Raw genomic sequence first — 72,089 nt, forward strand, 5'->3', positions numbered from 1 at the left:
TCCACATGTAGCTAGCTGTAAGTGACATTTCTTCCCAATTCCACTGTATATTTTTAATGCAGTTGAATTCTGGGTACATACCGCACCGTTGAAATTTGAATCACACACAGATTCCCATTCTATGTTTGATTTTAATAAATACTTTAGGATCAGAAGGAGCGAGCTGCAAAGSGAGTCACCTGATCCTTCCATTAGCCTTGCCCCTGTCCAATGGATAGAGTGGGACAGCCGCAGCAACATCATTCACCAAAGACCTGGACAAAAAAGGTTTAAGAAGGCCTCAAGACATGGTAAATGTTATGTACTTATTTAGTTTTGTTTCTAAATAGAGAGCATATTGTGACAGCCCTGAATTTGTCCGAACCGTCTCAGTGCTTCTCCTTCCAATAGGGTGCTTCCCCTTTAATTCCCAATTAAATAGCCAGCATCAGCTGCACAAAAGTGAGGTTGTGATGGAGACGCAAATGAGGATGTGTTCAACCCTCAGTTACGAAGCGCTCTATTCCGTTTGTTTTGTTGCCTTTAAAAGTGTGCTTTTGTAGCCTAATAGCAAGTTTTACCCAGGATCGGCTCCACTCTTTGCTTCCGTTGGACTACAACCTCACCAGTCCTGGCTGCCTCATGTTAATTGTATATTATTGTCATCAGAAGTCACAGCAGAGGACATAGACCTTACCGGAACAGGTGACCATATTGCAGCTAATGATGGGGGAGTATCTCCCTAAATAGAGCTTTACCCTGGGGCATCTGACCCTAACACAGCGTTTCTCCACCTGCCCTCCCAGAAGTTTCACATTTAGTTTTAACCCTAAACTGCCAAACCTGATTTAATTCATCAAAGGCTTGATGAATAGTTCACTAATTGAACCATGTGTGCCAGTTAAGGTTTAAAACAAAAATGTGAAACTTCTGAATGGGCCCAAGGAGAGGTTTGGGAAACTCTGCCCTAAGGGAACACCAAGGGAGATGCCAAGAGTGATATCTCCCAAGGGGGATTTCTTAACAGATTTATCAAGGCTAGGATCTTAATTAACACTACTCCCTCGGTTCAGAAAACACAACATGTGCTTCTTTATCACAAATCCCTCAACAGGACGTGCTTTTGATCCTCATACACTATCCTACTTCTGCTTATCAGAGCAGCAAATGGTAGAAGGGGGTATTGACCTGAGGTAGGCTTGAAGCCAGATTGCGTGACCCTAAGGAAATCACGCTACATTACAACAACCACAAGAGAGTAAGGGCTTCATCAAGGCTAGCATCGTTCAACTTGTCAGGCAGCATGATTACCCTGTTAGGACATTTCTATCTAGTACTAAATACAGTTGTAATATACTGCCCAATTTTAGCTGTCTCATTGGCTTTCATTTCAATGTGGGATTAAATAAAAAGTAGTTCTTTAAAACTTTCAAACCCTCAGACCGATTGACTGTAACCTAAGCCTCTGTCTTGCATGCATGAACTCTTAGGTTGCATGTATTGAAAATAGATCATGTTATATTACTCCCAAAATAAGAGGAACCACAGCTATTGTACATTAAAACCACATAGTTAAGCACATGTCATTTAATGACATACAGTACCAGTCAAAAGTTTGGACACACCTACTCATTCCATAGTTCTTTTTTTTACAATTTTTATCGTTGCAGAATAATAGGGAAGACGTCACAAATATGAAAGAACACATATGGAATCATGTAGTAACCAAAAAAGTGTTGAACAGATCAACATTTTATATTTGAGATTCTTCAAAGTAGCCAGCCTTTACCTTGATGACAGCTTTGCACACTCTTGGCATTCTCTCAACCAGATTCATGAGGTAGTCACCTGGAATGCATTTCAATTTACAAGTGTGTCTTGTTAAAAGTACATTTGTGGAATTTCTTTCCTTCTTAATGCATTTGAGCCAATCAGTTGTGTTGTGACAAGGTAGGGGTGGTATACAGAAGATAGCCCTATTTGATAAAAGACCAAGTCCATATTATGGCAAGAACAGCTCAAATAAGCAAAGACAAATGACAGTCCATCATTACTTTAAGACATGAAGGTCAGTCAATCCGGAAAAGTTCAAGAACTTTGAAAATTCCTTCAACTGCATTTGCAAAAGCCGTCAAGCACTATGATGAAACTTGCTCTCACGCCACAGGAAAGGAAGACTCAGAGTTACCTCTGCTGCAGAGGATAAGTTCAATAGAGTTACTAGCCTCAGAAATCGGCAATTAACTGCACCTAAGATTTTACCTCACAGAGTTCAAGTAACAGACATATCTCAACATCAACTGTTCAGACGAGACTACGTGAATCAGGCCTTCATGGTCAAATTTTTACAAAGAAACCACTACAAAAGGACACCAATAAGAAGTAGAGACTTTCTTGGGTCAAGAAACACGAGCAATGGACATTAGGCCGGTGGAAATCTGTCCTGTGGTCTGATGAGTGCAAATATGAGATTTTTGGTTCCAACCGCCGCGTCTTTGTGAGGCGCAGAGTAGGTGAATGGATAATCTCCACATGTGTGGTTCCCACCGTGAAGCATGGAGGAAGATGGTGTGATGGTGTGGGGGTGTTATGCCTGTGACACTGTCTGTGATTGATTTAGAATTTGAGGCACACTTAACCAACATGGCTACCAGCTATTACAGCCAAGCTATTATTTTCATGTCACATTTTAGCAAATTAATACAAAAATAAGAAATATTACATTTACGTAAGTATTCAGACCCTTTAATCAGTACTTTGTTGAAGCACCTTTGGCAGGGATTACAGCCTTGAGTCTTTTCGGGTATGACGCTATAAGCTTGGCACACGTGTATTTGGGGAGTTTCTCCCATTCTTCTCTGCAGATCCTCTGAAGCTCTGTCAGGTTGGATGGGGAGCATCGCTGTACAGCTTCTTTCAGGTCTTTTCAGAGATGTTCGATCAGGTTGAAGTCCGGGTTCTGCCTGGGCCACTCAAGAACATTCAGAGAGTTGTCCCGAAGTCACTCCTGCATGGACTTGGTTGTGTGCTTAGGGTCGTTGTCTTGTTGGAAGGTGAACCTTCGCCTCAGTCTCAGGTTCTGAGCGCTCTGGAGCAGGTTTTCGTCAAGGACCTCTCTGTACTTTTCTCCGTTCATCTTTCCCTTGATCCTGACTGGTCTCCCAGTCCATGCCGCTGAAAAACATGATTCATCATTCCCCACACCATGATTCTGCCACCACCATGCTTCACCGTACGGATGGTGTCAGGTTTTCTCCAGACGTAACGCTTGGCATTTAGGCCAAAGAGTTCAATCTTGGTTTCATCAGACCAGAGAATCAGACCAGAGAATGTTTCTCATGGTCAGAGTCCTTTAGGTGCCTTTTGGCAAACTCCAAGCGGGCTGTCATGAGCCTTTTACTGAGGAGTGCCTTCGGTCTGGCCACTCTATCATAAAGGCCTGATTGTTGGAGTGCTGCAGAGATGGTTGTCCTTCTGTAAGATTCTCCCATCTCCACAGAGGACCTCTGGAGCTCTGTCAGAGTGACCATCAGGTTTTTGGTCACCTCCCTGACCAAGGCCCTTCTCCCCCCGATTGCTCAGTTTGGCCAGCTCTCGAAAGAGTCTTCGTGGTTCCTAACTTCTTCCATATGAAAATGAATGATGGCGGCCACTGTGTTCTTGGGGACCTTCAATGCTGCAGAAATGTTTTGGTACCCTTCCCCAGATCTGTGCCTCGACACAATCCTGTCTCGGAGATTCCTTCGATCTCATGGCTTGGCCTCTTGCTCTAACATGCACTGTCAACTGTGCGACCTTACATAGACAGTTGTGTGCCTTTCCAAATCATGTCCAATCAATTGAATTTAGCACAGGTGGACTCCAATCAAGTTTTAGAAAGATCTCAAGGATGACCAATGGAAAAGGATGAGCCTGAGCTCAATTTCGATTCTCATAAGAAAGGGTCTGAATACTTATGTAAATCAGGTATTTCTGTTTTTATATTTTATCAATTTGCTAACATTTCTAAAAACCTGTATTCACTTTGTCATTATGGGGTATTGTGTCACGACTTCTGCCGAAGTAGGTTCCTCTCCTTGTTCGGGGGGTGTTCGGCGGTTGACGTCACCGGTCTTCTAGCCATCGCCAATCCATTTTTCATTTTCCATTTGTTTTGTCTTGTTTTCCCACACACCTGGTTTTCATTCCCTCATTGCGTGTTATGTATTTAACCGCTCGTCGATTCAGGCGCGGGCTGGGAATTTTATAGACAGATAATTTGCACATAGTTTAGGGATCCCCATCGTTCCTGTGGCTATGCCCTTCCCAGTTCACACTTTAGACAGTCGACCATTGGGGTCAGGGTTAATTAGGGAGGCCACCGCTCCTCTGGGCATGGTAACGCAGGGGGGTCACACGGAGAGAATCAGTCTCTTTCTCATTGACTCTTCTGCGTTTCCTGTGGTGCTAGGCCTACCCTGGTTAGCTTGTCATGACCCCACTGTTTCATGGCAACGGAGGGCTCTCACGGGGTGGTCGCGAGAGTGCTCTGGGAGTTTTGGGGTTCCGGTAGGTGCTACTACGGTGGAAAGTCCAGACCAGGTCTCCACCGTGCGCATTCCCCCCGAATATGCCGATTTAACCCCTCGTTCCATGTGTCTCTCCTCAGGCCGGCGGTGGCTGGCCCACTCCAGGAGACTAAGGTGCGGGAGGTTCCTCCGCCCCCTCTGGACATCGAGGGGGCCCCGGCATACTCCGTTCGCTCCATACTGGATTCGAGGTGTCGGGCGAGGGGCCTTCAGTACCTCGTGGACTGAGAAGGGTATGGTCCGGAGGAGAGATGCTGGGTTCCGGTGGAGGATGTGTTGGACCCTTCAATACTGCGGGAGTTCCACCATCTCCGTCCGGATTGCCCAGCACCTCGCTCTCCGGGTCATCCCCAAGGCAGGTGTCAGCGCGCCGCTGGAGCCGCGCGTCAAGGGGGGGTGGGGGTACTGTCACGACTTCTGCCGAAGTCAGTTCATCTCCTTGTTCGGGCGGTGTTCGGCGGTCGACGTCACCGGTCTTCTAGCCATCGCCATCGCCGATCCATTTTTCATTTTCCATTTGTTTTGTCTTGTTTCCCCACACACCTGGTTTTCATTCCCTCATTACGTGTTGTATATTTAACTCTCTGTTCCCCCCATGTCTTTGTGTGGAATTGTTTGTTGTAAGTGCTTGTGCACATTGTTGTCTGGTGCGCGACGGGTTTTGTACCCATACGTTGCTATTCTGGATGCCGGTGGTTTTGTATATTAAACTGCTCCGGTTATTACCCAGTTCTGTTCTCCTGCRTCTGACTTCTCTGCCACCAGTTACGCACCCCTTACATATTGTGTGAATAAAAATCGGTTTTATAATAAGGCTGTAATGTAACAAATGTCAAGGAGTCTGAATACTTTCTGAATGCACTGTATATATAGAACAATTTATTTGTTATTTTTTCGGTGTCACATTTTGGTTTGTAGTTTGTCTTTTACCCATGGCTGTGCCACAGCTGTGTGATTGTTTAAATAATGTAATTAATGACTTGGGCCCAAGGAGAGGTTTGGGAAACCCTGCCCTAAGGGAACACCAAGGGAGATGCCAAGAGCGATATCTCCCTAGGAGGATTTCTTAACAGATTTATCAAGGCTAGGATCTTAACACTACTCCCTCGGTTCAGAAAACACAACATGTGCTTCTTTATCACAAACTAATAATTACTCCCAACTCTGGGCACTACAACCTGTCCACCATCTCCGTCCGGATTGCCCAGCACCTCGCTCTCCGGGTCGTCCCCAAGGCAGGTCCTGACTGCTCACAGGAGATGCATGCCATATCAGTGGATGGGAATTTCAAGCAATGCCGCTTCCAGAAAGCCTCAGGGTTTGTACTACCTTCTTATGTGTCGATGTTTTGTTCAGGGTATAWTTATACCGTCTTAAAGTGCATGTTGCTCTTCTTTTGTGTGATGTTATATTGCAGTTGGTCTTTTTTTTAGAAGAACATTAATTGTCAACTAGAAGGTCATTTTCTTTGAAGAAAAATTGTGAGACAGTGATTTGTTCTATTTGCTTTATCCAAMCCCCCCCGAGACACAGACTGATAAAATAATTTATATGTTGAAAGATAATGATTAAATAATTCCACTGAAACCATATAATTGTATGAAATTGATTAGAATCATAAAACTATAATCTGATGATATGTGTAGTTTTAGTCAGAATTAGAACAAGGACCTTTTGTTCTTTTTTTAGTATGTAAGCAGGGTGCAAGTGGGAAACAAATGATAAGAGGAGCTATCGACAGACGAGTTGTACTACTGTGTTCCTTTCAGGACATCCTGTCTCCACCCGTGGAGGGGAGAAAGTGTTAGGCTTGCAGAAAATTATGAAACATGTTGCAGATTAAACAATGTGTCTGTATAGTGGAAAAACACAGACTGTCTGAGCAAGGCGTAGCTTAAGATTTGTACTTGTATGTATGTGCCTAACAAAATACCGAAGAACAATTAAACTGTGTTTGAACCAACCTAGCTAGAACTCTGAGTCTTATGAGGACAGGGAGTACTTCTCAAGGTTTCCCTAATCTCGGGGGAATGGAACTGTCGGCTGGGTAGTGATACACAGTGGTGAGAACTATGGAGAAGGATAAAACTCATCTACTGTTTGTGTGTATGTATGTGCGTAGGATATCTACTGTTTGTGTGAAGGTATGTGAGTAAGAAGCCAGTATAAAATGGATGTTTTTGTATTTGGACGTCAGAACGTTCTCGTGAATAAACATTTTGACTATAGTAAGCTGAGACTCGTCTGCTTCATTCAACCAGAATCTTACAAACTCTGGGTTGCAGACTGAGTAGATTAATTGAAGTTTATGAACATTGATAACAAAATTCTCATAACACAGACACAGACCCACACACAGAGAGGTTGGAGCAACACGGTCAGATGTCTGGGATTTGAACCTGCAACCCACCTCTCTAACCTCTAGGCTACTTGCCACGCCTTTGTGGTTTGGTTTGATGTATAATTGTGTGATGTCATCTTGCAGTCTGACTCTATGTAGTGTTGAGAAGGGCTTCTACGACAGGTGTCTTCCTGGCGAAAGACGATGACGTCATCCTTCGTCAAACATGTCCATACAAAGACCAATCATGTAATTATTCTTACAGCTCCTAGCTTTAATGTCACCCAGTTTAGAACTTGTTTCTTTTAAGTTCATCTCTGCACTTCACTGTGATTTTCATGTTGTAGACGGCAGGCAAAGGAATGTGTAGCACGTCAGAGTTGACAGCGGCCAAAGAGACGTCAGGAAATTCATCTGCCAAAGTAGATGAGGAGGGCCTTGAGATAGCAGTTTGCTGACACAGCGTGCTCCTCAGGGCCCTCAATATGTACAGAGAGATGTATGGCTATCCAATGTACTTGCAAAAGAAGCTGTCTTCTGCTGACACGGTGGGCTTTTTCTTCTGCGATGTTGCATGCAAATGCTGGCCATACTTGCAGAAAGTTGTGCAGGCGTGCCCAGAGTTGAAGTAGCTTCTAAAAATGCACACTCTCCTCACCATTATGCATGTGAAGGCACATGAATGGTCTTAGGAGGTAATTGTTTTCCTTCATGATTGTTTTTGGGTTATGGACAAAGCATATTGTAATGCTTTTTAAAATAATAGAATGAATACATTATAAAAAAAATTGATATGTTCATTATGGCATTATATTATAGTAGAGCAGGTAAATAGTTTTATATCCAGAGCTGTACGTCTATTATGATAACATAACTAATTGTCACGCCCTGACCTTAGAGATCCCTATTATTCTCTATGTTTGGTTAGGTCAGGGTGAGTCGGGTGGGAAAGTCTATGTTTTCTATTTCTTTGTTTTGGCCGAGTCTGGTTCCCAATCAGAGGCAGCTGTCTATCGTTGTCTCTGATTGGGGATCATATATAAGTTGTCATTATCCGTTTGGGTTTTGTGGGATCTTGTTTTCTGTTTAGTGTTTCTGCCTGACAGAGCTGTGCACTTTTGTTTTCACGTTTGTCATTTTGTTTGAGTGTTTTTTGAAATAAAAGAATCATGAACACTTTCCACGCTGCGCTTTGGTCCACTCTTCCTACCACAAACGAGAGCCGTAACACTAATGCTGAAGAAGGTTTAGGATTGCAACACAATTCCCTCAATAATGTTTAACTATTAAATGGTCCTTATATTTGAGCTCGAGCACACTTCAATTAATAATTAAACCCAATTGCCCCTCTCCTGGACTGTCACCTTGACACGGTTTAGAGGCTTGCATACTACCATGACCCTGAGCGCTGAGCCGGAGGGGTTTAAACTCCTGGCAGGTGCAACCAAGCTGGCCAGGTCGAAGGGTCCATGGTCCTCCATGTTGGTGGTTGGGCGTGGGGCTAGCTACCCCACCCTGGAAAAACAGAAATATTGACGAATGGAAACCAAATAAATTACCCCAAAGCAGGACATTTTCTTGGACACATGTTACTGTTGAAGGGAGAAGCTAACAGTGAAAGACATTTTTTACTGATGATGATACTGAACATCTGGATGAGCGTCTAATTTTGAATATGGATGCTTCACGTTTAACCGCATTTATTGATGCCTCTTTTCAAAGAGACGCCAGTAATGGAACTTTTATGGATCTTGAGCATTTCCTCACCGTACGGCCTTCTGAACCTCGCCAAAAGTCAGATGCTATCAGCTCTACACTTGGTGGGTATGAATGGAGTGTGATTGGACGCATGAGGATGAAAAGACCCCAGTGTTCCGTTTTTTCTCAGAGCGTCTTGATACCAAACTCCCAAATCGTACAGGTTTGCCCAGCTTGGAGCATCATACCCCAAGAATCGAGGCTGTAATTGCTGCCAAAGATGCTTCTTTAGCGGCGGCAGGTAGCCTAGTGGTTAGAGCATTGGGCCAGTAACCGAAAGGTTGCTGGATGGAATCCCCGAGCTGACAAGGTAAAAATCTGCCATTCTGCCCCTGAACAAGGCAGTTAACCCACTGTTCCCCGGTAGGCCATCATTGTAAATAAGAATTTGTTCTTAACTGACTTGCCTAGTTAATAAAGGTTGCATTTAAATAAAATAATTCAACAAAGTACTGAGTAAAGGGTCTGAATACTTATTTAAATGTGATATTTCTGTTTTTCATTTTTATAAATTAGCAAAAAATTCTAAAAACCTGTTTTTGCTTTGTCATTATGGGGTATTGTGTGTAGATTGATGAGGGGAAATGTTTTTTTAATTCATTTTAGAATTAGGCTGCAACCTAACAAAATGTGAAAAAAGTCAAGGGGTCTGAATACTTTCCGATGGCACTGTGTATATGATGTTTGGCGATTAGTCTTGGCTCGGAGTCCGCGTTCCAATTCACCCCAATGGTGTTCAATGGAGTTGGCCAGTTAAGTTCTTCCCCACCAATCTCAAAAAGAAATGTGTACGGACCTCACTTTGTACACAGTGGCATTGTCATTCTGAAACAGGAAAGGGCCTTCCCCAAACTGTTGCCACAAAGTTGGAAGCACAGAATCGTCTAGAATGTCATTGTATGCTGTAACGTTAAGATTTCCCTTCACTGGAACTAAGGGGCCTAGCTCGAACCATGAAAAACAGCCCCAGACCATTATTCCTCCTGCACCAAACTTTACAGTTGGCACTATGCATTTGGGCAGGTAGCGTTCTCCTGGCATCCGCCAATCCCGGATTAGTCCGTCAGACTGCCAGATGGTGAAGCGTGATTCATCACTCCAGAGACCGCGTTTCCACTGCTCTAGTCCAATGGGGGCGAGCTTTACACCACTCCAGCCGACACTTGGCATTGCGAATGGTGATCATAGGCTTGTGTGGCTGCTCGGCAATGAAAACCCATTTCATGAAGCTCCCGACGAACAATTATTGCGATGACGTTGCTTCCAGAGGCAGTTTAGAACTCGATAGTGAGTGCTGCAATTGAGGATTGACGTGCTACTTGCTTTAGCACTCGACAGTCCAGTTCTGTGAGCTTGTGTGGCCTACTACTTCGTGGCTGAGCCATTGTTGCGCCTAAACATTTCCACTTCACAATTCAGCACTTACAGTTGACCAGGGCAGCTCTAGCAGGGTAGAAATTTGATGAACTGTTGGAAAGGTGGCATCCTGTGACAGTGCCACATTGAAAGTCACTGAGCTCTTCGGGAAGGACATTCTTCTTCCAATGTTTGTCTATGGAGATTGCATGGCGGTGTGCTCGATTTTATACAACTGTCAACAACGGTGTTGCTGTAATAGCCGAATCCACTCATTTGAAGCGATGTTCACATATTTTTGTATTATACAGTGTATGTACATAGCTACCTCGATTACATAGCTACCTCGATTACCTCGTACCCCTTGAGTCAATACTGGTACTCCCTGTACATAGCCCTGTTATTTTTACTCATTATTGTTATCCACTGTGTAATTATTCTGCGTGTCACTATTTATATTTATATTTTATATTTTTTAAATCTTTATCTGTAACTCTGCATTGTTGGAAAAGGACCCATAAATAGTTATTACACTGTTAGTCTACAAGTGTTGTTTTACGAAGCATGAACAAATAGCATTTGATTTGCGATGTGTGTGGAGTGTGACAGCATGCTGTGTTCCTACACAGGATGTGATGAATTCAGATGAGTTACAACTATTTACAGACTTCAGCTTTAATAACGTCCCGTTCATGATATTGGTTCACCGTAAACAAAATAGCTCAGTGAGTCAATGGACAGGAAAGACATGAGGCAGACAGAAATACCAGGATCAGCCTCCATTGCAAGCAAAGTGGCAAACAAAAAGGCATATTCACATACCAAACACAACAGCAACAATACATGTCACAATGAATAGGATACACTACCCTGTAGCTCACTGTATCCACCACAAACACATGAATACAACAATGCTGTTCTGTTATCATAATGATTAGGCTACTGACCATAAACTTGAGTTGAACTGACCATTCTCCTTGCCTTATTGGTCATTATGGTCATTACAGCCAAACTATCCAGGGAAGGGAGAGCGTTATCAGTTGGGGGGGATGTAGTTGTTCAGGCCAGGGTATGGGTAGATTTGTCTGAGTGGCTTGGAACACCTGGCGCCGTCTCCACTGCTGGCCTTGTGGGCACACTCATCACTGTCTGTGTTGCAGGTGCCACAGTGGCAGCTGAGGGCCACGGGATAGGTGAAGAGAGGGTTGGCATGGAGCGGGCAGCCAGGTAGTATGACTGTTCGGTACTCCACCTGGTCATAGGTACAGCCTCTCTGGATAAGGAAACGCGGTCCGGCCAGCTCCTTCATGTTACTGTCCTGGTAATCACACGCACACAAACACACATGCTTAACATACACTAAGTGTACCAAACATTAGGAACACCTTCCTAATATTGAGTTGCACCCAATTTTTGCCTCAGAACAGCCATAATTCATTGGGGCATGGACTCTACAAAGTGTTGAAACTGTTCCACAGGAATGCTGGCCCATGTTAACTCCAATGCTTCCCACAGTTGTGTCAAGTTGGCTGGATGTCCTTTGGGTGGTGGACCATTCTTTATACACACTGTTGAGCGTGGAAAACACAGCAGCGTTGCAGTTCTTGACACACTCAAACCGGTGCGCCTGTTACCTACTAACATACCCCGTTCTAAGGCACTTAAATCTTTTGTCTTGCCCATTCACCCTCTGAATGGCACACTTACACAATCTCAATTGTCTCAAGGCTTAAAAGTCCTTCTTTAACCTGTCTCCTCCCGATCATCTACACTGATTGAAGTGTATTTAACAAGTGACATCAATAAGGGATCATAACTTTCACCTGGATTCGTGGAAAGAGCAGGTGTTCTTAATGTTTTGTGCACTCAGTGTACTGGAAATACAGTACATTACATACTGTACATGCGATGTAGGTCAAAGATGCCTCACGGTTGGTTGGCCTGCGATTGGAATTTGTTATAGTTGAAGTTTCAAGTTATACTTATATTTTAGCGTCTCTTCTGCAATGCAAAACGTGTGACAGGATATATAATGTATACATTGTATTTTGTATATTGACCTTGTCTCTATCTACTAGTCTGCTGCTATCATGGCCAGGTCGGTCTTATAAAATATTATGCAAAATCTCGATGAGATTACTCTGATAAAATAAAGGTAAAACATTAAATGTTTTATGGGGGGATAAAAGTTTATAAGTGAGTGAATTTTACAGATGCATTAAAGAACTAAGAATGTCTGGTTGAGGCTATAGGCTACTTACCCTTGAGTAGCAGAAGCCCATGCAAATGGTCGTATTGATGGCCACGCAGAAGTCACATTCACGTCTCTCCTCATACAGAGTGTAGTCCGTTGGCACACACATGGGCACAGCTTGGCTGAAGAGCAGGCAAAGGAGACCACACATGGCCACGGACAATTCCATTTGGCAAACAGCGAAGATGTCCCGTCACACAATCAAGAACCTGCATAGAAGTAGAGCAAATGGCAAGAATAAAATATGAACAAATCTAAAGTTTTTTAGTTGGAAATATGAACAAATTGAGGTTGATGCATTTGAGAAGCCATTTTAATAAAACACAACTCAGTCATGCACCAATAGCATGACAAAGAAGCTGTACCAGTGTTCCTGTCAGGTCAGCTCTGCTCACTCACCTGGTAGAGCTGGGCACCTGCAGGTCTGATGATGCTGTCTGATGGAGCCTGATGGTTTTTATACAGTCATCCTAATCCACCTTGATCCTACTGGACCATTATCTCCCATCTCTGACAGTGTGGACGTAGGAATCTCCTGGCCCATTATGAGGATGACATGCATTAATAAAAGGCATCCTCTGTAACTACAAACTTCCATTACCAGTACAGCAATGTATGGGGTTAACCTGTAATAACCTCATAATAACCCTGCTCTTTGGCAGTATGTAATGCAGTATGTGGCAATTCCACTTGGTGGCACAATAGAAAACTAAGTGGTAAATTCAGAGATTGGTCCGGTCCAGTAACAACCCTGTGTCCAACTCCTAGATGAGCAACTCCTAGAAGTGTCTGCTAAATAACAAAAATGTAAATGTTCTTCAAATCTAGGAACAGGATCTGCTAAGCATATAGGGCCTACAACAGCGTTCGCCAACTGGCGGCCCGCGGGCCTAATTTGGCTCGTGGGTGGTTTTATTTGGCCCCCCAAGTTTACTGAGCCCAAAAAAGATATAATAATATATATATATATATAAAAATGTGTTTAATTTTCATTGTTGAATGTAAAAACACCAGGAAATCAGTGTTTTTAATTTGGGAAATCTGTTCACAAGTATTTCCACGCATAATAGAGAGAAACGTCCATCGCTGAAGAAAAAATCTGCCCGCGGCTGAATCTACTTGCTGATCCCTGGCCTACAATATGGTTAAAATCACAGGGCAAAGTGGAGATGCAACCATAAGCTTACATATCCAATTCTTTCAGATCTACATGTTCCTATAGATCATTTGCCTAGGGGTCAGGGGTTAGAGGTCATTTCTGGACATAGGCCTACTTTTGTTGTTTTGTTACACTCTCAATTGGTTGGAAAAATTTGTGAAAGTGTGTTTAAAAATATCAAGCTTTGCAAGCCATCATGGGTTCTGAAATATGGTCAAAGTTCATACAATGCCATAAAGATGTGTAACATCCTGAAATACCTTGTCTATTAAACTCTGATGAGCTCTATAACAAAGTCATATAGTATTCCATGTAGGCCTATAACTGCAACCTACCCCCATTTAACTATTTGCTGTTACATAAGACGTTTTTTTGTTTTTACATCACCTATAAGTTTGGGTTTTGTAAGGAATTTGATACTTCCTCTTTAGGTCGCTGTGGTGAAGTGAGCGTGAGGCTCCTCTCACCACGCATGTGCTTATCAAGGCCTTCAGCCACCAGAGCCATGGCCTTTTCACCCCACTACCATCTAGAAGGCGGAGACAGTACAGGTGCATCAAAGCTGGGACCGAGAGACTGGTAAACAGTTTCTATCTCCAGGCCATCAGACTGTTAAATAGTCACCAGTAGCCGGCCTTCGCCCAGTACCCACCCCTGAACCTTAGCCACTGGTCTAGCCGGCTACCACCAGGACTCTAGTCAGCACCTTAGATACTGCTGCCCTATGTACACTGCCTTCAGAAAGCATTCACACCCCTTGATTTTGTTCCACATTTGGTTGTGTTAGAACCTGAATTTAAAATGGATTAAAATTAGATTTTTTTGTCACTGGCCTACACACAATACCACATAATGTCAAAGTGGACTTGTGTTCTTAGAATATTTTACAGGCCAAAATAAGTTCAGGAGTAAAAATGTGCTTAACAAGTCACAGAATAACTTATGTGGACTCACTATGTGTGAGATAATTTAGCATGATTTTTTGAATCATCGCTGTATCCCACACATATAATTGTCTCTAAGGTCCCTATTGGTAGATGGGTAAAAAATATATCTTTGAACATGGTGAAGTTATTAATGACACTTTGACTGGCGTATCAATACACCTAGTCACTACAAAGATATAGGAGTCCTTCCTAACTCAGTTGCCGGAGAGGAAGGAAACCGCTTAGGGATTTCACCGTGAGGCCAATGGTGACTTTAAAACAATTACTGAGTTTAATGGCTGCGATTAGGATAAAACTGAGGATGGATCAACAACATTGTAATTGCACAATACTAACATAAATTACAGAGTGAAAAGAAGGAAGCTTGTACAGAAAATTTTAATATTCCAAAACATACATCCTGTTTGCAACAAAGCACTAAAGTAATACTGCAAAAAATGTGGCAAAGCAATTAACTTTTTGTCCTGAATACAAAGTGTTATGTTTGGGGCAAATCCAATACAATGTCACTCCCTGATCTGTTTCACCTGTCTTTGTGATTGTCTCCACCCACCTCCAGGCGTCTCCTGTTTTCTCCATTAGTCCCCGGAATATTTATACCTCTGTTTTCTGTCTTTCTGTGCCAGTTTGTCTTGTTTTGCCAAGTCAACCGGCGTTTCTCCTAGCTCCTATTTTTCACCAGTCTCTGTTTTTTCTTAGCCCTCCTCGTTTTAACCCTTGCCTGCCCTGATGCCGAATCTGCCTGCCTGACCACTCTGCCTGTTCTGACCTCGAGCCTGCCTATCCCCTGGTACTGTTTGGACTCTGACCTGGTTTATGAACTCTCGCCTGTCCCTGGCCTGCCTTTTGCCTAGCCCTTTGGGTATAATAAATATCGGAGCTCAACCATCTGCTTCCTACATTTGGGTCTTGCCTTTTGCCCTTATATTCAACACATCACTGAGTACCACTCTCCATATTTTCAAGCATATTGATGGCAGCGTCATGTAATGGGTATGCTTTTAGTCAGGAATGGGGAGTTTTTCAGGATAAAAAGGATATAAAATGGAGCTAAGCACAGGCAAAATCCTAGAGGAAAACCTGTTTCAGTCTGCTTTCCACCTGACACTGGGAGCTTGTTTTGCCAAGTCAACCGGCGTTTCTCCTAGCTCCTATTTTTCACCAGTCTCTGTTTTTTCTTAGCCCTCCTCGTTTTAACCCTTGCCTGCCCTGATGCCGAATCTGCCTGCCTGACCACTCTGCCTGTTCTGACCTCGAGCCTGCCTATCCCCTGGTACTGTTTGGACTCTGACCTGGTTTATGAACTCTCGCCTGTCCCTGGCCTGCCTTTTGCCTAGCCCTTTGGGTATAATAAATATCGGAGCTCAACCATCTGCTTCCTACATTTGGGTCTTGCCTTTTGCCCTTATATTCAACACATCACTGAGTACCACTCTCCATATTTTCAAGCATATTGATGGCAGCGTCATGTAATGGGTATGCTTTTAGTCAGGAATGGGGAGTTTTTCAGGATAAAAAGGATATAAAATGGAGCTAAGCACAGGCAAAATCCTAGAGGAAAACCTGTTTCAGTCTGCTTTCCACCTGACACTGGGAGATTAATTCACCTTTCAGCAGGACAATAACCTAAAACACAAGTACAAATCTACACTGGAGTTTCTTACCAAGAAGACAGTGCTAAATTACAGTTTAGATTGAAATCTACTTGGAAATCTATGGCAAGACCTGAAAATGGTTCTCTAGCAATGATCAACTACCCAATCTGACAGAGCTTGAAGACTTTTTTAAACAATAATGGGCAAATGTTGCACAATCTAGGTGTGGAAAGCTCTTAGAGACTTACCCAGAAAGACTCAAAGCTGTAATCGCTTCCAAAGGTGCTTCTATAAAGTATTGACTCAGGGGTGTGAATACTTATGTAAATAGAATATTTCTATATTTCATTTTCAAACTATTTGCAAAAATCACTCAAAACATGTTTTCACTTTGTCAATGTGGGTTATTTTGTGTAGAGTATATTTTTGATCCATTTTGAATTCAGGCTGTAACACAACAAAATGTGGACTAAGTCAAGGGGTATGAATACTTTATGAAGGCACTGTACATAGAGTCCTTGAACACTGGTCAATTTAATAATGTTTACATACTGTTTTAGTCCCACTTTATATGTGTATAGTGTATTGTAGTCATGGCTCATCCAATATAACTACTGCTGTAAACATGTTTTCTATTCATATGCTGTCCATACTATCTATACACACCATTATTTGAATATACACTATATATACAAAAGTATGTGGACACCCCTTCAAATGAGTGGATTCTGCTATTTTAGCCACACCCATTGCTGACAGAAGTATACAATTGAGCACACAGCCATGCAATCTCCATTGACAAACATTGGCAGTAGAATGGTCTTACTGAAGAATTAAGTAACTTTCAACATGGCGCCGTCATGGGATGCCACCTTTCCAACAAGTCAGTCTGTCAAATTTCTGCCCTGCTAGAGCTGCCCTGGATAACTGTAATTTCTGTTATTGTGAAGTGGAAAGTCTAGGAGCAACAACGTCTCAACCGCAAAGTGGTAGGCCATACAAGCACACAGAAAGGGACTGCCAAGTGCTGAAACACGTAACGTGTAAAAATCGTCTGTCCTCGTTTGCAATATTCACTACCGAGTTCCAAACTGCCTCTGGAAGCAATGTCAGCACAAGAACTGTTAATCGGGAGCGTCGTTAAATGGGTTTTAATGCCCGAGCAGCCGCACACAAGCCTAAGATCACCATGCTCAATGCCAAGCGTTGGCTGGAGTGATGAATCACGCTTCACGATCTAACAGTCCGACGGACAAATCTGGGTTTGGCGGATGCCAGGGGAAAGCTACCTGCCCGAATACATAGTGCCAACTGTAAAGTTTGGTGGATGAATAATGGTCTGGGGCTGTTTTTCATGGTTTGGGCTAGGCCCCTTAGTTCCAGTGAAGGGAAATCTTAACGCTTCAGCATACAATGATATTCTAGACGATTCTGTGCTTCCAAGTTTGTGGCAACAGTTTGGGGAAGGCCCTTTCCTGTTTCAGCATGACAATGCTCATGCACAAAGCAAGGTCCATACAGAAATGTTTTGTCAAGATCGGTGTGGAAGAACTTGACTGTCCTGCACAGAGCCCTGATCGCAACCCCATCAAAAACCATTGGGATAAATTGGAACACCCACTGCGAGGCAGGCCTAATCGCGCAACATCAGTGCACGACCTCACTAATGCTCTTGTGGCTGAATGGAAGCAAGTCCCCACAGCAATGTTGCAACATCTTTTGGAAAGCCTTCCTAGGCTGTTATAGCAGCAAAGGGGGAACCAACTCCATATTAAGGCCCATGATTTTGGAATGAGATTTTTGACGAGCAGGTGTCCACATACTTTTGGTCATGTATATATATTTATATTCCGAACTCTGACGTTGCTCTTTCTGATACATCTTAATTTATTAGTTATTTGCATGGACTCTAAATACTTTTTTTTCTCTGCCCTCGATAGATTTAGTAACGCTAATTCTGTCTATAATAGAAGGGGGAAAACTCCAATAACTTTTGAATGGACTGTGAAAGAGACATGAGGTCTTCTTTGAGGAGTGTCTACACAATTAAAATATATATTATTTTACCCATTGGTCAAAATAAGATGTTTTGAGTGGACACCGTACATGGAGTAATGGAAACATTTTGCAGCTAATGCCCATTTCCCTCAATTTTACACATGTTCATTTCTTATGAAACCAGGATACGAATCCTGACCGAATAAAAAATGTCATAATAATACTTAAAAAAATATTAAGACAGGACCCACGGTCCATCTGGGTCCGGATTCGGCCACGGTCTGCCTATTGAGTGTGTCTGGTGTAGAGCTTGTTCTGTGACACAGGCTATCACAGCCTGACCGGATGACATTCAACTAATTGAAACACTAGTGGCAATGAAAACATAACAGAACAAATTATTCAGTGTTCCTCAGCAGTGGGCTCAAAGCCAATGAATGTTCAGTTCCTGGTTACAGTACATATTCTTGTCAACAAGTACTGAGAACAGGGACTTGAAATCTGAAAGCTATCAGGCTATGGCAGGTTTATTTTCATCTGAAATCTCATATTATACCCCACAATCTTAAACAAACTTAACGCAATTGTAAAATCAACGTGCTTGATTGGCATATAGTAAGCCCTCGATACAACTTGTTTATGAGGTACTGCCTTCCAGGAAATGTAATAATCTACTGCATTGATGGGAACAGATAACCAACGGAAGGCACACAATGCAGAAATTGCTCAGCCATTTCCTGGATTCAAAAATTATAATTTGCCTAATTTCAGTGTATGTGACAAAATAAGCAAGAGAATCATTGTACCATCTAAACTGCTGTGAAATATATTTTCCCTATCCCAATTTTTTTTATTTTCAGTTGTTTGAAGATGGTTAACACCACTAAAAATTGCAAAAACTAAACTTAACCCTCCTGTTGTGTTCCGGTCGAATTGGACCAATTTACAAGTTTTCTCTGTGAAAAATGTAGTTAATTTAATCTGATTGTCATAAATTTCCATAACTTAGTCCACCAAGGGCATCTGAACACACAAATTACATTTTGATGATTTTCATTCAATTTTGGGTGTTTTATTTAACTTTTGTACACCTCTGGTGTTTCTGTTAAAAAATGATCCGTCTTTAGAAATTAATGGGTGAGACTACAATTAGTCTATAAAATTGAGTTCAGGTCGGTAGCCCAAAAAGTTACATATTGCAGTTTAAGTGTTTTAATTTGATGTTCATGATTGTATAGAGAATTATCCCTGTATCTCATGGTCATGTAAGGTTGTAACTGAGTCCTTGAGTGATTCAGTGTCCTTATTTTCCCCAAAACCTGGACATTCTTCTATTTCAAAAAGTAGACACACATCAGCTGGACACACTTCTTTTCCCAGACCCCCACACGCACGCAACGCACCACACACACACACACACACACACCAACACACACACACACACACCACACACACACACACACACACACTCTTGTGTCTGCCCGAAGAAAAAGAAGAATGTGCTCCTGATGACAACTCTGCACAGGGATGCCGCTGTGAGTATCAGGGAGGACAAGAAGCCCAACGCTGTCCTGGATTACAACAGAGGGGGAGTTAACAACCTTGATAAGGTATGTTCTTTTTTATCTTTCAAGTTTCATGCACTTTTTTTTTCTATGACCAGATTGTTTTACCTGCACCATAAAAATAAGATGTTGTTATTTGTGGAAATGCTCATTGAATTTGTGAACAAAATGGAGTCAACTCTATTTCAATGTTTTTGTTATTGTTAGTAATACTGTTATTGTTACTGTTGTTCTTTAATGTGTTCAGACATTAATTTTGTAATATGGTAAAGTTTTCATGTGTAGTTTTGGGCCTATGTCCTTTCTTTACTAATAAAATCATACCGGTCTGTTTTGACCAGGAACACAACAGATGTTATTTTGGGCCTACTATTTAAAAATTTGAAATGGTTTCAAAACAAATGTCCTTGTTAAACTTTGACACAAGATAGTCTGTGATAAATAGCACAATATGTTTCATCTGAGTATTTGTTATAGTCAAAATAATCGATACATTATGCTTTTTTTACTCAAAAACAAGTTGTTTGCGCTCAGGTCAATGAGGCCTACAGGCCATAAATAGCAAATAGAAGCTCAAAACTTGTAATGTTCACAATAACTTAAGTTGATAAAAAGATCTAACATGACATTAGGTGATAATATGTGTATTATTATGGATTTATAATCAGCTATAATGGGGGGGTAATTTTGGACCGAGAACACAGAATTAATTAACATGAAACGAACACAACAGGAGGGTTAAGAAGGGGAAGCATAGAAAAAATGCACATAGAACAGATATACCGCTTCTTAGACTTGCTTTCATTGAGAATGACAGATCTATAACTCACATTTCTATGTGAATTTGGTCGGTAGCCCAAAAAGTTACATATTGCAGTTTAAGTGTTTTAATTTGATGTTCATGATTGTATAGAGGATTATCCCTGTATCTCATGGTCATGTAAGGTTGTAACTGAGTCCTTGAGTGATTCAGTATCCTTATTTTCCCCCCAAACTGGACATTGTCTTCTATTTCAAAAAGTGCTCGCATCTAAAATAATTTTTCCAATATAGTGACTCATGCAATGGGATGGAATGACTCATCAATGGCTGATCAAGGACTGCATGTGTTGTTCTATCTCACAGCTGACTTTGCTTGTCTGGAAAGTCTAATCAGTGAAGTTTTAATGTCATGTTCACTAGTACAGGGTTGTACTGCATTGTAACTGACTTCCTTGCAAGCTCTAAACCCAACACTGCAGTAATCAATATAATTGTAGTACTAAAAATAACATAAGGTAGAACAAAAACACACGAAAATGATACAACATATAATAAAAAAGTTTGGTCTTAGAGTCCATAAATACTGCAGGAGTTCTTGCTGCGGATCCCATGCTTCGACAGTTACAACAGTGTCAGGCTGACAATGCATGGTGTTTTACCTCAATAATAAAACCAACAGTATATTTCTATTGAATGGTAGAGCAGCCGGCAGGCCAAACACACTTTATGAAATCAGATATAAAGATCATTCCATTTTACAATCTTAGAAGGCTGTATCTGAATTCTGTATCTGTTGTCCTTGGGTGATGATTAATTAAAGTTGTATTTATGGTTAACCAGCACCAATAGTGTGTTCTTCCATGCTTTTGTCAGGACAAGGGGAGCACACATGGAAGTCTTGCTAAACTGGAGGATGCTTTGCTAGTAGTTTTCAGCGTTGTTCAACCTCAACAAGTAAGGAAGACTTATCACATAGGAATATTGGACATTAGTTCTTGGGATTCTAGGATGTTTGTCGAAGGACATTTCTTTCCATTGTGGATGTCTATTGTAAGTGTCAAATAACTGCAATAATTTCACCACTTAATCTGTATTGATACTGAGGTGCATATCTAGTTGACTGAGAATTTATGTGCTATTGGTTCGTTCTCTTGGAAGACTGAAGAATGGTTGGCCTCAATTTTAGTAAAAGTGTTTTATTTTGACATTCTTGATAAAAAATAAAATAAGAATTCTACTTTGTGAAAGTTAAATAATTCTGTAATTCATATAACATTCATTTGATCGAATTTTAAATAGGAAAAATTGTGTGCATTGGAAAGAAAGGAAATTAAATATTAGCAACATTGCCTTACAATCAACCTGTAAGATCTAAGTTACGAGCAGTGGGTGAAGGTGTTTAGATAGTAAAGGTGAGATAAGTGTTGGTCCCTGCCTGAGAGATCTCTTCTGGGCTCATTAACCATGACGATGGGCACAGGGGGCCCCGTGGCCTCGTTCTCGGTGTGGGACTATGTGGTGTTTGTGGGCACAGTCCTGGGGGCGGCTGGCATTGGCCTGTTCCAAGCCATCCGGGGCCGCAAGAACAACAACAGCGGCGAGTTCCTGCTGGGGGGCCGTCAGATGACAGCGGTGCCCGTTGCCATGTCCCTCACTGCCAGCTTCATGTCTGGCATCACCGTGATCGGCACGCCAGTCGAAGCCTATCGGTTTGGGACGGACTACTGGATCTTTGCCATCTCCTATGCCATCATGTCCATCATCACCGCCGAGATTTTTGTCCCTCTCTTCTACCGCCTGGGCATCACCAGCACCTATGAGGTAAGGAGATATACCAGACAGTGTCAGACCCACCTGGGTCAAATACATTGTACTTTTGTGACTATTCCACTGGGTCTATTGTACCAGTCAAACAGCAAGTGCAATCAACGTGGATGGAGATACAGTGAAGAGGAATAGGGGAGCTTGGGTAAGAGGTTGGGTGTAGGAATTAAGATGAATCAGCAGGGAGAGGTGTAGATGAGAGGGTGTGCTCTAACATGTCTATCCGTTGTAATTTATCTAATGCTTCATCACTGATCCATGAAAGCAATCTAATCCAGGAGGGGTGTCTTCCTGTTACATCTGTTACATTTAGCATCTATGAGGACTAAATATGTGACTAATTGCATTAAAAGTCCATACAATTATTTCCTTTGTTTTGACAAAGAAACCATTGGTGTCTTAATCAAAATAATGTTGAGGCTTTAGACTTGCAGATAATAATGATGATTCTAATTTGCGAAGCGCTTTTCTCAGACCCAAGGTGCAAACATTTTATAATAAATAATAATAAAAACAATCCAGAACATAGAACACAGACAACAATCAAAGCTATATACATGTGTCGCCATATCCAGAGGACACAATAACAGAATTAGCTGAGGTCCTTGACAGCATTTCTGAACAGCACAGTCTTGAGCTATGCCTTAAAGTAGGAACGAGACTCTGCAGCCCTAACAGTGTCTGAAAGCCCTGTCCCCCATAGTTTGTACTCTGCTGCGGGGGTGCTGAAGGTAGATGGACCTGGAGGAGCGAGAGGTGCATGTGGGGCAGGAGGGTAGAATGAGGTACAAGAGATACTTGGGTCCAGAGTTGTGGATAGCTTGGTAGGTGTGAACCAGGATATACTTATGAAAAGTCTATGCATCTTTCATTATCATCACTTCTTGATTACCCAGATAACAATTCTAGGGAGAAAGAACATTTTTGTAATGTTACCCGTAATGTTTGAGTGTCCAGTTTTCCATTAGTTAGGGGAACAATCTATGTTAACAAAGACCTTCTGAGAACCCTTTTAGCAGATTTTTATGTCAGAGTTAGGAGAAACATTCCCTTAATTTGAAACAGAACATACTCAGAACATGGTTACCATGTTCCCAGAATATACAATATTAATGTTCTAGAAACATTTCATGGGGCGTTGCAATAAAATTAATGTGTTCAGTTTTCTGAGGGTTAGTGACCTAGTGAGACACTTACGGGAACGTTCTCAAACAATTTGGGAACATGTTGTTGTTAGCTGGGTAGGAACAAATATTTACAAGTGTAAAAAGCCAATGAAATCAGGTCAGGTTAGACTAAAATGTTTATTTTCTCTGCAGTATCTGGAGATGCGCTTTAATAAGTTGATTCGGGTGATCGGGACATCCATGTACATCACACAAACGGTAAATATTCAGTTAACATCATGAAGATGGGATGAAAGGAYAGGCAATACTTCCCTAAGGATTTGGTGGAAACAATAATATCTGTAATATTTTAACGACAAAAAATGGCCCTTCTTTTTTCCATTGCCTGTTTTTCTGAAGCCATCTGGCCATCTCAGGTAAACATTCCACCTTTATGAATGTGCATCAAGTATATGTTTACATCAATCAACTAATTGCTGTGTTTCTTTCAGGCCCTGTACACTGGTATGGTCATCTATGCGCCTGCTCTCGCACTCAATCAAAGTAAGTCATATGCAAAGTACCTCTGTAATGTCCCTTATCCTAACCACAATAATATTATATGTGCGTTGATCGAGGGTCTGACTGATTATACATCTTTAGCTAATTAAATTGGTCTATGATCTGATGATTGTGTTGTCTAATTGTTAATRAATTGATGCTATCAGCAGCTCAAAAGAGAACATGCAGATATTGTTAGGTTAAGTGATATCATACACGATTCATATGTATATAGTTTAATCTCAAGGAAACAGTTGAAGAGTATTATTTAGACAAGTCATGTAAACGGGTCTGTACCTCTGGGTGTTTCAGTCACAGGGCGGAACTTCTGTGTGTTTCAGTCACAGGGATGAACCTCTGGGGAGTGCTGGTGGCCACTGGGGTGGTGTGCATCCTCTACTGTACCCTGGTCAGTGGCTCATCTCACACACTCCCAATCAGCAATCAACACCTTCCTGCTGTGACAATACACATGACCAAGGCCAGGAGTTTTTCCTGACACCCATGACATGACCATGCAGGGAAAACTCTGTGCCCCAGTTATGGGCAATTACTAGGGTCCAGGAAACACAACAGAACCTACGCATGAACATACCTCTTTTGTGTACATGAGGTTACGGCATACTGTACATTCCTTYCCCTGACTCCATGTTGTATTATGGTTCTCAGGGAGGTCTGAARGCGGTGATATGGACAGACGTGTTTCAGATGGTGATCATGTTAGCAGGTTTCRTGGCTGTCATCGCCAGGGGGGCTGTCATCCAGGGGGGCCTGGGGAAGATCTGGGACGACTGCTACCAGGGAGGCAGGCTCAGCGCGTTTGAGTAAGTATAATGTCCACAAATGTCATGCAGGGATTGAATAGCCACAATGATAAAAATGAATTACCAGCACCATACTGTGCTACTCCTCATAGTTTCCTGAGCGTTTTCMATTTTATACCTTCTAATGCAGTTTTGATCCAGACCCTTTGAAGCGYCACACGTTCTGGACGATCGTGGTTGGTGGCAGTGTRATGTGGGTGTCCATTTACTCCATCAACCAGTCACAGGTGCAGCGTTACATCTCTTGCAAAACCCTAACCCAAGCCAAACTGTAAGGTGCACTCCTACTTTCCACAATTTAGAACAATCATACAGGAAAAGCTGTGAAAGAAGAATAGCAATATGAGTGTTTGTTCCATGTTTGCTTTCTTTAWAACCCTCAGGTCACTGTATGGGAATATAATTGGTCTCTGGTTGACTGTGAGCTTAGCAGTGTTCTCCGGCCTCACCATGTACTCCATTTACAAAGACTGTGATCCATTCACTAACGGTGATGTAGGGGCTGTTGATCAGGTAAGTAAGTGTAAGACAGCTATGGTTAATATAGGCATGGACGGTATATAAATTGCTGCACTAATATTAAGGAAGTCTCAAGGTTCTGCTCGCCTGAGTTAGAATATCTCATGATAAATTGTAGACCATACTTTTTACCAATTTTTTGTGGCTGTCTATTTACCACCACAAACCGATGCTGGCACTAAGACCGTCCTCAACAAGCTGTAAGKCCATAAGCCAACAAGAAAATGCTCTTCCAGAGGCGGAGCTCCTAGTGGCTGGTGATTTCAATGCAGAAAAACTGAAATCCGTTTTACATCATTTCTACCAGCATGTCAACTGTGCGACTATAGGGGGAAAAACCCTCTAGATGATCTTTATTCACACAGACATGCATACAAAGCTCTCCTTCGCTGATGCTCGTCGGATATAGCAGGGCTTGCAAACTATCATAGATTATAAAGGGAAACATAGCCACGAGCTGCAAAGTGACATGGGCCTACCAAATGAGGGAAATGCCTTATATGCTCGCTTCGATGCAAACAACACTGAACCATGCGTGAGAGCACCAGCTGTTCCGGAAGACTGTGTGATCACTCTCTCCGTAGCCGATGTGAGTAAGACTTTTAAACAGATTAACATTCAAAATACGTCAGGGCCAGACGGATAACCAGGACACGTAATCAGAGCATGCGCTGACCAGTTGCGTGATGTCTTCACTGACATTTTCAACCTCTCTCTGACCCAGTTTGTAATACCTACATGTTTCTAGCAGACCACCATAGTCCCTGTGCTTAAGGTAACACATCTAAATGACTATCGCCCCTTAGCACACACATCTGTAGCCATGAAATGCTTTGAAAGGCTGGCTTTGAAATGACTCACATCAACACCATCATCCAGACACCTTGGACCCTCCAATTCGCATACTTACCCAACAGATCCAAAGATGACTCAATCTCTATTGCACTCCACACTGCCTTTTCACACTTGGGCAAAAGAACACCTATGTGAGAATGCTGTTCATTGACTACAGCTCAGCGTTCAACACCCTAGTACCCTCAAAGCTCATCACTAAGCTAAGGTCCCTGGGACTGAACACCTCCCTCAGCAACTGGATCCTGAACTTCCTGATGGGCTGCCCCCAGGTGGTGAGAGTAGGCAACAACATATCCACCACGCTGACCCTCAACACGGGGGCCCCTCAGGGGTGCGTGCTTAGTCCCCTTCTGTACTCCCTGTTCACCCACGACTGCGTGGCTTTGCATGACTGTAACACCAACATTAAGTATGCCGATGACACAACAGTGGTGGGCCTGATAGCCAACGATGAGGAGACAGCCTATAGGGATGAGGTTAGAGACGTGGCAGTGTGGTGCCAGGACAACAACCTCTCCCTCAACGTCAGCAAGACAAAAAAGCTGTCAGCAAGACAAAAAAGCTGATTGTGGACTACAGGGAAAGGAGGGCCCAAGCACGCCCCCATTCACATCTATGGGGCTGTTGTGGAGCATGTCAGAGCTTCAAGTTCCTCAGTCTTCACATCACTAAGGATCTATCATGGTCCAAACACACCAACGCAGTCTTGAAGAGGGCACGGCAATGCCTCTTCCCCGTCAGGAGGCTGAAAAGATTTGGCATGGGCGCTCAGATCCTCAAAAAGTTAAAAGGCTGCACCATTGAGAGCATCTTGACTGGCTGCATTTATAAAGGCACAAGGCGAGACCCAGATGCAGACACAGGAGGCAGCCCTTCCAAAAGGCCCTGTACCAACTCCTCATGTCTCCTAATGGTGGCTCCCTGCGGGGAGACAGCGTGGCAGAGCTGGTCCAAGTCTGCTGGGTCTGTCATGGCCAGTTCGTACTATCAAGGCACAAGGGAAGACCCAGATGCAGACACAGGAGGCAGATGGTTGGTGTCTTATAATGTTTAATAATCCAAAGGGGTAGGCAAGAGAATGGTCGTGGACAGGCAAAAAGGTCAAAACCAGATCAGTGTCCAGGAGGTACCGAGTGACAGATAGGCTCGTGGTCAAGGCAGGCAGAATGGTCAGGCAGGCGGGTACAGAGTCCAGAAACAGGCAAGGGTCAAAACCGGGAGGACTAGAAAAAGGAGAATAGCAAAAAGGAGTTGGAAAAAACACGCTGGTTGACTTGACTAAACATACAAGACGAGCTGGCACAGAGAGGCAGAAAATAAGCGACACCTGGAGGAGGTGGAGACAATCACAGGAATAGGTGAAACAGATCAGGGCGTGACAGCATCACCACTTCGTATGGCAACTGTTTGGCGTCCAACCGCCAGGCGCTACATAGGGTAGTGCCTATGGCCCAGTATATCACTGGGGCCGAGCTCCCTGTCATCTAGGACCTTTATACCAGACGGTTTCAGAGGATGGCCCAAAAAATTGTCCAAGACTCCAGCCACCCAAGCCCCAGACTGCTCTCTCTGACACTGAGCAAATCTACCYCAAGCCATMAGACTAAACAAGACTGCTAAATAGATAATCAAATGGCTACCCTTTTGACCCTCTCTTTCACTGACTCTATGCATGCACACTGGACTCTACCCACACTCACACATACTTCCACTGACACCCCAACACACACATTCACACTCACCCCACATGCAGCTGCTAGTCACTTTACTCCTACCTATATGTACAGTACACAACTACCTCAATTACCCCATACCCCTACACATCGACTCAGTACTGGTACTCCCTGTATATATGCATGTTATTTTCTACTCCCTATATATAGCAATGTTATTTTCTACTCCATATATATAGCCATGTTATTTTCTACTCCCTATATATAGCCATGTTATTCACTGTGTCACAATTCTTTTTTCTTCTTATCTTTAACTCTGCATTGTTGGAAAAGGACCCATAAGTAAACATGTCATTGTTAGTCTACACCTGTTGTCCACAAAGCATGTGACAAATAAAATGTGGTTTGATTTGAATTTGATTTGACTACGGCAGTGTTATCAAATGTTGAAACTGACMGGTGTGTGTGTGTGTGTGTKTGTGTAAACAAGCTGCTYCCTTACCTGGTGATGGACACTCTGGCAGCCTATCCTGGAGTCCCTGGATTGTTTGTGTCTGCAGCATACAGTGGTACCCTAAGGTGAGAATACTCCAAGGGGAACCCAAATAGAGAAGGTTTGGTCACACAAATGTTCTAGGTGGAAAAGGTCTAGATGGATATTTAAATTGTTTGGCATAGTAGCAAAACCCCACCTCACGACCCCCTACCCCGTCCTGGGTCCAAACACAAGCGGTACTCCACTACWAACCTATCAATGAATGTGTTTAACTATGAATTCCCTGCAGACAAAGGACATTCTTTCTCTTCTCCTCATCTATTGTCATTGTGTCTGTTTCAGTACTGTGTCCTCCAGCATCAATGCGCTGGTGGCTGTCACTGTGGAGGACTTCGTCAGGCCAGTGTGCAAAAACCTGACAGAGAAACAGGTGTCCTGGATCAACATGGGCCTCAGTGAGTTTCACAAAAAACAATAACCGTCTGACAAATGTCATGACCGCCACAGCCCTATGTAAGACGAACAAAATGATATGTGGGTTCATTCAAATAATACTGTGATACAAATATAGAAGGTCAGTTAGAATTTTTCTTTAGTATGTACATTATATGTTGTTACTTTACATGTAAATATATTCTTAATCATCACATGTTCATGGGATATTTAAATATCTTTGGACATATTCCAGGTGTTTTCTTCGGGTTTTTGTGCATTGGGATGGCTGCAATAGCTTCCCTGATGGGAAGCATTTTGCAGGTAGGAAAACAATCAGATGTGGCTCTGTAGCACCACCTGCTGTCTGGTAGTCATCCCCTCCACTTTATGTTTMTAACAGTTATCTCTTTTCAGGCAGCACTGTCCATATTTGGAATGATAAGTGGACCTCTTCTTGGACTTTACGTACTAGGCATGTTCTGGCGCACAGCCAACTCAACAGTAGGCATCCCCAATCTTATTCATATCAATGTCATCATTCATACGCAAAGACTGATTAACTCATTACTCAAAGAGAAATGAACATCTGTAAACACTATAAAAGTCCTGACATACAAATCAATATTTTGTTRTTAAATACAACAATGTTAAAGGTTAGGCAACATACAAATGTATATAAGGTATCTCTATAGGTAAGACAGTACTGAGACTGCTTCCTTATGCCTTGCAGGGGGGACTCACAGGACTGATTGTGGGCCTTGTTATTACCCTGTGGGTAGGGATTGGAGCGCAGATATACCCACCCTTAGCTGATAAGACCAACCCCCTGCCAATCAGTGTGGCAGGCTGTAACCGCACACAGGACCTGAACTACACCACCCTGACCCCATGGACCAGTGCAGTAACACTGACCCCTCTGCCTGAGTGAGTTACTCACAGTCACTTYAGAAGCACCGTCTCCAAAGTCACCCTATTCCCCATATAGTGTACAACCTTTGACCAGTCCTATGGTGCTTATAGCTATGGTTTAGCAGCCTTGTTAAACCAGCCTGATCTTGCTACAGCTTACATTCTGTTTCACTGGAAGGAATCTGATTTCACGAGGCTAGTGTGTTAGGGGGGCTGAGATAAAGTTGTTCAGGTATAACTCTTTCTCTTGTTGTTACAGTGACCGGCCAGCTCTGGCAGACTCATGGTACTCCCTGTCCTACTTGTACTTCTGTCTCCTGGGCTCTSTGGTGACTGTGATCGTGGGCCTGGTGGTAAGCGCTATCACAGGTGAGGACACCTCCTTTAGCGCTAACCCTAACAGCATAGTGCATGCTATGAGTTATGTTTGACATCATGACCTGACGAGGAGTTTGGTTTCGGAAAAACTCCGGGCCCTATGTATAATGACTTAGGCTCGTTCAAATTGATATGGTATGCATTTAGTTAAGCCAGACATCTCCCTGTGTTGTGTCTTTCCAGGTGGCTGCAAGCAGGAGAATCTACGCTTGGATCTCTTTGTAAGGAGAAGTGATCTATTCTGCGCTGGCTGTGGCAAGGACTCAGAGGTAAAGCCTCTTCCTCCAACCCTCTCTCTCTCATACTGTAGACCTACATCTGTATTGAATGTTCTGTGGCTGTGTCTATCTGCGTGTGTGTTAACTGGCTCCTGGTGTGGTCTTTGTGTGTCTTCCACAGGCATTAGACTCTGAGATTAATGAAAAGKCTGGATCAGAGCTGAAGAATGGACCAAACAACACTGGATTCAAAGACTCTCAGTTTAACATTGTGGAGAAGGATGTGGAGAAGGTCACTAARATGTGATGCTGCCACCAAGCTAAAYGCACCCTGTCAACTGGAGTGCTCCAAGAGAACGATTTGTCCGCTCACATTTCCATTCTAGTTTTATTGTAAGGAAATGCATTGCTAAGAAAAGGAAGCCCAAGTGTGTAATTACGCAGATGAAGTCTCTAATCAGCAGAAAGTGTGTGAAGAAACAAGAACAAAGGACTAGCATTACTAACCCCATATTCAACAGGGTCAATATGAACCGTGGGTCCGACAAAAAATACATGTTATTTTCAATGTATTGCTGTCGAGAGTTGTAATAGTAGAGAATGCACAAGGCACCAATTCAAAATGTGTTAGTGYACGGGCAGTTTTCCTCTTGCTATGTCACTCACTGACAGACTTTAAAGAGCTATTTATAACCTGTCAAAAATGTCCAGTTGATCAACTAGGTAGCCTATGGTAGCTAGGTAGGTATGTTAGGCTAACCARCTATCTAAATCTTGTAGTTATCATGGCCAGATTAATTGACCAGGGGCCTCAACCCCAAAAGCGACCTCCTTTGTTTTTGTTGAGTCACTAAAGTATCATGTGAACACACATATGACATGGCAAAATGTCTATAATTGGAGGAAATTAGCTTTAAAACTGCAACAACAACTAAAATAAATCGCCAACAAGAGGGGGGGTGAACAGTTTGGGGTCGATGGGTTGTGAGGTGGAGGTTTATGACTTTTCAACATTGTGTTAAGATTATAGATAAAATAGGTTTAATTAAAAATACATAAATTAAAATGTACATCTAACCTACTTGTCACTACAAACAATGGTCTTGTAATATGAGCACATGCAGTTGATATGTAATCATGTTTATTTTGTGTTTTACAGCCCTTTAGGCTGACACAATATATTTGACTGGATATTCATTTTGTGGCCATAAAGATTGTGCTGACATGTATACCGAGTTAGCTTGCTGTGATTGTCCTTTTTGGGATTTCTTTCATTGTCAAGTTGTTTTCACAAACATGCTTGGTTCAGGGCAATGAGCTAGACACAAATGCATGCTTCTTTCTAAACAGGTTAGGAGCGCAACAGTTATACTGTATCTTGTATGCATCACATGCATCTTTACCGAGGTGACCATATTCATTATCAACTGTACACTACTAACATACTACTTCAATTTTGTTTTCCTGGGGCAAATACCCAGGGTCACATACAGTTAACATGCAGTAGACAAAGCRATTTGTGCAGCCTACCATACACAAACATCCAAAAAAAGGTAGAGAAATCACATCCTTCCATTCTTGCCTCTCCGGAACACTGGTTTAAATAATAACTTAAAGATAACGTATCTGCAAAAAGTTCTGATTTGTTGACTGTAAGCCTACATGTAAAGAGTTTGTCTGACTAATGACCAGGTCTCCTTGCCAACCAGCAGACAATAAAGGAAGTGAACACAGAAGAGGACCGCCCACTTCACATTTCACTGGGCCATGAAAGCAAGCCTTCTGCTCTCTGCGGTCTGTAGGGAGTGGATAACAAAGCAATAAACCAAGTTCCTGGTTTCACTCTCATGGGTGCTGGCTGTGTAAGGTGAGCTAAAACTATTTTCTGAATGTTGACTGTGAAAATAAAATGATAGGGGTATAGGGAAGGCCAGAAACACAGTCGAAAGATAGCATGTTAATTAAACACCATATGTGCTTAATATTTCAGTTGCCCTCTACTTAGTTTCAGAAGGCAGGTGCATTGGTATTGTTCCGGTTCCAACCACATTTTGTCGTGTACACATACTGTATTTTGCAGATGTTCTCGCAGGTGCAGCGAAATGCTTATGTTTCTAGCTTCGACAGTGCAGTAATACATAACACTAATTTAAATGAAGAAATATCAGAACGAGCAATGTCAGAGACCGGAATATATATATATATATACACTACTGTTTATAATATATATACACTACCGTTCAAAAGTTTGGGGTCACTAAGAAATGACCTTGTTTTATAAAGAAAAGCTCATTTTTTGTCCAATAAAATAACCTAAAATTGATCAGAAATACAGTATAGACATTGTTAATGTTGTAAATGACTATTGTTGCTGGAAAAGACAGATATTTTTATGGAATATCTACATAGGCGTACAGAGGCCCATTATCAGCAACCATCACTCCTGTGTTCCAATGACAGACGCCTCACAAGTCCTCAACTGGCAGCTTCATTAAATAGTACCCGCAAAACACCAGTCTCAACGTCAACAGTGAAGAGACAATTCCAGGATGCTGGCCTTCTAGGCAGAGTTGCAAAGAAAAAGCCATATCTCTGTCCAGTGTCTGTGTTATTTTGCCCATTTTATTATTTTCTTTTTATGGCCAATAAAAATAAAATAATAAAATGGGCAAAATAACACAGACACTGGACAGAGATGTCTTTTTCTTTACATCTCTGCCTAGAAGGCCAGCATCCCGGAAAACCCGGAGTCGCCTCTTCACTGTTGATGTTGAGACTGGTATATATATATATATATATACTGTATGTATATAATGGTGTGTATGGGCAGTATATGAATAGGAAAGGTGTGTGCATCAGTAGTTATATAGGATGAGCCTTGACTGGAATACAGTATATACATATGAAGTAGGTAAAACGGTATGTAGACATTATTAAAGTACCCAGWGTTCAATGACTATGTACGTMGGGCAACAGTCTCGAAGGAGAAGGGTTGGTGGTAGCCAGCTAGTAACAGTGACTAAGTTCAGGGCAKGGTACTGGGCAGAGGCCGGCTAGTGGTGATAGAAGCTGTTTTTTAGTCTCTATGTCCCAGCTTTGATGCACCTGTACTGTCTCCGTCTTCTAGATGGTAGGGTTTTTTGATACTGTAGGCTCTCGTTTAGTTATTATGATGTTAATTCTTTAGTGAGCTGAAAGAGGTGCGATTCTGCCTACCTCGGTCAAATACACATGTGCTGTAACATTTTGCTAATACAAAGGCTACTATACACAGCAGGCCTACCTGAATACAATGACAAAACATGCGTCGTGATCAACGTTTCCTCTAAACGACGTGCGTGCAGTTACCCGTGACTGCTACGCAGCTCCCCTGTGACTACTGCGCAGAAGAAATACTCTCATCAGTCCACSGAGAGAAGAACGAGATTGAACTTCGCTCAACTTTCTAGAGTTTTCCATGTTAGTTAACACTATCAGCGTTTGCGTTACTGTGGAAATTGTGATCGAATCAACGCAATATTAGCCACTTTCAATGCAACATACCGAAACAAAACGAACAATGCAAGAGATTRCATTGTAGGCAGAACGCATCAGAGTAGGATTCTATTGCATTGACAGGCATGGTCTCATCCCGTAAACTATACAGACCGGTGCGGCATAACCAATCAGAGCTGTACTAAGCCTATATGCAAATAGACCATTGTCATAAATGGATCCATGCTATTTGTTTTGATCTGGACTTTACAGCTGTGGTCGTGAGTAGATGTGCTTCTTTTGCGATTAAAGCAAGAGCTGCATGTGGCCACCTGTGCACATTTTGTTCATATCCTTTGCTAGTTTGTTATTAGCCCAGTTATAGATMATTTGTAGTCAGCAATAGGGGAGTGATTGCTTCCTACAAGATCCCAACATGTGTACCTTTTTAGACATTTTTGAAAAGCGAGTCAGGTAAAGAGCTTTTTTTATGTGTTAAAGGGGCAGTGTTGTATTTTGAGACAGGCTTGAATAAGCTAAGTAGCCAGTAGGCAGATGGTAGGATAATTTGTCTGATTCTCTGTAATAATGGTATGGGAATAATAATGCATTTTATTTTGTAAAGTGGTTTCTTGCATCAAACAACCCCATTGTCAGTCACCTCCTTATCTGAAGGACAAGTGGATAAACAGGTTAATGTCRAGCCCTGCTTGTTTTGTTTTTTCAAAAGTCTCATSTAGRCCTACATTGAAAACCACACATTGGCTGCTACTGTRGGCTGAATGATAGAACAGCTATTTACATGTKAAAATGTTATGGGATGCATTTTGTCCATTGTTTTTGATGGTAGGTCACTCTGGTAGGCCTACATTATGATCAAATAGCCACAGTAGCCTATTTGGCCACTGTTTAAACTGTAACTTAAAGCGGGTACAGCCTCAGTGGTCACAGTAATCTCGCTCTGGAAGTTGCACAGAATTTTCACAACATTCAAGTTTGCGCTCAGCAGACCAGAAATTTGCTCAGTGCCAAAAACATTTTGAAGAGAACATTGGTTGTGACTCATATGTATGTTATCCTTCGGGACTGTGAAAAAATAGGACAAGTACAGGCTTGTGTTGTTTCTATATAAGAACACACAGCCTGAGGGACTTTAAGATATGGTTGGTCAACACTGTATACACAGCTGGTTTAAGAAAAATTGGGATCCTTATAATACATGTTTTTATTATGTTGTTCACTATAGGACCAAAGAGAACATGATGGCCATTGATCACAGACTTTCTCTACCYCTGGCAAGTTTTATTTTGGCCATTTCCTTGACTACAACTACAACTCTGACAAGCTCTTCTGAGAGAGGAAATAATGCCACTGCCACCACAGAGACAATGGCTCCAAACCAGACCTACACCACTGCCATGCCAACTCCTTCAAATGTCACCGTTGACGGTGCTCTCTCTACTACAAGTTACCATAACTCAAGTCAGAACAGCACTGGAACAACARCTCACAGTGCCGTGCAGGACAACTCAACAACCACAACAGCACCGGCTGAGAGCTCAAACCCAACCACTGAGTCAACACCATCAGCTTTGGCCCCTACAGCTAATGCTACATCTGCAGCCRTTACAGTCCCGGGTATAGTCCCCTCCACTCCACCAACCACCCAAGCAGCCAAGAGCACTGAAAACCAAAGCAGTACATCAAATATCCCGCCACAACAATCSACTAAGAATCTTCCTCAAACCACCAATGCCGCCACGTCGATGACAACAGCAACACATAATGTGACACAAGGTAACTGCCGCTGGTTGATATGTCTGTCTTTAAAGATGATGATTTATTATGCAACACAAATGTAAGTGAATTTCAATTATTCACATCTTTCCTGGGTTTATTCAACAGGTTTTGGACTAGACAATTCAGAAAAAGGCATGACGGTCTTCTTCAGTGTTGTGCTCGGGGTGTTTGTTCTGGGAATATTCATGTACACGTTGAATAGATGGAACCAGATGAGGCAATACTCACATCGGCCTCTCTATAACAACTCTGAGGGCGAAGGTAAGAGAATTCATATATCATGTTCTCATAAAACCTTTTGTCAATATCTCAAATGTATTTTGTCACTGTCACTAAGATGTAGACACATTGACAGTGCACGCAGGCTCCAATTGAATATTATATTAATTTCATTCTCGCGTAATACATAAATATATATTGTATTATAGCTGACACATTTGTGCTACTGTGGTGAATGCTACATTAGTTCTCACAACTCTACTCAATGCATTTTCAGTGGGTGGATCCCTGGCAGCAGACGACACACTCGTAATTTCAGGAGGACTCTACGATGGTTCACAAATCTACAATCCAACTATGACAACTACTGATATGACGGAGGATGAGTTCAATTTGGATAACCGTCTACATGTGTCCCAGCCATCACAGTTCCGMCTGGAGTTCTTAACTGAAGAACGAGAGAGCTCCCCAGGCTATGAGGCCTCGACCTTTCATACTTTTCAGCCAATTGATGATGATTATTAATGTCAAATCTAGCTTCTTTTTTTTAAACATCACTTTAACAGTTGCATTGTTTATACAGTTGAAGTCGGAGGTTTACATACACTTAGGTTGGAGTCATTAAAACTCGTTTTTCAACCACTCCACAAATTTCTTGTTAACTATAGTTTTGGCAAGTCGGTTAGGACATCTACTTTGTGCATGAYGCAAGTCATTTTTCCAACMAWWGTTTACAGACAGATTATTTCACTATTCACTGTATCACAATTCCAGTGGGTCAAAAGTTTACATACAGTAAGTTGACTGTGCCTTTAAACAGCTTGGAAAATTCCAGAAAATTATGTCATGGCTTTAGAAGCTTCTGATAGGCTAATTGACATCATTTGAGTCAATTGGAGGTGTACCTGCGGATGTATTTCAAGCCTACCTTCAAAATCGATGCCTCTTTGCTTGACATAATGGGAAATTTAAAAGAAATCAGCCAAGACCTCAATTGTAGATCTCCACAAGTCTGGTTCATCCTTGGGAGCAATTCCAAACGCCTGAAGGTACCACGTCATCTGTTCAAACAATAGTACGCAAGTATAAACACCATGGGACCACACAGCCGTCATACTGCTCAAGAAGGAGACGTGTTCTGTCTCCTAGAGATGAACGTACTTTGGTGCGAAAAGTGCAAATCAATTCCAGAACAACAGCAAAGGACCTTGAGAAGATGCTGTAGGAAACAGGCACAAAAGTATCTATATCCACAGTAAAAAGAGTCCTATATCAACATAACCTGAAAGGCCACTCAGCAAGGAAGAAGCCACTGCTCCGAAACCAAACGCAATAAACAAACAAAACAAAATAACAAAAATAGAAATGTTTGGCCATAAAGACCATCATTATGTTTGGAGGAAAAAGGGGGACGCTTGCAAGCCGACGAACACCATCCCAACCGTGAAGCACGGGGGTGGCAGCATCATGTTGTAGGGGTGCTTTGCTGCAGGAGGGACTGGTACACTTACAAAATAGATGGCATCATGAGGAGGAAATTTATGTGGATATATTGAAGCAACATCTCAAGACATCAGTCAGGAAGTTAAAGCTTGGTCGCAAATGGGTCTTCCAAATGGACAATGACCCCAAGCATACTTCCAAAGTTGTGGAAACATGGCTTAAGGACAACAAAGTCAAGGTATTGGAGTGGCCATCACAAAGCCCTGACCTCAATCGTATAGAACATTGTGGGCAGAACTGAAAAAGTGTGTGTGAGCAAGGAGGCCTACAAACCTGACTCGGTTACATATCTCTGTCAGGAGGAATGGGCCAAAATTCACCCAACTTATTGTGGGAAGCTTGTGGAAGGCTACCCGAAACGTTTGGCCGAAGTTAAACAATTTAAAGGCAATGCTACCAAATACTAATTGAGTGTATGTAAACTTCTGACCCACTGGGAATGTGATGAAAKAAATAAATGCTGAAATAAATCCTTCTCTCTACTATTATTCTGACATTTCACATTCTTAAAATAAAGTGGTGGTCCTAAGTGACCTAAGACGGGGACTTTTTACTCGGATTAAATGTCAGGAATTGTGAAAAACTGAGTTTAARTGTATTTGGCTAAGGTGTACGTAAACGTCCGACTTCAACTGTATAATTTTTTWAAATGTATATTATTTMGATTTTTTCTTCTTAGTACTTTTTTCACCCTACCATTCCATCCCTAATTGGATTCAGCTAATGGACAACAATACTTATACCGCTACTTACAGTTATATCGCTCTATGATACCTGTAGTTAAATAATTATACATGTATTCTTAACTTCCTCTTTCTTCAAGTGTTGGATTTTCACCCACAGCGGCCAATCCATTATTCATTCTGATCTTAACTCCAACCCTCCGATGTCCACAGATTAACCCATCTTTCCCAGTGTAATGCCATTGTTCTATTTCCTTTTACAATACATCCCTTCATTTTACTATGATGTCTTACGARGGTCCTGAACTTCCCTAATTGTAAGATTTCTACCGATATTGCCCTAAAAATGTATACTTTACCTAGGCGTATAATGATATTTCGCATTGACTGATTGTGGTTTTTCACATCCCCTAACAAGATCCCCTAATTAAGACTGAACAACCATTCCTGGACCTGACTCCAAAATCGAGCCACCAATGGACTGTACCATGAAATATGTTCTATTGATTCTGTTTCCTCATGACAGTCTGCACAAGGCTGACTGTTCAATGCCCAATATACTGAGCATTCATTTTGTAGCAAGTATTTTATATTATAGCTTAAATTTAAAAGAATTGATTGAAGTGTCAAGTCATAGACCCGATGCCAAGGTAATGAGACATCAAAAGCCTGTTGTCAACTGACTTGAATTTTATACGTATTTCTGTCAAACACTTTGACTGATACATTTTTTGATTTAGACTACTCATTTTAAGCCATTTATGATTTTTAATGGGTGGCAGACAGATTCATTCTTTAATTTCTTCAAAAAGTAATGGTCTCTTCCAATTTTGTGGCAGTGCTGCAATGAGTTGGTTATAATTTTGGATTGAGCATATACCTCCATACACTGTTGTTAGTATGCTTGTTTGACATAAGTTTACAATCTTTTTCATGATTTTTTCTGTATAAGTAAATTGGAGTTTAGCCATATTATTTGCTGTAAAATTAGATCTTCCTTTTCTGGAGAATGAAATTGAAATTGTAGCCAACTCTGTAAAAAGGAGGATACTTGAAACGGATTGTACACTAAGTGTACAAAACATTAGGAACATTTGCTTTCTCCTTGACATAGACTGACCAGGTGAATCCAGGTTAAAGTTATGATCCCTTATTAATGTCACCTGTTAAATCCACTTCAATCAGTGTAGATAAACGTGAGGGCACTGGTTAAAGAAGGATTGTTCAGACTTGACACAATTGAGACATGGATTGTGTATGTGTGCCATTTAGAGGGTGAATGGGCAAGACAAMAKATTTAAATGCCTTTGAACGGAGTATGGTAGTAGGTGCTAGGCCAACTAGTTCGAGTGTGTCAAGAACTGCAACGCTGCTGGGTTTTTCATGATCAACAGTTTCCCGTGTGTAACAAGAATGGTCCACAACCCAAAGGACATCTATCCAAGTTGACACAACTGTTGGAAGCATTGGAGTAAACATGGGCCAGCATCCCTATGGAATGCTTTTGACCACCTTGTAGAGTCCATGCCCCGACGAATTGAGACTGTTCTTAGGACAAAAGGGGTGAAACTCAATATTATGAAGGTGTTCCTTATGTTTTCTACACTCAGTGTATATACAGTGCATTCGGAAAGTATTCAGACTCCTTCACTTTTTACACATTTTGTTACGTTACAGCCTAAAATCGATTAAATATGTTTTTTTCCTCATCAATCTACACACCATACCCCATAATGACAAAGTGAAAAAAGGTTTTTAGAAATGTTTGCAAATGTTTTCAAAATAAAAAACAGAAATACCTTAAGTATTCAGCCTCTTTGCTACGAGACTCAAAATTGAGCTCAGGTGCATCCTGTTTCCATTCATCATCCTTGAGATGTTTCTACAACTTGACTGGAGTCCACCTGTGGTATGTGAAATTGATTGGACATGATTTGGAAAGGCACAAACCTGTCTATTTTAGGTCCCACAGTTGACAGTGCATGCAAGAGCAAAAACCAAGCCATGATGTCGAAATGAATTGTCCGTCGAGCCCCTAGACAGGATTGTGTCCAGGCACAGATCTGCAGCATTGAAGGTGCCCAARAACACAKTGGCCTCCATCATTTTTAAATGGAAGAAGTTTGGAACCACCAAGGCTCTTCCTAGAGCTGGCCGCCTGGCAAAACTAAGCAATCAGGGGAGAAGGGCCTAGAAGGACAACCATCTATGCAGCACTTCACCAATCAGGCCAATTATTGGCCAGACGGAAGCCACGCCTCACTAAAAGGCACATGACAGCACGCTTTGAGTTTGCCAAAAAGCACCTAAAGGACTCTCAGACTATGAGAAATAAGATTATCTGGTCAGATGAAACCAAGATTGAACTCTTAGGCCTGAATGCAAGCGTCATGTCTGGAGGAAACCAGCCACCGCTCATCACCTGACCAATACTATCCCTACGGTGAAGCATGGTGGTGGCAGCATCATGCTGTGGGGATATTTTTCAGCAGCAGGGAGACTAGTCAGGTTCGAGGGAAAGATGAACAAATGAATGATGGCCTCCACAATCACCCGACCTCAACCCAATTGAGATGGTTTGGGATGAGTTGGACCACAGAATGAAAGAAAAGCAGCAAACAAGTGCTCAGCATGTGTGGTAACTCCTTCAAGACTGTTGGAAAAGCTGTCATCAAGGCAAAGGGTGGCTACTTCGAAGAATCTCAAATATAAAATATATTTTGAATTGTTTAACACTTTTTTGGTTACTACATGATTCCATATGTGGTATTTCAGTGTTGATGTCTTCAATGTTATTCTACAACTTAGAAAATTGTAAAAAATAAAGAAAAACCCTTGAATGAGTAAGTATGTCCAAACTTTTGACTGGTACAGTATATAATAACAAAAATATATGTGGGGGATTAGAAATGATGTAGACAATTACATTGATGGAAGCCACAATCTATCTGCAATATTAAAGTTGATCTACCCCCTACATTTTTTAAATAAATTGGCACCTCAGGGGTTTGTGGTATATGGCCAAGGGCTGTTTCCAGGCACACCTCATTGTGTTGTGCATAAGAACAGCCCTTAGCCGTGGTATATTGGCAGTGGTGTAAAGTAAAGATACTTGAAAGTGCTACTTAAGTCGTTTTTGGGGGGTATCTGTACTTTACTTTTCATATTTTTGACTACATTACATTACCAAAAAAAGTATGTACTTTTTACTTTACATATTACCCTGACACCCAAAAGTACATKTTGAATGCTTAGCAGGACAGGAAAATGGTYTAAATCACACACTTATCAAGAGAACATCCATGGTCATCCCTACTGCCTCTGACACTGGTGAGTGTTGGAGTGGCGATCCAGAAAAAGTTAAATAAAAATGGTGCCATCTGGTTTGCTTAATTTATTTCATTTAACTAGGCAAGTTAGGGGCAGAACAACAGATTKTTACCTTGTCAGCTTGGGGATTTGATCTAGCAACCTTTCAGTTACTGGTCCAACACTCTAACCACTACCTGTCACCCCAGGAATCTGAAATGATTTATACTTTTACTTTTGATACTTATGTATATTTTAGCAATTACATTTACTTTTGATACTTAAGTATATATAAAAAAATATATATATATTTTTAAAGTGGGATTTTAGTGGGTGACTCACTTTTACTTGAGTCATTTTCTATTAAGATTTCTTTGATTTTGTTTAAGTATAACAATTGGGTACTTTTTCCACCACCATATATTTACCATATACCACACCCCCTCGGGCCGTATTGCTTAATTATTCTATACATACAGCAATACGTGTTCAATTCATACAGACCTTAAGTTGTGCTACAATAATAGTTGCCTCTGAGGATTCATTCTGCATCTACTCCAGAATAGTCTTCTCATGTTGCAGCTGATTGAAACTTGCTGATACCTCCTCATACTTCACCCTGGGGAAGAATTCACATTCAGCATTATTTAAATGGAGACATGGAGGAAAACTGTCCCTCAGGTTATTGTATAAGTGATATTTGAACATCAAAGGACTCACTCATGCTGTGCAATATCTGTCGTGAGATTCTTTTTCACATTCAGCATTTTTAAAATATAATCTTTACATATGATCTTTACCAGTTCATCTTCAAGGATTTGTAGCAGGCTGTCTTCATTTTCTTTCTGTTCTTTGATCTCTCTTCGAAGAAAAAAAACGGATATGTAATCTCTGGCTGCATACAAGATAAAAACAAATGTCAATGTTTGAGAAGTAAAGCAATTGTACACAAGAGGGCGTGATTACTTTTTTTAGCACGGCTGTGCTGCGGTCGTAGGTACGAGGCGAAGGCGAGCAATAGTCTCTTTTGTCAAGGTCCTCTGTGACTGAAGTAAGCATCAGTTCAATGTGTTTTGCCATGGTAAGCAAGTCAAACTTAAAGGTAATATATGTGTATTACCAATCTGACTATTTGGGTTCACCAAACATGAAAATAGGCACTTTCTATATGTCCCACCTATGTATCTCAACTGTTAATGTTTGAAATTCCTGGGCTGTGGCCTGAATCTCTATATGCATGTTTGCTTGTTGATCTTTTATTTTGTTCGAGTTCTTCCAAGGCTGAGTATTTCTTGGCAATGACCTTTGCATTCTCCTATTTGTTGAGCTCTAATGCTGTCGCAATAGCTTTTCTGCTTTCCTAAAGAGATATTGAACGTAACAATGCATGTTTCCCATTGTCTCATTACGTAGCCACATAAAGCTAAATAACATTATAGAATGTAAAATGACCAACATATGCCCCATTGGAATAGGCATGATGAATTACATAACCTGTGTTTTGAATATTCTCTTCATCAGCATATTGAAGTAATAAACAACATACTAACCTTGCAGTCTTGATTGAGCTGTTCTGCACTTTGCAGACGTTCTAACAGGGATTCCTGTTCTTGTTTGAAACATCGCAGGGCTTCCTGATGTTGCTCTGTCCAAAGAAATACGATGCTCTTGTCATAAATCATGATTTTATACAGGAGTAAAGCAGTTACAGTATGATGCAGCTTCCGTGCTTAAAGTTTCACTTCCAGTAAAATGCATGAAATGGATATAAAAGTTCACTAAGACCTACGGGATTAGTTTTTACTSGGTAATGTAAGTATGTGCACGAGAACGAAACACCACATCCATCATTTTAGTCCCGTGTGAATCTGACATGTCAGTAATGTTTACGTGGCAGGAGAGCAACACTTCCAGCCTGATTAACCTACTGTTTTTCTGCATACTCCAAGGGCTGCTGACACTTCTAGTCCCAATTGACATCCCTGTGTTTTCCATGACATTACAGAGTTTGACAGTTTGATAAGAGAACATATAACTGATTTGATCAATTGATGTTTAAAACACAGTGCTGCACATATACATTATTTTATATGAATGGCCTGCATTTATCAACTTTTATATTGCATAYTTTGTTTATACGTTTTGTGCCAGTGAATCAAAGTTGAACATCGTCAAATGCATCAGCTTAATTAGGCCTAAATGTGCAATAAAAAAGTATTGTGGCTATAGAATTATTTAATGAAACCCTGTCTGGTGATATAGTAGGCAAAAGATTCCTAGATCGCAAAGCAGGGCATCCCTGATTCCCCACTGTGCTAAACTTTTTGGGAAATGGCCAATACACTTTCTCTTCCATTAACGCATCTCAAGTGTAAATAAGCTTGCTGTTCAGCAGCTCAAATCAGCGGGATGGGGGCATTTTTTATTAGAAGGGACGTCTACCGTGGATAGCTAAATTAATTATTATGTTCACACTTCCTCAATTGAAATATTATGGGGACACCTATGAATTTGGCTGCCAAGCACAAGTTAACAGTGTAGCCTACACTCTAAAAAAGTGCTGGTTGACCCAACTGCTTGGTTGCAGGCGTTGGGTCACTTAGTTGGGTTGTTTTTATTCTCTATAAAAACTGCTGAGTTATTGATGTTGGGTTATTGAGGTATGAATCCAGTGGGTCAGATCAGAAGACTGGTGGCGTAGTTTAGTAAGGTTGTGGCATTCAGCTAGTTCTTTTTAGCCACTCATTCGAGTAAATGTCATTCCTGTTCATCTGTTCTGTTGCATAGATATCACATGTTAAGGTTGAACATTGACATGTTGTAGCTTTAATGACATTTACAGAAGTGTATAAGGTTCCTCAAAGCCTACGGTGCCTTCGGAAACTATTCAGACCCCTTGACCTTTCCACATTTTGTTACGTTACAGCCTTATTCTTAAATGGATTAAATAAAAAACATTCCTCAGCAATCAACACATAATACCCATAATGACAAAGCCAAAACTGTTTTTTAGAAATTTTTGCAGAAGTACCTTAGTATTCAGACCCTTTGCTATGAGACTCGAAATTGAGCTTACATGCATCTTGTTTCCATTGATCATTCTTGAGATGTTTCTACAACTTGATTGAAGTCTACCTGTGGTAAATTCAACTGGACATGATTTGGAAAGGCACACACCTGTCTATAAAAGGTTCCACAGTTGAMAGTGCATTTCAGAGCAAAAACCAAGCCATGAGGTCAAAGGAATTGTCCGTAGTGCTCCGAGACAGGATTGTGTCGAGGCACAGATCTGGGGAAGTGTACCAAAATATTTCTGCAGCATTGAATGTCCCCAAGAACACAGTGGCCTCCATAATTCTTAAATGGAAGAAGTTTGGAACATTCAAGATTCTTCCTAGAGCTGGCCGCCTGGCCAAACTGAGCAATCGGGGGAGAAGGGCCTTGATCAGGGATGTGACCAAGAACCTGATGGTCACTCTGACAGAGCTCTAGAGTTCCTCTATGGAGATGGGAGAACCTTCCAGAAGCATAAAAATCTCTGCAGCACTCCACCAATCAGGCCTTTATGGTAGAGTGGCCAGACGGAAGCCACTCCTCAGCAAAAGGAACATGACAGCCCGATTGGAGTTTTGCCAAAAGGCACCTTAAGACTCCGAGACCATGAGAAACAAGATTCTCTGGTATGATGAAACCAAGATTGAACTCTTTGGCCTGAATGCCAAGTGTCACATCTGGAGGAAACCTGGCACCATCCCTACGGTGAAGCATGGTTGTGGCAGCTTCATGCCTTGGGGAAATGTTTCAGCAGCAGGGACTGGGAGACTAGTCAGGATCAAAGCAAAGATGAACGGAGCAAAGTACAGAGAGATCCTTGACGAAAACCTGCTCCAGAGCGTGMAGGACCTCAGACTGGGGGCGAATGTTCAACCTTCGAACAGGACAACGACCCTAAGCACAAAGCCAAGACAACGCAGGAGTGGCTTCAGGACAAGTCTCTGAATGTCTTTGAGTGGCCCAGCCAGAGCCTGGACTTGAACCCGATCAAAAATCTCTGAAGAGACCTGAAAATAGCTGTGCTATGTAATAAATAAACTAGCTATGTAATAAATAAACTAAATACTATAGAAGAATGTGTAAAAAAAAGAGTAAAATTTGTGTTTGCAGTATGAACAGAAATTACATGTATTCTCATAGGTGGCCAATAAAGTTCACCAGCTTGTAGTCCTAAAACCCGGAAATGAGTTACCTCTGGTTCATTCAGCCATCCCTATGGGGAAAATKAGGGTTTTGTGATGAACACCAACAATAAGGTATGAGGTTAACACAGGCTTAGTAGATCTTATACATTTTGTTCTATGAGATAATACCAGTCAGTTAACATGCCTTTTATGAATTATGAAGCCTTTATGTGATTTATGTACTTTTTTWAAATTACATAAATACTTCAAAATTCACAAAAAATGACATTAGCTGATGAAGATTATCTCAAAGACCAAAACATATAAGATCTCCTAAACCTGTGTTTAGAACAAACCTTATTTTTGGTGTTTATCCCCAAAACCATTTTTTTCCCTAAATGCTTTGTCCAAAAAGATGCTAATACTATTTCTCTCTATAAGAACTAGCTGAAAGCCATGCCCCTAATAAGCAACGTCTCCTGAAAATAATCGAAGGATTACAATTTAAAAAAGACCCAGGTGCTAGGTCAACCCAGCATGAGAGTAAAAATACACAACTGATGGTTAAATTAACCCATGTTTAGGTAATCCCAACAACCCAATTTGTTGGGTTATTCACGCAACCCACCTGGCTGGGTCAAAATAATCATGAATGTGTTTTGTCCATTTTATAACCAGCGCTGGGTTACCAAATAACCCAAATTGGGTTGTTTTTAGCCCATAATCTTTTCGAGTGTATTATTGTCTAGACACGACGTTGAAATATCTTCAAGCCTAGAATAAAAACCTCCAGGCTTCCGTCAATAGAGTCAATTGAATGAAAAAATAATAATTATAGAATAAACTAATCCTGTGCAAAACGTCCTCTGAAATAACACACATGATGGGATAATAATTGCATAACCAACGTCTCTAGTATATTACTTTCCCATGATTTCTCCATGACTTTGAACCAAATTTCCATTAACAACAATTGCCGGCGTCTCTATGCACGTATAAAAAAGTATCGACACTGGGAGGCTCCTCTCTGATCCCTGTCGTTTTTATAAGGAACTCAACCCCCCAACCAATACCTGTTAGGAAACTGCATAAAACCTTCAGTCTGGAGCGCTACTGGGTGTGCAGGCTTTTGATCCAGCCCTGCTCAAGCAGATCAGAGTCAGTTTATCAAGGTCCGGTTGAGCAGCTCATTTGTAAAATGTGGTTTGTTAGAGGGGGACTGGAATAAAAGCCTCCACAAACAGTACACTCTTAGAAAGAAAGGTGCTATATAGAACCATATAGGTTTCTTTGGTTTGTCCCCATAGGTGAACCCTAAAACCCTTTATGTAGGGTTCTTCATAGAACCCCCTGTATATGCTTCTACCTAAAACCCTCTATGAAGGGTTTTAACAAGAAGCATTTTATCATATAAATGTTCTTCCTGGAACCCTCTATGAATGTTTCCAAAAGCCTTATTTGCCTTTAGAATTAAATAATTTATGACAATACATTATACAGTATACTGTGTAAACTGAACCCCCTCGGGGGGTAAGACTTTTTTTTCTAGAAGGGATACAGCTTTTGTCCCCTCAAAAAGAAGTTGGCGCAAGGTTAAGGATAATTAACGTAGTAGGTTAGGAGAACTAGGTTAAGGTAGGGAAAAGGGTTAGGATTAGCCAAAATGCCCAAAAATGCCACTTTTCACATCAGTTTGAAGAAAGCTGCATCCCATTTAGACATGACTGCTTAAGACCTAGGCCTAATCAATGAAGAAAATCAATTAAATGTCATTTTCTTCAAGTGCCAATCTTACTTGCTGCCTCTTGTAATGTTAACCGTTTTCAACTCTTTTTGGTTTCATAGAGGTGGAGCAGGATTTCCTGAAGTTATTTTTCTTTGCCCTTCCTTTTCATCTGAAGTATCACATCCTGTAAGATATATTTTCAGTTTGCATATAACATATGCAAAGTAAAATACTGTTCATGTTGTTTGTGACAACAAGAGGTTTCCAAATATGTGTGTTTTGGGATAGAGAGGGTTCCCATTAATCTACTCATGTTGATTGAGTGCAGTTATTGAACTAGCTCTTCTTGTTCCATGCTGAATTCTTTCTCAAACTTCTCCTTTTAGATCCTCAAATTCTTGAAAACCCTCTTTGACTGTTTAAAATGTTCACATCAGATGAGGTATTAATCTCTTTTCATTTACTGTGTACAGTGCCTAGTGTTATGTTCACAACAATAAGTGCATTGAGGATTATATATTTCAAGTGTTCATACCTGTCAGCATTTCATGGCAGTCAGTTTCTGCTTGAAGACGTAGACTCTCAAAGGCAGCATTCATCTATTATAACAATGACATAATGTAACTGACGCCAAACATTCTTCATTCATGAAGTTAACAAATAATTATTTGAATTACAAAAACAAGTGATGGGCTTCCTCTCTTAGAAAGTCAACTAAGAGAACATATGTTGGTTTGAGGACAAAGTAGACCACAAAATGTCAGAATTTCGCATTCAGGTACTGGCATGTACACTTAGGCTGAGTAGACTGCATGTTTTACTCGCACAGATGGATTTTCTCTTCGTACCTTTTAATATTAGGCTTTCATTTCCGAACTGAAACATAAAGGAAAGGAAAAATAGGATAACAATAATAGTACCGCTTTTTTTTATTTTTTAAAGGACTATACCCAATGGGCACACACTGGTTGAATCAACATTGTTTCCACGTCGTTTCAATGACATTACGTTGAACCAATGTGGAATAGAAGTTGAGTTAATGTCCGTGCCCGGTAGGATTTTACTCTGTCGTTTCAACATAGGCCTATGCCTGAACATTTACCGGTACATACCTGCAATTATTGAATGGCTAAGCGTTGAGAATCAATTGTTTTCTTGCAGCTTCCTATCTTTTTGCACAGCCTCTGAATCCACTTTGACTTTCTGACATTTTACGTTCTGGACTTTGAATACGGCTGACTGGGTTTGCAATTGGTCTAGGAACAAGATTCAGAAATAACATGTCAGAACTCAGCATAATCTATGCATAATCACATTTATTTAAAATGAATGCTCCTGATATTTGAGATACATTGAATTGAGGCTCATTTGATCACACTTGACTAATAGTGGCTTGCTGGTCAGTTGAAAAATCAATGGTGGCATGCCAATATTCATGTGACCATTGTGGTTTACAGAAGCAAATGTTTGGAACATGTTAATGTTTTTCTAAAGAACCATTGGCCATCACACCCCTCTTTTGATTGATACTCATTGGGGTAATAACAACAGGTGAACGTAAAGGGTAACTTAAGGAAATCAAGGGCAAGGCAAAACAAACATCTGCCTCAGCTCTCTATAGAAGTTTTATTCCCCCATTTCCCACCCCAATATCACCAGATCCATGTCATATCACACACTATTATGTTTTTATCTGTGTTCACACCAAACTAAGTTTACTCATGTCTTCATTTTTCATTGGTGGCACAACTTTYATCTTGAATACATCTTTGGAGGGGTGAGCAAATATATGAAGAAAGAATTCTACCTCGAGATGCATGTGTAACTCATTTTGCACTAAACTGTAGAGGCCGGTTTGGCCTAATGTTAAACCTATTTCCTTAACTAAAAAGCACCTTCAATGGAGTATCTGGGTCTGATGAACCAGCCCTAAATGTTTAAAGGTTTTTGCCCTAGCACTACACAGCTGATTCAAATAATCAATCAAAGCTTAAAGATGAGTTGGTTATTTTAATAAAAATAATTCAAAATAAAGTAAAAGGTATTTGTCACATACGGCAAATACAATAGGTGTAGACCTTACATTGAAATGCTTACTTACTGTAACGTCAGGAGAATGATGGGTGTAGAGTCAGGCGCAGAGAGAGCAGAAGTTTTACGGGAACAAAACGCTTTAATGTCCACAGTGAAAACAGGAACAGGTACAAAAGGGGTGACGCCAAAACACAGGCTCAAACACAACCCACAGACCACTGTTTAAAATAAACTGGACAGCGAAAAACCCACAATCAATAATCCACTCCCGACGTAACATGAACACAAAATAAGGGCGAAAATAACCTAAATAGTACACCTCCCAAAACCCCAACAAGAAACAGGTGAAAACAATTAGACAGACATAAACGAAAAGGAAAAAGGGATCGGTGGCAGCTAGTAGACCGGCGACGACGACCGCCGAGCGCCACCCGAACGGGAAGGGGAGTCACCTTCGGTAGTATTCGTGACAGTAACCCCCCTCCTGACGCGCGGCCCCCGCACGCGCGCCGACACCGGCCTCGGGGACGACCCCGGGGGCGAGGTGCAGGGCGATCCGGATGGAGGCGATGGAATTCCCTTAGTAGAATTGGATCCAATATATCCCCCACAGGGACCATAGTAGAATGTTGACATGTTGGTAGAGGAGTGGCTTAGTGAGTTCTGGGCAATCTCTGCCCATGGGATGTATCTTGACCACTCCCTGGCCGGTCCTGGCAATACGACCGCGGAACTACCCACCTCCTGGTTCACTCTCTCCACCTGCATTACTCTCCGGGTGATACCCGAGGTCAGGCTGACGAGACCCCCAGATGCTCCATAAACGCCTTCCATACTCTGGACGTGAACTGGGGACCCCGATCAGAAACGATATCCTCGGGCACCCCGTAGTGCCGGAAGACATGGGTAAATAGTGCTCCGCAGTCTGCAGGGCCGTAGGGAGACCGGGCAACGGGATAAGACGGCAGGACTTAGAGAACCGATCCACAACGACCAGGATCGTGGTGTTCCCCTGAGACAAGGGAAGATCAGTAAGAAAATCCACCGATAGATGGGACCACGGCCGTTGTGGAACGGGGAGGGGTTGTAATTTCCCTCGTGGCAAATGTCTAGGAGCCTTACTCTGGGCGCACACCGAAACGGAGGAGACATAGAATCGCACGTCTTCACCAAGGTAGGCCACCAGTACTTCCTCTAAGACTTCGCACTGTCCTTGAAATACCCGGTGACCTGACGAGGGTAGACTATGAGCCCATCGAATCAATTGATCACGAACAGCGAGCGGCACATACCTACGACCCTCCGGGCACTGTGGAGGCGCAGGTTCCGCCCTTAGTGCCCGCTCGATGTCCGTGTCCACCTCCCATACTACCGGTGCTACCAGCTTAGCCGCCGGAATGATGGAGTAGGATCGATGGACCGGTCTTCAGTGTCGTATAGTCGGGACAGCGCGTCGGCCTTAGTATTGAGGTCGATACGAAATCGTAAAACGAAATTGGGTAAAGTACATGGCCCACCTTGCCTGACGAGGATTCAGTCTCCTAGCTGATCGGATATACTCCAGATTCTGGTGGTCGGTCCAGATGAGAAAAGTTGCTTAGCCCCCTCAAGCCAGTGTCTCCACACTTCAGAGCCTTGACCATGGCCAACAACTCCCTTCCCCACATCATAATTCCGCTCCGCTGGCCCGAGCTTCTTCGAAAAAAAGGCACAGGGGCGGAGCTTCGGTGGCACCCGCGAGCGCTGGGAGAGCACAGCCCCAACCCAGCCTGGATGCGTCCACCTCAACTATGAACGCCAAGAGGGGTCAGGATGCGCCAACACTGGTGCGTCGGTGAACAGCCTTCAAACGACAGAAAGCTCTCTCCGCCTCTGCGGACCACTGCAAGCGCACCGGGCCCCCTTCAGCAGTGAGGTAATAGGGCGCGCCACCTGACCAAAACCCGGATAAACTCCCGGTAGTATTGGCAAACCCTAAGAACCGCTGCACCTCCTTTACCGTGGTCGGAGTCGGCCAATTACGCACGGCTTTTACGCGGTCATCCTCCATTACCATCCCCGAGGTGGAAATGCGATAACCCAGGAAGGAAACGGCTCGTTTGGAAAACTCACATTTCTCTGCCTTCAAGTACAGGTCATGCTCCAGCAGTCGCCCAAGAACCTTGCGCACCAGAGAACATGCTCGGCGCGTGTAGGGAGTAGATCAAGATGTCGTCAATATACACCATTACACCCTGTCCGTGCAGATCTCTGAGAATCTCATCAACGAAGGATTGAAAGATGGCTGGAGCATTCTTCAACACGTACGGCATGACGAGGTACTCATAATGGCCAGATGTGGTACTAAACGCGGTTTTCCACTCATCTCCCTCCCGAATACGCACCAGATTATATGCGCTCCTGAGGTCCAATTTTGTGAAGAATCGCGCCCGTGAAATGATTCCACCGCCGTAGCGATGAGAGGTAGTGGGTACATAAACCCACAGTGATGGATTTAGACCTCTATAATCAATACACGGACGCAAACCACCCTCCTTTTTCTTCACAAAAGAAACCGAGGAGGGGTGACATGGAGGGCCGAATGTACCCCTGTCCAGAGCCTCCGTGATGTATGTCTCCATAGCCACGTCTCCTCCTGGGACAACGGATACACGTGACTCCTGGGGAGTGCAGCGTTTACCTGGAGGTTTATCACGCAATCCACCTGTCGATGGGGAGGTAATAGGGTCGCCTTCCTCTTACTGAAGGCGATAGCCAAATTGGCTACTCGGCAGAAATGCGCACAGTGGAAACCTGGTCTGGACTCTCCACCGTTGTCGCACCGATGGAAACTCCTAAACACCTGCCTGAACACTCATCAGACCACCCCTGGAGAGCTCCCTGTCTCCACGAAATCGTAGGATTGTGAATAGCCAGCCAGGGAATCCCTACACCCCCGAAACGCAGGTGAATCATAAAGGAACAGACTAATCTCCGCTCCTTATGATTTCCCTGCGTCATCATATCCAGAGGTATTGTGGCCTCCCTGACAGCCCTGACCCTAATGGTCGACTATCTAAGGAGTGCACGGGGAAAGGGGGGTCTACCTTGACTAGCGGAATCTCAAACTTCTGGGCGAGTCCGCGATCAATAAAATTCCCCGCTGCGCCTGAATCGACTAGCGCCTTATGCTGGAGAGATGGGAAAAACCTTAGAAAATATATTAACAAAAACATGTGACCAACAGGAAGCTCTGGGAGAGTGTGGTGCTGACTCACCTGAGGTGACCGAGGAGTGTTCTGCCTGCCCTCTCCACTCCCAGATGGACTCCTCCAGCACCGACCGGAAGTGTGCCCTCTCCGGCCACAATGGGTACAGGAGGAGCCTCCTCCTCCGGTCTCCCTAGACGCAGCTCCTCCTAGCTCCATAGGAATGGGAGCGGGGTGGGGCAGGAGGTGGAACTGACAGGCCCCTCTCAGAACGTCCGCGAGCAGCCAGCAGATGGTCTAGCCGGATTGACATGTCGATCAGCTCATCCAAGCTGAGCGTAGCGTCCCGACAAGCCAGCTCTCTGCGGACGTCCTCCCTTAGGCTACACCTGTAGTGGTCTATCAGGGCCCTGTCGTTCCACCCTGCTCCAGCAGCCAAAGTACGGAAATCCAACGCAAAATCCTGCGCGCTCCTCGTCCCCTGCCGGAGATGGAACAACCTCTCACCYGCCGCTCGGCCATCCGGGGGATGATCAAACACAGCCCGGAAACGGCGGGTGAACTCCAGGTAGTGACCCCTCGCTGAGTCGGGTCCATTCYATACGGCGTTGGCCCACTCCAGGGCCCTACCCGACAGGCAGGAAACGAGGACACTCACGCTCTCCTCGTCCGAGGGAGCAGGCCGAATGGTGGCCAGGTAGAGATCAAGTTGGAGTAGAAATCCCTGGCACCCGGCCGCTGCTCCATCGTACTCCCTCGGAGGCGTGATGCGCAGGACGCTGGCACCGGCTCCCGCTGGAGGAGATGGTAAAGTTGCTGGTGGGAGGGTAGGTGGGGTAGTAGGGAGACCACTCCTCTCCCAACGGTCCATCCTCTCCATCATCTGATCCATTGCTGAACCAATGCGATGDAGGATGGACGTATGATGCAGGACTCTCTCCTCCATCGTGGGGAGAGGGGTGGTCGCTGCTCCTGCTGACTCCATCAGTAGGTGTGGGCTTCTGTAACGTCAGGAGAATGATGGGTGTAGAGTCAGGCGCAGAGAGAGCAGAAGTTTTACGGGAACAAAACGCTTTAATGTCCACAGTGAAAACAGGAACAGGTACAAAAGGGGTGACGCCAAAACACAGGCGCAAACACAACCCACAGACCACTGTTTAAAATAAACTGGACAGCGAAAAACCCACAATCAATAATCCACTCCCGACGTAACATGAACACAAAATAAGCCCGCACAAACACTAGCGGGCGAAACGAACCTAAATAGTACACCTCCCAAAACCCCAACAAGAAACAGGTGAAAACAATTAGACAGACATAAACGAAAAGGAAAAAGGGATCGGTGGCAGCTAGTAGACCGGCGACGACGACCGCCGAGCGCCACCCGAACGGGAAGGGGAGTCACCTTCGGTAGTATTCGTGACACTTACGAGTCCTTAATAAGSATCCGCCCCTTTTTTWAAATTTTCGCCTAAAATGATATACCAAAATCTAACTGCCTGTAAACTCAGGCCCTGAAGCAAGGATATGCATAGTCTTGGTACCATTTGAAAGGAAACACTTTGAAGTTTGTGGAAATGTGAAAGGAATGTAGGAGAATATAACACAATTGATCTGGTAAAAGATAATACAAAGAAAACCAATCGTTCTTTGTTATTTTCCTTGAACCATCATCTTTGAAATGAAAGAGAAAGGCCATAATATATTATTCCAGCCCAGGTGCCATTTAGATGGCAGCAGTGTATGTGCAAAGTTTTAGACTGATCCAATGAACTTTTGAATATCTGTTCAAAATGTTGTATCAAGACTGCCCAAATGTGCCTAATTTGTTAATTAATAACTTTTCATGTACAAAATTGTGCACTCTCCTCAAACAATAGCATGCTATTCATTCACTGTAATAGCTACTGTAAATTGGACAGTGCAGTTACATTAACAAGAATTTAAGCTTTCTACCATAATCAGATATGTCTATGTCCTGGGAAATGTTCTTGTTTCTTACAACCTCATGCTAATCGCATTAGCCTATGTTAGCTCAATCGTCTCGTGGATGGGACACCGAGTTTTAAAAAAGTTTGTAAGAAAAATGTGCTAAATAAACAAAAGGAAAAATGAGTGTGTGTGTGTGCGTGTGTGTTTGTGTTGGAGTGTCAGTCTAGTATGTGTGAGTGTGTGGTTAGAGTCCAGTTAGTGTACATCGATCCTGTGCAAGTCAGTGCAAAAAGTAATAATAAAATAAGGGGGTCAGTGCAAATAGTCCGGTTAGACATTTGATTAACTGTTCAGCAGTCTTATAGCTTGGGGGTAGATGCTGCTAAGGAGCTTTTGGTCCCAGTCTTGGCTCTCCGGTAGTGCTTGCCATGCGATACCGGAGAGAACAGTCTACGACTTGGGAAGCTGGAGTCTTAGACAATTTTTAGGGCCTTCCTCTGATCGCCTGGCATAGAGGTTCTGGATGGCAGGAAGCTGGATGGATGCCGAGAAGTTGCCATACCAAGTGTTGATAAAACCAGTCAGGATGCTCTCGATGGTGCAACTGTAGATCTTTTTGAGGATCAGGGGGCCCTTGCCAAAACTTTTCAACCTCCTGAGGGTGAATAGGTGTTGTCGTGCCCTCTTCACGACTGTCTTCGTGTTTTTGGACCATGATAGGCCCTTAGTGATGTGGACACTAAGGAAATTGAAGCTCTCGACCTGCTCCACTATAGCTCTGTTGATCTGAATGGAGGCGTGCGCGGCACTCCTTTTCCTGTAGCCCACGATCAGCTCCTTTATCTTGCTCACATTGTTGACCTGGCACCGCACTGCCAGATCTCTGACCTCCTCCCTGTAAGGCTTTCTCATCATCGTCGGTGATCAGCCGACCACCGCCGTGTCGTCTGCAAACTTAATGACGGTGTTGGCGTTGTGCATGGCCATGCAATCGTGGGTGAACAGGGAGCACAGGAGGGGACTAAGCACGCACCTTTGAGGGGCCCTTGTGTTATTGGTCAGTGTGGCAGATATGTTGTTGCCTACGCTCACCTCAGGGCATTCTGACAGGATAACCAGGGTCCAGTTGCAGAGGGAGGTGTTCAGTCCCAGGGACATTAGCTTCATGATGAGCTTGGAGGGCACAATGGTGTTGAACACTGAGCTGTAGTCAATTAACAGCATTCTCACATAGGTGTGTGTTCCTTTTGTCCAGGTGGGAAAGGGCAGTGTGGAGTGCAATAGATATTGCGTCATCTGTGGATCTGTTGGGGAGGTATGCGAATTCGAGTCTGTCTAAGGTTTCTGGGATGATGGTGTTGATGTGTTAACCTGTTTAAAGGTCTTACTCACGTAGACTATGGTGAATATGATCACACAGTGGTCCGGAACAGCTGGTGCTCTCATGCATGCTTCAGTGTTGCTTGCTTCGAAGCGAGCATAGAAGGCATTTAGCTCATCTGGTAAGCTTGCTTCACTGAGCATCTCACGACTGGGTTTCCCTTTGCAATCCGTGATAGTTTGCAAGCCCTGCCACATCCGACGAGCATCAGAGCCAGTGTAATAGGATTCGATCTTAGTCTTGTATTGACGTTTTGCCTGTTAGATGGTTTGTTGGAGGGCGTAGTGGGATTTCTTATAAGTGTCCAGATTAGTGTCCCGCTACTGAAAGCGATAGCATTTAGGTCAGTGCGGATGTTGCCTGTAAACCATAATTTCTGGTTGAGATATGTACTGGTCACTGTGGGGACGACGTTGTCGATGCATTTATTAATTAAGCTGGTGACTAATGTGGTATACTCCTCATTGCCGTTGGATGAATCCGGGAACATATTCCAGTCTGTACTAGCGAAACAGTCCTGTAGATTAGCATCTGTTTCAGTGGACCACTTCCGTATTGAGTGCATCACTGATACTTCCTGTTTGAGTTTTTGCTGTTAAGCAGGAATCAGGAGGATAGAGTTGTGGTCAGATTTGCTAAATGGAGGGTGAGGGAGAGCTTTGTACAGTACACATTTCTGTGTGTGGAGTAAAGGTGATCCAGAATTTTTCCCCCTCTTGTTGCATGTGCTGGTAGAAATGAGGTAAAATGGATTTCAGTTTTCCTGAAATAAAGTCCCCGGCCACTCGGAGTGCTGCCTCTGGATGAGCATTTTCTTGTTTGCTTAGGGCCTTATACAGCTCGTTCAGTGCAATCTTAGTGCCACCATCGGTTTGAGGTGGTAAATAGACAGCTACGAAGAATATGGATTAAAACTCTCTTGGTAAATAGTGTGATCTACAATCAATAGGTACTCTAACTCAAGTGAGCAAAACCTAGAGACCTCCTTAATATTAAAGATTGCGCACCAGCTGTTGTTGACAAAAGAGACACACACCACCCCCCCCCTGATCTTACCGGAAGCTGCTTTTCTGTCTTGCCGATATACAGAAAACCCAGCTAACTGTATATTATTCATGTCCTTGTTCTGCCACGACTCGGTGAAACATAGGATATAAACAGTTTTGAATGTCCCGTTGCTTGGATAGTCTCAAACGGAGCTCATCCAGTTTATTCTCCAGTGATTGCATGTTCGCCAATAAAACGGAAGGTAAAGGCGGATTATCCTTTCGCTGACGYAGTCTCGCTAGGCATCCGAGTAGTGGAGTTCTAGGGCAAAAACCAAAATGTGCACCCAGGGTGACAGCAAATTGGTAACGTTCTTTGACAACAGCACATAATTGACAGAGTTAGTAAATTAGCAAGCAAGGGCCTTTGGCTATAGCCATTTTATTTCTCCAGAAAACATTAGTACGCAAACTGAAATTTTGGTACAGTACGTTAGTTAGCTAATAATGTCTGCTAGGCTGGGGTTGGAGACACATTTACAAAAAAACAAATATTTTGCAATAAAATATTTAGATAATTAGCTAAATAATTAACATCGTGAAATATTATGTGAGCTAGTAGCTAGCTCCCTACCTGGAGGTGAAGACAGACAGACAACATTAAAAAAAAAATGAAATTCAATGGCTGAGCTGAGAGCTCAACAGGCAGACAGGACAGATATGTTTTTCCAATGAGTGAGCAGAATGCAATGATTTCTTCACTTTTAAAAACCTAAAAACTTCTAAACGTTATTCAATCCTAAACTAAATTGTAACAATTCTAAGATATTGATGTGATAGTTCTGTGCAGTTCTTGCTTATCTGCTGTGCTGTTAGCTAAAAGCTTTACATATAAGAATTAGGCTACATTCAGCTGCAAGCATTGTAGCTGCAGGGGCAGAAACTTATTTTTGTATTTAGCGTGTGAGGAATGTAAACTACATGGCTGAAAGTATGTGGACACCTGCTCTTCGAACATCTCATTCCAAAAACATGGGCATTAATATGGAGTTGGATMCCCCCTTTGCTGTGATAACAGCCTCCACTCTTCTGGGATTGCTTTCCGCTAGATGTTGGAACATTGATGCAGGGACTTGCTTCCATTCAGCCAGAAGCACTGATGTTGGGCGACTAGGCCTGGCTTGCAATCCGCGTTCCAATTCATCCCAAAGGTGTTCGATGGGGTTGAGGTCAGGGCTCTGTCGAGGCCAGTCAAGTTCTTCCACACCAATCTCGACAAACMATTTCTGTATGGACCTTGCTTTGTGCACTGGGGTATTGTCATGCTGAAACAGGAAAGGGCCTTCCCCAAACTGTTGCCACAAAGTTAGAAGCACAGAATCGTCTAGAACGTCATTGTATGCTATAGCATTAAGATTTCCCTTCACAGGAACTACGGGGTCTAGCCCAAACCATGAAAAACAACCCCAGACCATTATTCCTCCTCCACCAAACTTTACAGTTGGCACTATGCATTGGGGCAGGTAGCATGGCATCCGCATGGYATCCGCCAAACCCATATTTGTCCATCGAACTGCCAGATCGTGAAGCGTGATTCATCACTCAGCGAACGCACTTCCACTGCTCCAGAGCCCAATGGCAGCRAGCTTTACACCACTCCAGCCTACGCTTGGCACTGCGTATGGTGATCTTAGGCTTGTGTGCAGCTGCTCAGCCATGGAAACCAATTTCCTGAACCTCCCGACTAACAGGTATTGTGCTGACATTGCTTCCAGAGSCAGTTTGGAACTCAGTAGAGAGTGTTGCAACCAAGGTCCCATTCAGTGAGCTTGTACGGCCTACCACTTCATGGCTGAGCCRTTGTTGCTCCTAGACATTTCCACTTCACAATAACAGCACTTACAGTTGACCGGGGCAGCTCTAGCAGGGCAGAAATTTGACGAACTGACTTGTTGGAAAGGTGGCATCCTATGACRGTGCCATGTTGAAAGTCACTGAGCTCTTCAGTATGTGCCATTCTATTGTCTGTGGAGATTGCATGGCTGTGTGCTCAAATKTATATAGCTGTTAGCAACGGGTGTGGCTGATATAGCAGAATCCACTAATTTGAAGGGTCCACATGTTAACGGGGAAATTGAAAGTTCCATCACACCATAGTTATATATTTATTTTCTTAATATATGGCTCGGCATTATACTAATCGATGGAAACATTGTAGCCTCGGTTAGCCAATTCATTCAAGCAATCCAATAACTGTGAATGGGGATATTTTGTTTTATAATTAGGCTGCAATAAATAAATACAGACCTGATCCAGATAAAATGACAGCTTGTGTTCAGTTGTTTTATTTGTTTGTTATTACATTTTCTTTCTCTTGAATTATATGTCTTTAATTATATCATAATATCTCTCCTTGCTATATGAACACAATATCCCGTATCTGGGGTTTTTTTTTGTGGAGAAAAAAAACAACAACATAAAAGTGTTACAAAACCATTCACATCATCCATGTATGAAACACATGATTGAAAGTGTGTCTTTGTGTAATTATGTCAAAATACCTCCTTCCAAGTCCCTTGAGCATATGAAAATGAGGAGGATGACTAAAACATATTGTCTGTTCCCTCATGGATCAGAGTACCGTCACAGGACAACAAATAATTCATATCAATTTTCATTGGATCAAACAATTGATTCCTGCGTTAACAATGACAGGTCTTTGATCTCATCAAGTACATCAGTTTAACCTCAAGGTGGTTATGTCTGAAAGTTTTTTTTAAATGACTTGAAAAAGAAGTAAAACTCTAGCAGTGGAGTGATATACTATGTCATTTTGCAATATAACGCGCCATTTCTTCCAGGATAAGGATAAACCTTCAGGACTTAAGAACCAATTGATGCTATATATGCAATGTGGTCGGAGACTCCGTATGGCGGGTGTGAGGAAATAGCGGGGCCTCCGGAGGCATGCAGAGGGCAAATTGAGCCCTGTACCTCCCAAATTTTGTAACATTGCAGAGGGCTCTGCACAGACGTGATTGGTTGACGGTATAAACACAAACTCACTTCCTTGACAACTTCCTTCACACCAGCTCTGCTCAACAGCTCTGCGCTGCTCCGCGAAGCGCAATAAGTATGAATGCCCTGACTTCTACAGAGTCCATATCACTGTAAATGCTGCACAGCCAATGCAGACTGCAGATTGACCATGTAAGGGTCTTTAACTGTCATTAATGTAAGAGTCAATACTGCCACCTAGTGGAAAGAAATAGATAATGGGTTAAGACGAATGATGTATTGAATTGAATTGTATATAAACCCTGGGTTGAGGATGCTATGTATTGGCCGTTGTGAGGCTTTGAAGCCACAGGTCCGCCATTTTTACACTCCCCGGTAGGAGCAGTCCTCCATGGGAATGAATGGAATTCCACAGTGTTTCAAGGACAAAATTACATATATTTAGGTATTTATTTGCATAGCTCACAAATATCATTTCAAAGTATGCATTAAGGAGGCAAAAACGAATGTAGACATTAACAAATGCATTTCTATAGCTTCCATTTTTTTTTTACAACGGTGGGGGAGTGCCAAGATGGAGGCACGGTGGCCTCAACACAGYACCCCATATCAGTCATCTCTTGAACATACACTATATATACAAAAGTATGTGAACACACCTTCAAATTAGTGAATTYGGCTATTTCAGCCACACCCGTTGCTGACAGGTGTATAAAATCGAGCACACAGCCATGCAATCTCCATAGAGAAACATTGGCAGTAGAATGGCCGTAAAAATCATCTGTCCTCGGTTGCAACACTCACTACTGAGTTCCAAACTGCCTCTGGAAGTAACGTCAGCACAAGAACTGTTCGTCAAGGGAGCTTCATGAAATAGGTTTCCATGGCTGAGCACCCACACACAAGATCACCATGCGCAATGCCAAGCGTCAGCTGGAGTGGTGTAAAGCTCGCTGCCATTTGACTCTAGAGCAGTGGAAACGCGGTCTCTGGAGTGATGAATCACACTTCACCATCTGGCAGTCTGACGGACGAATCTGGGTTTGGAGGATGCCAGGAGAACGATACCTGCCCCAATGCATAGTGCCAACTGTAAAGTTCGGTGGTGGAGGAATAATGGTCTGGGGCTATTTTTCATGGTTCAGGCTAGGTCCCTTAGTTCCTGTGAAGGGAAATCTTAACGCTACAGCATACAATGACATTCTAGACGATTCTGTGCTTCTAACTTTGTGGCAACAGTTTGGGGAAGGCCCTTTCCTGTTTCAGCATGACAATGCCCCAGTGCACAAAGCGAGGTCCATACAGAAATATTTTGTCCAGATCGGTGTGGAAGAACTTGACTGACCTGCACAGAGCCCTGACCTCAACCTCATCGAACACCTTTGTGTTGAATTGGAATGCCTAACTGCGAGTCAGGCCTAATCACCCAACAGTAGTGTCCAACCTCACTAATGCTCTTGTGGCTGAATGGAAGCAAGTCCCCACAGCAATGTTCCAACATCTAGTGCAAAGCATTCCCATAATAGTGCAGGCTGTTATGGCAGCAAAGGGGGGAACCAACTTCATATTAATGCCCATGATTTTGGAATGAGATGTTCGACGAGCAGGTGTCCAAATACTTTTGGTCATGAAGTGTAGAAATCATTTGTTAAAGCAGGAGTAATTGCTGTTAAGTTGTATTGAATAACATTGTGAATACATGTCATATCAAGAGACTACACCTGATTATTCATGTAACTCACTAACAGTGTTACTTTAATTAAGACCAGGTTTTTAGAAATGCTTTCAGAGAGAAAGAAACCTGACATGACAGTGTGAACAAAATATTATACTGATTTATTGAAGCTTCTAAAAGTTCTATAGCCATTCCCTTTTTTCACAGAATATTAAATTGCAGCTATATAAAGTGCATTTATGAAATTCCAAACACAGTATAAACAAATGACCTGTATGTAATCGTATTCAAAAATATATCACCACACTTATGCAGAAAATGGACCATCTGGCGGCAGTACATTTCAGTAGAGATTGCATGCCTATATCATACATAAGTGTGTCTTGCTCCAGTCATATTATACGAAAAATACATTATTCAATGACAGAAGCGGAAATGGGGCTGAGAATTATCTTTACATGAAATCTGCTATATGGCAAGGACTTGAACTGAATGAATTTGAAGTCTACTTTATCTAATTGACTGTATTGCGATGACATCAAATTCACACATTCACATGGTAATGAGAGTTAGACTGTGTCTTCTGCAGTTTTTGCCTCATCAAATGCTCTCAACCTGTTGTTGCTGGCTTCTTTGGCAGCAATGTCCTTGTTGGACTCTTCTTCTTTTTCCTCCAGATTAGCCTTCCTTTCCTCCTCCTTTTTCTCTTTGTGCAACAACCGGTAGTTGATACCCATCCCCACAAACAGGAACACACTGGCAATAATAAGGATCACCCCACAGCTCTGGTAGGTGTATTGGTAGTCATTGTAAATGTCTTTGAATTTACCTGTGGAAAAACAAAAGATTCATTCTAAATTGTATCATAAGTTAGTCTTTACTTTATATAGAAACAAGGTGCGTAACGAAACTACAAATACGTGTGCACATACTCACCTAGCAAAGGGGGTCCTAACAAGACAGGCCCACACTCCACGATGGTGACCAGTCCCACTGCACTGGAGAAGCGCTGTGTTCCCACCAGGTCCATGAGTGTCTCAAACAGTACCGCACTCAGCCAGCCGAAGGCAAAGCCAAAGAAGATGGCGTAGATAACAAAGCCTGTGTAGTCCACGGAGATGGGCGCCAGGACGTGGCACACGCCATTCAACAGCACAGAGCAGGCAAAGAAGTACTGCACCCTGGGTCGTATCCACTTGGTATTGGCCACAATGCCCATGGAGGGCCGGGCCACCATGTCCACAAAGGCCAGGACAGACAGCAGGAAGGCTGCTTTCTCTTTGGGGATGTCCCTGCTCTTGGCGAAGTTACTAAGGAACACCAGTGGGGAGAAGAGGCCAAAGAACATGATGACGTTACCCATGAGGTAGAGCACGAAGCCCCGGTGTTTGAACAGCGAGAGGTCAATAAAACTGTTGCACTTCTGCCCACACGTCATACTTTCTTTGGCAACATCTTCACTTTTCAAGGAAGACTGTGGTTTTGGTTCGATGGGTCTCATGAGAGAGCCAGCCACGCAGCAGTTGAACAGCAGGCCTCCCAGGATCAGGAAGCTGCCCCTCCAGCCAAACTGGTCAAAGAGCCAACTGTTGAGAGGGGCCAGGGTGGACAGGAACACCGGGCTACCTGCCATGGCGATTCCATTGGCGATGGGCCGCTTATGGTAGAAGTACTTCCCAATCATAGTAAGGGCCGGGTTCAGATTGAATGCCAGTCCCAAGCCTGTTGAAATAAATTTATAACAGTTCAAAAAATATTTATGTTTCGTGAATTCCCATTGGTTTTAGTCTAGACACAGGATACTAGAGTGGTGATAGAGTTCCTAAAGAGTTCCCTAGAGGGCGATAAAGGTCCTTAACATAAAAAACAAATTGTGATCATAAATGAAAGAGGCCTACCTCTGACAAACGTTGAAACAGTACTCATACTTAAGTAAAAGTAAAGATAACTTAACCTCGGATCTGACCCTTTTTTCAATTTTCACCTAAAATGACATGCCCATATCTAACTGCCTGTAGCTCAGGACATGCATATTCTTGATACCATTTGAAAGAAAACACATTGAAGTTTGTGGAAATGTGAAATTAATGTAGGAGAATATAACACATTAGATCTGGTAAAAGATAATACAAAGAAAAAAACATGAGTTTTTTTGTATTTTTTGTACCATCATCTTTGAAATGAAAGAGAAAGGCCATAATGTATTATTCCAGGCCAGGCGCAATTTAGACTTTAAGCACTAGATGGCAGCAGTGTATGTGCAACGTTTTAGATTGATCCAATGAACCTTTGAATATCTGTTCAAAATGTTGTATCAAGACCACCCAAATGTGCCTAATTGGTTTATTCATGCATTTTCAAGTTCATAATTTTGCACTCTCCTCAAGCAATAACATAGTATTCTTTCACTGTAATAGCTACTGTAAATTGGACAGTGCAGTTAGATGTATCTAGAAAGCTTTCTGCCAATATCAAATATGTCTATGCCCTGGTTTTGTTTCAATCTCATGCTAATCACATTAGCTCAACCGTCCCGTGGGGATGGGGGGGGGGGGGGGACCGATCCTGTAGATGTTAGAAAATGACTCACGTACAAGTGACCCAGCAAAACACAACTTGAGTAAAAGACTCAAATATCTGGTTTTAAATGTACTTAAGTATGGTGGTGGAAAAAGTACTCAATTGTCATAAAAGTAAAACGTAAAAGGAAATGCTTATACATCAAGTTCCTTATATTACGCAAACTAGACCGCACAATTTTTTCTTTCTTTTATTTACGGACAGCCAGTGGCACACTCCAACACTCAGACATAAAAAAGTATTTATGTTTAGTGAGTCCGCCAGATCAGAAGCAGTAGGGATTACAACGCGTTATATTGATATTTGTGTGAATTGGACCATATTGTTGTCCTGCCTGAGCAAGTATTTTTGGGTGTGAGGGAAAATGTATGGGAGTAAAAAGTACATATTGTCTTTAGGAATGTAGTTGTCAAAAATATAAATAGTAAAGTACAGATACCCCACAAATCTACCTAAGTAGTACTTCAAAGTATTTTTCTTAGTTACTTTAGATCACTGACCTCCGACCACTCCCACACAGAAGTACAGTCCTTCCACTGAGTTGCAGAAGGAGGCAGAAATCAGTCCACACCCAGACAGGAATCCTCCACACATCATGACTGGACGACTCCCATACTTATTAACCAGAATACTGCTGATAGGACCTGAGACAAACACACACGTCACAAATTACAAATGCAATACCAAACAGTCAAGATGGTTCACGTATTGGGAAAAGTCACATTAGGCAACTATGCCCAAGCAAAACTGACTATACCATTATGACTATTGAAATAAAAATTTGACAACCTCTATAGGATGGCAGAATCACATTTTGAATCCCTTTCTCTTTATTAACATGGTTTTAAATATGTTCATAGGGAAGATTCCTTTCTTTATTCAAAACGTGAAAAAGGGAAATAGTGTATAATAAGAAAATCCAGACAACTTGAGAGAGATGTTATATTTGACCACTAGAGTTCCCCAAAGCCACAGTTCTGAGAAACACCGGTGCAGCCAGAGAATCAACACAACTTGTGCAATGATTTCTCTCACTGCAGCACTGCAGCAATTTCTCTGGTCTAGCAACTGTTCGCAATGCAATCTCACACAAAACAAGACAATCACAATGAAATGATGAGGTGTCGCTATGGTTTGTGTATTCCTAACATATGTGCAATGACAAAAGAAGAAGTCTCTAAAGATCACTTCAAGACAAGGCTACTGTAAAATCCTGCTTCATTCTGCTCTGTGGGTGATAGCGTGTGTGCAGGATGATGTGTGTGTGAGTAAGAGAGAGGTTTTGTTTAGAAAAAGAAAGTACTTGGACACAGGATACAATTAGGACTGAAACCATAAAGTACATTGCATTTTATGTCCACTGTCTCCAAGCAGCATACTTAGCACAACATAAAAACAGTAGAGTAGGCTACACTTAATGCGTCCGCATGCTTCCCAGCCAAAACAGTTTGTGCATATATTATGATCACATTTGGTGATGTTTTTGTTCATTTTGGACTTTGGTAAGGGTTTTGTTGGCTGTTCGGGAACACAATTGTTTTTCTAAAGGCCAGTCGAAGTTCGGGAGCCAAAGTCTACATCCCTTCATCGGTGACTGGTCAACATTAGGGGTTCTTCAATAACGTCTTTGTTGTCATTCAACGAGAGACAACTAGTTTTCATGAAAAATACTGCATCAAACATCATGTTAGTCATTTAGCAGACGCTCTTATCCAGAGCGACTTACAGTAGTACTAATGAGTGCATACATTTATCGTACTTTTTCGTACTGTTCCCAAGTGGGAATCAAACCAACAACCATGATGTTGCAAGAGCTATGCTCTACCTACATCTTAATTAGATGTAAAAATGCGCAACTAAGATCTCCTTGGCAAAAAAACGTAAAAATGTATGACAGATTTCTTGAGTTATCTTCGATTAATTGTGACTATTTTGAGGACTGGCTATCGCGTCTCAAAATGGACAAACAGTACTATTGCCGATTTCTTCAATTTTTTCCATCAAAGGTCTTTTAAGGGGATATGCGAGCACACTTTTCGGTTCGCCTAGCCGACATCAGCTAGCCACCAGCCGCACTGAAGCATGGTGACTCCTTTAGGCAGACTCATTCCCTATGGGTATCCTACCATAAGTCCCATGTGATAGTAAATACTATCCCTTCATTTTGAAAGATGGGAACAATACACTGAAAGGGAAATTACCTTTGTTCCACCCATTGTACCACCGATGTCTGAATATACAGTTTATTGTCAAATGATGTGACTTGATAAACATACTCCACATTTTTCTAATCAATGATGGCCTCAGGTTCACCCCACAGTCTACTCCTACAGTACATGCCCTATTATCTTCCCTACTGGAAACATCGGAGGCTGTTCAGGATATCATCATTTTGTTATTGTCTTGGACTGCAACATACTCATTCCATTAAGGTGTGGCTGAATCTGAGGTTTTAGCAACACCAAATTCAAGGTAACTACGGATTATAAACTGAGCCTAACCACAGCTAGCTCACTACACTATGTGAACATATGCCTACTCTCTGTCTGCATGCCCACCCTCTGTCTGGCTTACAACAACAGGGCCTAAATGGGAGCGAAGATCGACGTGGAAGATGCTTCAGCCTCCCTGCCAAATCTCGGCACCACTGAAGGAACCTAAATAGAATGTGACAGTTTTTATTTAGAGGTTGTCCAGACTCATTTGCCAGCTCGGAACACGACAAAGGCTTCTTAGATTCTAATGCAGGCGAGGCTAAACTCCAACAAAGAGCCTGTCCCCTACCTTTACAAAGATGAGCTGGTGAGGGGGGGGAAAGTCTGAGGAGGTAGCTTATTACCAAACCTGACAATGTAAGACATTATGAGAAGGATAGGTAAGGGGACAAGAGGACTACGTCCCATTATTCAGTGACTGTATTGATTTTCCATAACATGATTTTTTTCATAGCCTTCATGGATGACACACAAATACTATTCAATACATTGTTATGGCAACTTACAGTTAAATAGGGCAAGCAACACAAGCCATTTTCTGTTGCGCAAGAACGCCTACATATCAAAAATGTTACATGTATGGATTGCCACTGTGCTGCTGCTTGGTCTTTGGGAGTCTAGGCAGGTTACTGATAAGTACTTCAAGACAACAGTAAAAAAAGGTAATTCTAAAGACAATTGATTCCAATGACTCATTGAACTACAATCTAGAAGAACACATATTGTGTGCTGTGTACCGTTGGCCATCACCCCCATTTTAAGGCTTGCCAGGACTGGGTCGGAGACGTCATTAGGGTCTGAGTCTGACAGGGCCTGTGTATTCTGGTCCTGTAGAGGGGTTAGAGGTAAGCCCACACAGTAATGTGTCCTCATCATGCACAGGCAGTGATGTGTCCAGAACCTAGCTGACAGGCAACCTAGTCAGAGCTCAGAGAGGGAGAACTGGAATCTACTGGGAACCATCTGAGACAATCTTACTGCATGACCCGGTGACCTGGCTTTCACCCATGCAGCTCCTGAATGTGTGCCTGAGCTAGGTGTTATCTTTTGAAGGAATGTACTGCTGAACAATAAATAGCAGTGATTCACTGATCTGGTGGGGGGCAGCCACGGCAGCTTTGTACTTCAGTAGGTTAATGACTGCTTATCCGTCTGAGTGGACTAAACTTACACACATGATGCCGGTCGCTTATATACTAAATTAGGAATATGGTTCCGAAATCATTCAAGAATTCATAAAGTGCTGCTATTGCTGAAGCTTGACTTACTATACTGTGTATATAGTTTGTGCTACTACACGTGAAACATACCGGCACTAATCCTCTCATGAGTTCAGTGTTTTGGTAATTAAATTACAGTTGTATTTCTTACACATTATTGTAAACAGGCACTACTACTAAGCCGGCTGAAAACGCTGGCAATTTGTGCAGTTAATAACAATGCTTAGTAACTTTTATGAGACAACACCGCGCCAGTTTATTACGTTCATCTCCCCTCCTGGAGAGAAAACAGACAATGCCGACAACGCTTTGTTGTCTGACGCCAGACCTCGTCTTGAGGGACAAGGAGCATGAGAAGGAGAGTCCCTATGATTACTGTTCTGTGTGTGTGTGTTGAATGTCATGCAGATGAAAAGAGGTGTATCACCGGTTCACTGGGCAGACCTGTTTAACATCACCCAGCATTTGATTCACCCCAGTCCCCGCTGGTACAGGAAGCCAGACCAACCGACACTCACATTGGTCTGCCTGACTTTCATGTTGGCCATTTCATCTCCTCAGCCTCAGATGTCACCTGGGACAACATTGACGTGATCAGAGCAGTAACAAGCACACTGGAAAGAGAGGAACCACATCCACAGAGACTCAGGAGACAGATACCGTTGCACTGTTAAAGACGATGCWTCTGAAGAGTAAAAGCATTCCCATTTCGTTTAATTTCAAAGACAGTGGTTTGATTCAGGCCTCGCCGTCTCGTTTTGGACAATACACTTCATCTTGATGTGGTGCCCAGTGACCTCACTCCACATAGTCAATGGGTGGGAAACTATGGGAGCTCTGTGTGACTGAAGAAAAGAAGGTGCATGAACGGTCCACTGAGCAAAAGGTAGAGTGTATTCTTCAATCGCATTCGCACTGAAAGGTATACCGAGAATACGGAGGCCTAACATAGGCTTCCAGATCCATTCATGTCAAAAGGAGCAGTCAGAGCATGAAGGGTGACGGTAGACATTTTCTAAGCTGTTCTCGTATCTATCATTCACATTTTTTTTGCATCAAATGAAACATCTAAAAGAAGGCCAAGTTGAAGTTTCAAAAGTCTCAAACGTCATCTTGAGAGCTGTAGGAGGACATGGTGCGACACGATTTGGGACACGTGCTTAATGATCTACAGTAGCTAAAAAGTGTCAGTAGCACTTTAAAAGGGATCTTCACCATTCCCTTCATGGGATTACCAAGCTTTAGTTGGACACTATTGAGGTGTTCAGCAGCTGTTATTACTGATGACAATATCAATGTAGCTAATGTGCACTTAGCCAGCGGTTACACGCTGCCAACAACAGGTCTGGGTTGAAGTAGCGTTTGTTTCCTATAAAATATTTTAGCTGTGCTTGATTGAGTTTGCCTGGTGCAATGGAACCAATTAAATGGTCTCTTGGTCCGTTCCCTGCCAAGGCTCAATCAAAAGCTCAATGCATTGGAAAGAAAGCAAATACCCTTTGAACCCAGGTCTGTTACACAATGCTCCACTACTCACTCTGGCTGTGCATCTTACAGCTCACTTCTGCTACACACTATCTCATCACACTAGCTCTCCCTACTGGGAAATTAACACATTCCGTTTGCAATTCTAATATGTTCCATGGCATGTAAAATTTGTAATGTATTTAGGAACAGAAAATACACTCCATTCTTGCTTTTCAGGCGTTTGTGAAAGCAAAGATGGTTGGAGTACACTTTGAACATGTTAGAATTTAATTTGTGTGAAAAAATATGTTATTGTGTTATTACTGTATATCGGAAAACGTTCTTAACATGTACATTTCTGGGAGTGGTGTACTATTCCATCTTCCAGCTCACCTCCAGCGTACATGACCGCCAGCATGATGGAGGAGATCCAGGACACCTGGCTGCTGGAGCAGTTGAATATCACCTCAATCTCCTTGAAGAAGACGGTGATGGACTTGGGAAAGGCAAAGGAGAAGCCGATGGAGATGAAGGCTCCCACCACCACCGCCCAGCCCCAGCCCCCCTCTGGAGGGGTGTACCCCTGGGGTCCTCCGGTTGTAGGCGGCATGGCTGCTGCTCACCAAGCTCCTCTGCACAGGACCCTACACAGCAATGGGCACCTGTTGGAGAAAGACAAATAAAGTTTTCAGAAACATATCATCATTTAAACAAAGCTAGAACTGTATGTTTTTTTTTATGAATCAAACTATGTTTAACAATGTTTCACGAAGTGAACATGAACATTAATCACAAAAGTAAATATGTATGTTCAAGGAAGGCTTTTTCTTTACTGTTAAGGTCAGATCAATTAAAATATAATTTCATTTGTCACATGCTTTGGAAAGAACAGGTGTAGACTAAAGGTGAAATGCTTACTTACGGGCCCTTCTCAACAATGCAGAGAGAAAGAAAATAGAGAAATAATAGAAAAGTAAAAAACATGTCAATTTCTTTTGACCCGTGCTGATGACATCTATATAGGTCCACTAATTCAGGACTAGTAAATGCCCAGTCCACTACTTTTGTCATAAAAAAAAAACTACATGTATTTGAGTGTTTACTAGCATTTGTAACGTGAGTCTGATAATTATCTGTACAAAACAGTTAATCTGATAATAGTTGTGGAATATAAACAATTCTTGCTTGGTCTAACTGAAATGGTCTATTCATTTATTTTCCATAGATGCTTTTATTCAGAGTAGCTTACCATAGTGAGAGCTTACATGTTCATACATTTTTGTACTGGTCCCTCATGGGAATTGAACCCACAACCATAGCATTGCAAAGCAGAATGCTCTACCAACTGAGCCACATCCTCACATCACAGCATTACAAACCACTTGATGTCTCAATTACTGTATTGTAACAACTCTTACAATTCCAACTATTGAATCCCGCAGGATATGGTTCTTAATTATACAACTACCTTTTTTTTTGCCAAAGTGGAGATGATTTTTTAGGCCCTACTTTTGGGAGAATTTTTTTTTTATTCCAAAAAGTATATATTTTTTATTCAGATTTTTCAGGGGGTCCTGCAGCACCGTCAGCACCCCTACTTCCTGCGGCTATGTTTGGTAGATATCACAGGTGTGTCATGGTAATTTGCTTCAGTGAATTAATGTTAATTAATGTTAATGTTGCAACAAGAACTAAATATCAAACAGCGAGAGGGGTAAGGCATGCATAAAAATGTCCTGTTAACATCAATGGCTTGATCGTGTAAATGTTGACTTAAACGGGCAATCAGCAGTTGCTTATTCACGTACAAACGCTTCATGAGCTTAGTTCAACTGTCGTACCTCATCAGAGCCCAAAATATACGCTTGTTTTACTCCGACGTTTGTAAACAAAGTCAATCTAAATGAACAGGCTCCACTGCCTGTTTGTTTACATTTTGGTAAGAAGCCTCAAAACATGGTTAAAACGAAACGATCATTTTGAAATCATGGATGGTCAGTCCTTGCATCCATAGTTCCGTCTATGAATTTGATAGAGGTTACATTTCTCCAGCCACACCCTTCAGCTTCTTACCAAAACAGGGTTTTAGGGAGTTCGCTTTGTTATTGGTTTAACTGCTGATTGCCCCTTTAAATAGTTCCAACTTTAGGCCATTTGCATGATTATTTCTTAGCAGTGTATGAAACGCAGAATCCATGACTTCATCCTCCGTATTTCACAAGTAAATGGATGAATTTGATTTGCCAAAAAGATGCATCCTAAAAAGCCCAATATTGACTGTGTGGGTGCCATTTCTGGAGCTGCTTTTTACACCTTCTGTAATTCCAGCCGTCCATTATACTCCCACGGCTCCTCAATTCTGAGCTGATGATTACAGGCCCATCTCCAGAGTCACATGGCTTATTGTATTGTTTACACTGGGGAGCCCATCCACAGTGCAAATTGATCAAACCATGAATATATGTTATATTTAGCTTCCTCCAAATCTAAGGGCTATGCTTTCATAAAGAGGGTAATGATTTAGAGCTTCTGCATGTTCTGTGGATAGGACTCTTGATCTAAACAAAGTGATGGCCCTCTGTGGTGGTGAAAACAATATAGGATTAGCAGTTTGTGTATTGTACAGTGGTGCCTCAGCATGTACTGTATCTTTCCAGGGTTTTGAGAAATTGCGACGACAAGCTGAGAGTTGAGCTGGGGTGATATGATTGCATTGATTAAATACTGAAGTCTGGAGGAAAGTGGGGTGTTTTTTTTTCAAAAGCCCATTATTTCTTCCTAACACTGTCCAGACAGAGCTTTGATGCAAAGGTAATGTAATGAGTCAATGACCTACAGTGGGCTTATGTATGACAGCCTCTGAGTTTCTCGTTTGAACACAAACCTTTTTCAGGATGGACTATGTGTTATACAGAAAACCCATTAATATTGGCTACAACATATTGCATGTTGCACAGTGTAACAGGAATTTCCAGGTAAACAAAAAGGAGAGCGGTCGTTGATAATATCAATCAAAGAACTGTCTGTTTTATTACAATTTGCAGCATGGGATTTTAAGGGGGATACCTAGTCAGTTGTACAACTGAATGCATTCAACTGAAAAGGCTGCCATTGGAGTCTCTTAAAGTCATTCACCGTGCC

The 72,089-nt window shown here is 42.4% G+C and overlaps 4 protein-coding genes across 6 annotated transcripts in view; 2 read left to right on the forward strand and 2 right to left on the reverse strand.

Annotated features, from left to right (window-relative positions):
* Positions 1-10,688: 10,688 nt before the first annotated feature.
* LOC111970633 (thyrotropin subunit beta) lies at positions 10,689-12,465 on the reverse strand. The gene is made up of 2 exons (XM_023997439.2): positions 12,264-12,465; positions 10,689-11,320 (listed from the first exon to the last, which is right to left on the reverse strand). The coding sequence occupies exons 1-2, from the start codon at positions 12,423-12,425 to the stop codon at positions 11,039-11,041; spliced, it is 444 nt and encodes a 147-aa protein (XP_023853207.1). The 5' UTR covers positions 12,426-12,465; the 3' UTR covers positions 10,689-11,038.
* A 9,281-nt stretch (positions 12,466-21,746) lies between these two features.
* Positions 21,747-31,349, forward strand: LOC111969740 (sodium-coupled monocarboxylate transporter 1). 2 transcript variants are annotated; one of them, XM_023995979.3, is made up of 15 exons: positions 21,747-22,103; positions 23,426-23,491; positions 23,725-23,776; positions 24,115-24,182; positions 24,443-24,597; positions 24,728-24,868; positions 24,981-25,110; positions 28,135-28,223; positions 28,483-28,595; positions 28,829-28,896; positions 28,990-29,076; positions 29,306-29,499; positions 29,738-29,853; positions 30,046-30,131; positions 30,262-31,349. In XM_023995979.3, the coding sequence occupies exons 1-15, from the start codon at positions 21,747-21,749 to the stop codon at positions 30,385-30,387; spliced, it is 1,848 nt and encodes a 615-aa protein (XP_023851747.1). In that variant the 3' UTR covers positions 30,388-31,349. The 2 variants fall into 2 exon arrangements, with proteins under 2 accessions (XP_023851747.1, XP_023851748.1); XM_023995980.3 differs by having other exon boundaries at positions 29,744-29,853.
* Positions 31,350-31,844: 495 nt separating this feature from the next.
* On the forward strand, positions 31,845-39,563 carry LOC139028360 (uncharacterized protein DDB_G0290587). 2 transcript variants are annotated; one of them, XM_070445525.1, is made up of 4 exons: positions 31,845-31,947; positions 34,801-35,351; positions 35,460-35,615; positions 35,851-39,563. In XM_070445525.1, the coding sequence occupies exons 1-4, from the start codon at positions 31,928-31,930 to the stop codon at positions 36,096-36,098; spliced, it is 975 nt and encodes a 324-aa protein (XP_070301626.1). In that variant the 5' UTR covers positions 31,845-31,927; the 3' UTR covers positions 36,099-39,563. The 2 variants fall into 2 exon arrangements, with proteins under 2 accessions (XP_070301626.1, XP_070301625.1); XM_070445524.1 differs by lacking the exon at positions 31,845-31,947 and adding an exon at positions 33,559-34,028.
* Positions 39,564-61,328: 21,765 nt separating this feature from the next.
* LOC111969742 (monocarboxylate transporter 1) overlaps positions 61,329-72,089 on the reverse strand; it is a 12,401-nt gene continuing 1,640 nt past the window's right edge. The window contains exons 2-5 of the mRNA XM_023995981.3: positions 69,342-69,610; positions 64,267-64,410; positions 62,123-62,908; positions 61,329-62,015 (exon numbers count right to left, since the gene is read on the reverse strand). Coding sequence (XP_023851749.1) covers positions 61,756-62,015; positions 62,123-62,908; positions 64,267-64,410; positions 69,342-69,558 — 1,407 coding nt within the window. The 5' untranslated portion in view covers positions 69,559-69,610 and the 3' untranslated portion in view covers positions 61,329-61,755. The remainder of the gene's footprint in view (positions 62,016-62,122; positions 62,909-64,266; positions 64,411-69,341; positions 69,611-72,089) is intronic.

Source organism: Salvelinus sp. IW2-2015, linkage group LG11 (genome assembly GCF_002910315.2).
Source record: "Salvelinus sp. IW2-2015 linkage group LG11, ASM291031v2, whole genome shotgun sequence".
NCBI classification, from domain to species: domain Eukaryota; kingdom Metazoa; phylum Chordata; class Actinopteri; order Salmoniformes; family Salmonidae; genus Salvelinus; species Salvelinus sp. IW2-2015.

Excerpts from the sequence above, each read along its gene's own strand:
- LOC111970633 (XM_023997439.2), bottom strand. The coding sequence starts at position 12,425 with ATGGAATTGTCCGTGGCCATGTGTGGTCTCCTTTGCCTGCTCTTCAGC. Across the intron at positions 11,321-12,263 it reads TGGGCTTCTGCTACTCAAGG|GACAGTAACATGAAGGAGCT; the intron begins GTAAGTAGCCTA and ends TGTGATTACCAG.